At 45.9% G+C, this 72,089-nt stretch overlaps 1 protein-coding gene across 1 annotated transcript; it reads right to left on the reverse strand.

Annotated features, from left to right (window-relative positions):
- Positions 1 to 26,023: 26,023 nt before the first annotated feature.
- Positions 26,024 to 60,540, reverse strand: LOC140718910 (zinc-binding protein A33-like). The gene is made up of 6 exons (XM_073033210.1): positions 60,117 to 60,540; positions 59,942 to 60,037; positions 53,212 to 53,445; positions 52,561 to 52,583; positions 52,355 to 52,473; positions 26,024 to 26,869 (listed from the first exon to the last, which is right to left on the reverse strand). The coding sequence occupies exons 1-6, from the start codon at positions 60,525 to 60,527 to the stop codon at positions 26,337 to 26,339; spliced, it is 1,416 nt and encodes a 471-aa protein (XP_072889311.1). The 5' UTR covers positions 60,528 to 60,540; the 3' UTR covers positions 26,024 to 26,336.
- Between the last annotated feature and the right edge of the window lie 11,549 nt (positions 60,541 to 72,089).

Here is a 72,089-nt window from a genome sequence, read left to right on the forward strand (position 1 = left end):
CTCACCTCCCTTTTACTCTTTCTATAACTGACAAAACTTTTGGTACCCTGCTTTATGTTATTGGCTTGTCTAACATATTTCATCTTTCCCTTCTCATGGCTTATTTGGTTGCTTCTTGTTGAATTTTAAAAGATTCAATTCTGCGCCTTGTGAACTATTCCCAAAAACTTCAGCTTTCTCTGCTCTACTATCATCCCCAACAGTATCCTCCTCCAATCCACCTGGGCAAGCTCCTCTCTGATGCCTCTGTAATTTCCTCTATTCCACTGTGATGGTGATACATGTGAGTTGTGGTTCTCCTTCCCAAATTGCAGTATGAATTCAGTCATATTGTGATCATTGCCTCTTGAGGGTTCCTTGAGTTTAAGCTCCCTAATGAGATCTGGGTTATTACACAACACCCGATCTAAGATAGCCTTTTCCCAAATAGGTTCAAGCAGAAGCTGCTCTAAAAAGCCATCTGATAGGCAATCAACAAATTCCCTCTATTGAGATCAGTCAACAACTTAATCTTCCCAATCTCTTTGCACATTGAATTCCCCCATTACAATTGGGTAATTACAATTTTCCTTATTGCATTCCTTTTCCAGTTCTCTCTGCAATCTTAACCCTACATCTTGGAGGCCTATATACGATTCACACAATGTTTTTTTTCACTCTTTTAGTTTCTTCACACCACCCACAAAGATTCAACATTCTCTGGCCCTATGTCACCTCTTTCTGAAGATATAATTCCATCTCTTACCAACAGAGCCACACCACCACCTCTGCCTTCCAGCCTGTCCTTTCCATACAAAGTATATGCTTTGGTGTTTAGCTCCCAAGTATGGCCTTCTTTCAGCCACAGCAGGACTCAGTGATGCCCACAATGTCATACCGAACAATCTCTAGTTGTGCCACGAGATTGTCCACCATATTCCGAGTGCCACGTGCATTTTAATACCCCACCATCACTCCTGCTTTCTTTGCCCTTTTGAATTTTCCCTCTGTGGTACAATTTAGCTCTTTGCTCTGTCTGCATTTGTACCCAATCATTCGCTTGTCCTTCCTTACACTAATGTTACACCCATCACCCACTTGTAAACCTGCTGGCTCATCCTCAACTCCTTCATCCTGGTTCACATCCCTGTTGGAATGGGAATATTAAATACTTATTGGAATATTAAAATTGCAATAAAAGGCAATTTCAACATCCTTAATATTGACTGGGATAGTCATCGTGCTGATGGATTTGTCAGGGCATAATTTGTAAAATGTGTTCTTGATTGTTTTATCAAGATATATGTAAATATATCATGAAGTGTTTCGAGAGGCTTGTCATGAGGCATATCAAGACCCTGCTGCCCCCCTCACTGGACCCCCTGCAGTTTGCGTACCGTCCCAACTGCTCAACGGATGACATCATTGCCACCACCCTCCACCTGGCCCTAACCCACCTGGAAAAAAAAGACACATACGTTCGGATGCTGTTCATAAACTTCAGTTCAGTATTCAACACAATCATCCCTCAGAAACTGATTGGAAAGCAGAGCCTACTGGGCCTGAACACCTCCCTCTGCAACTGGATCCTAGACTTCCTGACTGGGAGACCTCAGTCAGTCTGGATCAGGAGCAGCATCTCCAACACCATCACACTGAGCACGGGAGCCCCCCAGGGTTGTGTGCTCAGTCCACTGCTGTTCTCTCTGCTGACCCACGACTGTGCTGCAACACACAGCTTGAACCATATCATCAAGTTCGCCGATGACACGACCGTGGTGGGTCTCATCAGCAAGAACGACGAGTCAGCTTATAGAGAGGAGGTGCAGCGGCTAACGGACTGGTGCAGAGCCAACAACCTGTATCTTAATGTAAACAAAACAAAAGAGATGGTTGTTGACTTCAGGAGGGCACGGAGCGACCACTCCCTGCTGAACATCGACGGCTCCGTGGTAGAGATCATATAGAGCACCAAATTTCTTGATGTTCACCTGACGGAGAATCTCACCTGGTCCCTCAACACCAGCTCCATAGCAAAGAAAGCCCAGCAGCATCTCTACTTTTTGCGAAGGCTGAGGAAAGTCCATCTCCTAACCCCCATCCTCACCACATTCTACAGGGGTTGTATTGACAGCATCCTGAGCAGCTGCATCACTGCCTGGTTCGGAAATTGCACCATCTCGGATCGCAAAACCCTGCAGCGGATAGTGTGGTCAGCTGAGAAGATCATCTTCCCGCCATCACGGACATTTACACAACACGCTGCATCCGCAAAGCAAACAGCATTATGAAGGACCCCATGCACCCCTCATACAATCTCTTCTCCCTCCTGCCGTCTGGGAAAAGGCTCCGAAGCATTCGGGCTCTCACGACCAGACTATGTAACAGTTTCTTCCACCAAGCTATCAGACTCCTCAACACCCAAAGCCTGGACTGACACCTTGCCCTACTGTCCTGTTTATTATTTATTGTAATGCCTGCACTGTTTTTGTGCACTTTATGCAGTCCAGTGTAGGTCTGTAGTCTAGTGTAGCTTTCTCTGTGTTGTCGTTTGTTTTCTTTTACGTAGTTCAGTCTAGTTTTTGTACTGTGTCATGTAACACCATGGTCCTGAAAAACATTGTCTCATTTTTACTGTGTACTGTACCAGCAGTTATGGTCGAAATGGCAATAAAAGTGACTTGACTTGACTTGACTTGACTTAAATACCAAGTGTTTGTAGCTTGACTAGAGCATACTTGACACCTCATAGCAAGTGTGGCTGGGAAAGGGTTAACATGTCAGTGGGGAAGTACTTTGCCCCAGTGAGCATCTTTCAATCAGTTTTTAAATATTTATGAAAAAATGGACCAGTGCTGAATCTGCATTTACCTGGAAAGTCGAGAAGTCTCAGATATTCTGCCACAAGAGGGCACAGGTTTAAGGTGCTGGGGAGTAGGTACAGAGGAGATGTCAGGGGTAAGTTTTATTATGCTGAGAGTGGTGAGTGCGTGGAATGGGCTGCCGGTAGCGGTGGTGGAGGTGAATACGATACGGTCGTTTAAGAGACTTTTGAATAGGTGCATGGAGCTTAGAACAAGAGGGCCATGGGTAACCCTAGTAATTTCTAAGCTAGGGACACACACACCCACACACACACACACACACACACACACACACACACACACACACACACACACACACACACACACACACACATCTTCGGTTGTCTATCAGAATCCGATGATGACATCCATTCCTTTAACGGTGAGATCTTTGATGACTATCCTGGACCCACAAGCTCTATTGCAGGTGGGACATGTATATGTGGTAGTGGTGGTAGTGATGGCAACCATGGCTGCATTTCTCCTGGCTCTCTTCTGCTGTCTTCTGGTTGTTCTTTCCATCTCCAGAATATGAACCCCATCCCTACACAGCTGTCGCCAAGTGTTACGGTCAGCAGCAACATCCTCCAGGTCCTCGGGTCTGATCTTGCATTTCCTTAAAGCATTCTTCATCTGATCCTTATAGCGATTCTTCAGCCTTCCAGCTGAGCGTTGACTGTGATGTAGCTGGCCATATGCCAGCTACGTACGGCCTGTTACACACACACACAAGCTCAGACATTTATCTTTATCCAAGCCTTGTCTTCACTTACGCCCAGACTCACCTGATCCTCCCTCAGCCTTGGTCCAGGGTGGCACGGTAGTCTAGTGGCTAGCACAACACTTTACACTACCAGCGACCCAGTTTCAATTCCTGCTGCTGCCTGTAACGAGTTTTTAGGTTCTCCCCTCGACTGTGTTGGTTTCCTCCGAGTGACCACAAGACCATAAAGATATAGCAGCAGAATTAGGCCATTCGGCCCATCAAGTCTGCTTTGGGGTTTCATCACGGCTGATCCATTTTCCTCCAATCTCCTGCCTTCTCCCCGATAAGACCTCAGGATTCCTCCCACAATCCAAAGACATACTAGTTGGCAAGTTGATAGGTCACTGTAAATTTTTCCCTGATTCGACCGGGGATAGCTGAGCAGCGAGGTGTGAAGAGCCAGAAGGGCCTATTCCACATTAATAAATAAATAAAATAAAAATCAATCTCGTCCTCTCCAGGATTTCCCCTGCCCCTCACCCTGTGTGCATCCTTTCTCAGACCTCATGCCTCCAACACTTGCCCACTGCTCCGTTTGCTGCACCCTGTTCAATACGTGGTAGCTTCCTGTGACCCTGCATTGTCCTCTCCTCCCCACCCAAGTGTCTCACTCAATCCCTGCTCAGGTGACACATGTCCCCGATGATCATGTGAGTGAGGCTGAGTGATGGATGGACTGATCGAGGCACTGGAACGAGAAGGGAAAGAGGAAGATGAGGAATACGGTATTCCTAGGGGACTCCACAGTGAGGGGAACAGACAGGAGGTTCTGTCTGCCTGATAGAGATACCCACATGTTGTGTTGCCTCCCCGGTGCCAGGGTACGGGATGTCTCGGATCAGGTGCAGGGTATTCTGAGGGGGGGGGGGGGTGAATGGCCAGAAGTCTTGGTACACGTTGGTACCAATGTCATAGGTAGAAAAAGGGAGGAGGTCCTGAAGAGAGAATTCAGGGAGTAAGGTCGGAAGCTGAAAAGCAGGACCTCTAGGATAGTAATCTCAGGTCTGCTGCCTGTGCCACTTGCTAGCGAGTGCATGATCAGACATATTAATGTGCGGCTGAGAGACTGGTGTAGGGGGCAGGGCTTCAGATTCCTGGATCATTGGGGCTTCTTCTGGGGGAGATATGACCTGTACAAAAAAGACATGTTATACCTGAACCCAAAGGGGTTCAAAATCCTAGTGGGTAAATTTACTAGAGCTTTTAGGGAGGGTTTAAACTAATTTGGCAGGAGGGATGGGAACCGGAGTGATGGGGCTGAGGATGGGGAAAACAGAAATTAATCAAAGATAGCGTGCAACAGAGATTCTAGAAAGAACAGGCAGGAGATGAGGCTTAGTCACAGCCAGTGGCATGAGGTACAGGGCAATAGAGGCATGGTGCAGTTAAAACAGAAAGCAATCAATACTGGACTGAAAGTGTTGTATTTGAATGCACGCAGCATAAGGAATAAAATGGACAATCTTGATATTTAAGCTACAGATTGGCAAATATGCTGTTGTGACCATCTCTGAAACTTGGCTAAAGGATGGCTGCCATTGGGAGCTGAACGTCCAAGGATATCTGGTGTATCAGAAAGATAAGTTAGTAGACAGAGGGGGTGATGTGGCTCTGTGTATAAGAAATAATATTAAATCATTGGAAAGAGATGACATAGGATTGGAAGGCGTAGTGTCTCTATGGGTTGAGTTAAGAAATGACAAGGGTAAAAGGACCCTAATAGCAGTTGTACACAGGCCTCCAAACAGCATCCGGGATGTGGATTACAAATTACAGCAGGAGATAGAAAAGGCATGTCAGAAGGGCAATGTCATGATAATCGTTGGGGATTTTAACAGAAAGTGGATTGGGAAAACCAGGCCAGTACTGGACCTCAGGAGAGAAAATTTGTAGAATGTCTAAGGGATGGCTTTTTAGAACAGCTTGTTGTTGAGCCCACTAGGGGATCGGCTGTGCTGGATTGGGTGTTGTGCAATGATCTGGAGATGATAAGAGAGCTTACGGTTAAGGAACCATTAGGGAACAGTGATCACAATATTTTCCAGTTCACTGTTGAGAAGGAGAAACTAAATTCCAATTCAAATTTGAGAAGGAGAAACTAAATTCCAATGTGTCGGTATTTCAGTGGAATAAAGGATATTACAATGGCATGAAAGAGGAACTGGCCAAGGTTGACTGGAAAGGGACACTAGCAGGAAGGACAGCAGAGAAGCAATGGCTGGAGTTTCTGTGAAAAATGAGGGAAGTGCAAGACAGATATATTCCAAATAAGAAGACATTTTCAAATGGAAGAAGAACACTACTGTGGCTGACGTGAATTCAGAGCCAAAGTAAAAGCAAAAGAGAGGGTACACAAGGAAGCCAGAGCTAGTGGGAAGATAGAGGTTTGGGAAGCTTTTAAAAACTTGCAGAAGAAAACTGAGAAGGTAATTCAGAATAAAAAGATGAATTATGAATGGAAGCTGGTGACTAATATCAAAGAAGATACTAAAAGCTTTTTTAAGTACATAAAGGGTAAAAGAGAGCTGAGGGTAGTTATAGGACCAATACAAAATGATGCTGGAGATATTGTAATGAGAGATGGCAGAGGAACTGAATGCATATTTTACATCAGTCTTCACAGTGGAAGACGTCTGCAGTATACCGGACATTCAAGAGCGTCAGGGAAGTGAAGTTTGTGCAGTGAAAATTACAACTGAGAAGGTGCTCAGGAAGCTTAATAGCCTGTGGGTGGATAAATCTCCTGGACCTGATGAAATGCACCCTTGGATTCTGAAGGAAGTAGCTGGAGAGATTGCGGAGGCATTAACAATTATCTTTCAAGAATTGATAGATTCTGGCATTGTACCGGATGACTAGAAAATTGCAAATGTTACTCCGCTATTTAAGAAGGGTGGGAGGCAGCAGAAAGGAAACTATAGACCTGTTAGCCTGACAACAGTGGTTGGGAAGTTGTTGGAATTGATTGTTAGGAATGAAATTAAAGAATACCTGGAGGCAGATGACAAAATATGCCAAAGCCAGCATGGTCTCCTGAAAGGAAAATCCTGCCTGACTAACCTACTGCAATTCTTTGAGGAAATTACAAGCAGGGTAGACAAAGGAGATGCAGTAGACGGTGTATTTCAATTTTCAGAAGGCCTTTGACAAGGTGCGGCACATGAGGCTGCTTAGCAAGATAAGAGCTGATGGAATTACAGGGAAGTTACTAGTGTGGATGGAGCATTGGCTGGTCGGCAGAAAACAGAGAGTGGGAATAAAGGAACCAGTGGAGTTCCATAGGGGTCAGTGTTGGGACTGCTGCTTTTTAGGATATATGTCAATTATTTTAACAGCAGTATTAATGGATTTGTGGCTAAATTTGCAGGTGATACAAAGATAGGTGGAGGAGTAGGTAGTGTTAAGGAAACAAGAGAGCCTCAAGTCAAGTCAAGTCAACTTTTATTGTCGTTTCGACCATAACTGCTGGTACAGTACATAGTAAAAATGAGACAACGTTTTTCAGGACCATGGTTTACATGACACAGTACAAAAAACTAGATTGAACTATGTAATAAAAAAAAACAGAGAAAAGCTATACTAGACTACAGACCTACACTGGACTGCATAAAGTGCACAAAACAGTGCAGGCATTACAATAAATAATAAACAGGACAATAGGGCAAGGTGTCAGTCCAGGCTTCGGGTATTGAGGAGTCTGATAGCTTGGGGGAAGAAACTGTTACATAGTCTGGTCGTGAGAGCCCGAATGCTTCGGAGCCTTTTCCCAGACGGCAGGAGGGAGAAGTGATTGTATGAGGGCTGCATGGGGTCCTTCATAATGCTGTTTCCTTTGCGGATGCAGCGTGTCGTGTAAATGTCCGTGATGGCGGGAAGAGAGACCCCGATGATCTTCTAAGCTGACCTCACTATCCGCTGCAGGGTCTTGTGATCCGGGATGGTGCAATTTCCGAACCAGGCAGTGATGCAGCTGCTCAGGATGCTGTCAATACAACCCCTGTAGAATGTGGTGAGGATGGGGGGTAGGAGATGGACTTTCCTCAGCCTTCACAGAAAGTAGAGATGTTGCTGGGCTTTCTTCGCTATGGAGCTGGTGTTGAGGGACCAGGTGAGATCCTCAGCCAGGTGAACACCAAGAAATCTGGTGCTCTTTACGATCTCTACCGCGGAGCCGTCGATGTTCAGCGGGGAGTGGTCGCTCCGTGCCCTCCTGAAGTTAACAACCATCTCTTTTGTTTTGTTCACAATAAGAGACAGGTTGTTGGCTCTACACCAGTCCATTAGCCGCTACACCTCCTCTCTGTAAGCTGACTCGTCGTTCTTGCTGATGAGACCCACCACGGTCGTGTCATCGGCAAACTTGATGATGTGGTTCGAGCTGTGTGTTGCAGTACAGTCGTGGGTCAGCAGAGTGAACAGCAGTGGACTGAGCACACAGCCCTGGGGAGCCCCCGTGCTCAGTGTGATGGTTGGAGATGCTGCTCCCGATCCGGACTGACTGAGGTCTCCCAGTCAGGAAGTCTAGGATCCAGTTGCAGAGGGAGGTGTTCAGGCCCAGTAGGCTCAGCTTTCCAATCAGTTTCTGAGGGATGATTATGTTGAATGCTGAACTGAAGTCTATGAACAGCATCCGAACGTATGTGTCTTTTTTGTCCAGGTGGGTTAGGGCCAGGTGGAAGATGGTGGCAATGGCGTCATCTGTTGAGCAGTTGGGTCAGTACGCAAACAGCAGGGGGTCCAGTGAGGGGGGCAGCAGGGTCTTGATATGCCTCATGATGAGCCTCTCGAAACACTTCATGATGATGGATGTAAGTGCAACGGGATGGTAGTCATTTCGACAGGACACTGAAGACTTCTTCAGCATGGGGATGATGGTGGCAGCCTTGAAGCACGTTGGAATGGTGGCGCTGCTCAGGGAGATGTTGAAGATGTCAGTGAGAACATCTGCTAGCTGGTCTGCACATCCTCTGAGCACTCTACCAGGGATGTTGTCTGGTCCAGCAGCCTTCTGTGGGTTGACCCTGCACAGGGTTCTTCTCACATCAGCCACGGAGAGACAAAGCATCTGGTCATTCGCAGGAGTGGTGGACTTGCTCGCCGCCACGTCATTTTCCACCTCAAACTGGGCGCAGAAGTTATTCAGCACATCTGGGAGGGAGGCATCACCTGCATAGTCAGGTGATGTTGTCCTGTAATTGGTGATGTCCTGGATGCCCTTCCACATGCGTCGCGTGTCGCCACTGTCGTGGAAGTAACTGTGGATTAGCTGGGCATGTGCACGCTTTGCCCCTCTGATGGCTCGGGACAGTTTGGCCCTTGCTGTTGTTAGAACTGCCTTGTTGCCTGCTCTGAAGGCGGAGTCACGGGACCTCAGCAGCGCACGCACCTCTGCGGTCATCCATGGCTCCTGGTTGGCACGTATAGTGATGGTCTTGGACAGAGTGACATCATCAATGCACTTGCTGATGTAGCTGGTCACTGATGCTGTGTACTCCTCTAATTTGCTAGAGTCGCCATTGGTTGCAGCCTCCCTGAACATGTGCCAGTCGGTGTGCTCAAAGCAGTCTTGAAGAGCAGAGATGGCTCCTGCTGGCCAGGTTTTCACCTGCTTCTGAACTGGTCTGGAGCGCCTGACGAGTGGTCTGTATGCTGGGATTAGCATAACAGAGATGTGGTCTGAGTATCCGAGGTGGGGGCGGGGCTCTGCCCGGTACGTGTCGGGAATGTTTGTGTAAACCAGGTCCAATGCGTTCTCCCCCCTCGTTGCAAAGTCCACATACTGATGGGATTTGGGGAGCACTGATTTAAGCCTGTAGAGAGACTTAGACAGTTTAGGGAAATGGGCGAAGAAATGGCAAATGACATACAATGTTGGAAAGTGTAGGGTTATGTACTTTGGTGGAAGAAATAAATGGGCAGACTATTATTTAGTTGGGGAGAGAATTCAACATGCAGAGATGCAGAGTGACTTGGGAGTCCTTGTGGAAGATACCCTAATGGTTAACCTCCAGGTTAAGTTGGTTGTGAAGAATTTGGCATTCATTTCCAGAGGTATCGAATATAAGGGTGGGGATGTGATGTTTAGGCTCCATACGGCACTCGTGAGACCACACTTGGAGTATTGTGTGCAGTTTTGGGCTCTTTATTTTAGAAAGGATATACTGACATTGGAGAGGGTTCAGAGAAGATTCACGAGAATGAATCCAGGAATGAAAGTGTTACCACATGAAGAACGTCTGGCAGCTCTTGGGCTGTATTTCCTGGAGTTCGGGAGAATGAGGGGGGATCTCATAGAAACATTCTGAATGTTAAAAGACCTGAACAGATTAGATGTGGCAAAGTTATTTCCCATGGTAGGAAATAACATGCTAGGAGAAGTGGACATGACTTCAGGATTGAAGGACATCCTTTTAGAACTGAGATGCGGAGAAATTACTTTAGTCAGAGGGTGGTAAATCTGTGGAATTTGTTGCCTCGAGCGGCTGTGGAGGCCAAGTCACTGGGTGTATTTAAGGCAGAGATAGATAGGTTCTCGATTAGGCAAGGCATCAAAGGGTATGGGATGAAGGCAGGGGAGAGGAGGTGACTGGAAGAATTGGATCAGCCCATGATTGAATGGCGGAGCAGAGTCGATGGGCCGAATAGACTGCTTCTGCTCCTATATCTTATGGTCTAACACTAAGTGAGGGATGGGCAGAGAGAAATCCACAATGTGGAACAGTGTGTGAAGACCTTTGACACCTCATTCCTTGCTGGGGGGCATTTTGGGTCCCAGTGAAGTTCACAGGACTGGAGAGTGAGTGAGCGAGTGGAAAGCACTGAGTTTGCGGATCACACGGAGGAGAGGTGTGAGGGGAAAGGGTGACCCTCCTCCTCGGTCATCCGTTGTTAATGCTCTTAATTCAGGACTCGGCCAGTCCAACTGACTGTACTTCCTTAGAAGGTTGGCGTCATTCAATGTCTGTAGTGAGATGCTGAAGATGTTCTATAGGTCAGTTGTGGAGAGCGCCCTCTTCTTTGTGGTGGCGTGTTGGGGAGGAAGCATTAAGAAGAGGGACGCCTCACGTCTTAATAAGCTGGTAAGGAAGGCGGGCTCTGTCGTGGGCAAAGTACTGGAGAGTTTAACATCGGTAGCTGAGCGAAGGGCGCTGAGTAGGCTACGGTCAATTATGGAAAACTCTGAACATCCTCTACATAGCACCATCCAGAGACAGAGAAGCAGTTTCAGCGACAGGTTACTATCGATGCAATGCTCCTCAGACAGGATGAAGAGGTCAATACTCCCCAATGCCATTAGGCTTTACAATTCAACCGCCAGGACTTAAGAACTTTTTAAAAGCTATTATTAATGCTTTTTGAGATAGTGATTTAGATAGATAGATAGATAGATAGATAGATACTTTATTCATCCCCATGGGGAAATTCAACCTTCTAAGGAAGTACAGTCGACTCTGTGCCTTCCTGCACAAGGCATCTGTGTTGGCAGTCCAGTCTAGCTTCTCGTCTAACTGTACTCCCAGATACTTGTAGGTCTTAACCTGCTCCACACATTCTCCATTAATGATCACTGGCTCCATATGAGGCCTAGATCTCCTAAAGTCCACCACCATCTCCTTGGTCTTGGTGATATTGAGATGCAGGTAGTTTGAGTTGCACCATATCACAAATCCTGTATCAGTTTCCTATACTCCTCCTCCTGTCCATTCCTGACACACCCCACTATGGCCATGTCATCAGCGAACTTCTGCACATGGCAGGACTCCGAGTTATATTGGAAGTTATATTTAGATGCATATCATATTTTTACTGAGTTAAGTATTGTATGTAATTAGTTTTGCTACAACAAGTGTATGGGACATTGGAAAAAATGTTGAATTTCCCCATGGGGATGAATAAAGTATCTATCTATCTATCTACCTATCTAAATGTTTGGAAGTTCAGTTCATGGCAGTACCGCTTTCAACCAGACGCAGGGGATAGCGAGCGGCCCGAAGGTCAACTTCACGGAGAAGATCCCCACCTGCTGCTGGTAACCGGTACTGCAGGAAGAGCCGAAACACCAAATACTGCAACTCACCTGGAACATAATCAGGTTTAACATCACCGGAACAGGTCGTGAAATTAGCGGCAGCAGGACAATGCAATACATGATAAATATTTTTTTTTAAATCAATGAATCAGAGGAAGTATGGCAGAGGGGAAAAGGCTGTTCCTGAATCGCTGAGTGTGGGTATTCAGGCGTGTAAAACTGAGAAGGTGTGTCCTGGCTGATTGTTTTTAGATAGATAGATAGATAGATAGATAGATACATACTTTATTCATCCCCATGGGGAAATTCAACATTTTTTCCAATGTCCCATACACTTGTTGTAGCAAAAACTAATTACATACAGTACTTAACTCAGTAATAATATGATATGCATCTAAATCACTAACTCAAAAGCATTAATAATAGCTTTAAAAAAAATGTTCTTAAGTCCTGGCAGTTGAATTGTAAAGCCTAATGGCATTGGGGAGTATTGACCTCTTCATCCTGTCTGAGGAGCATTGCATCGATAATACCCTGTCGCTGAAACTGCTTCTCTGTCTCTGGATGGTGCTATGTAGAGGATGTTCAGGGTTTTCCATAATTGACCGTAGCCTACTCAGCGCCCTTCGCTCAGCTACCGATGTTAAACTCTCCAGTACTTTGCCCACGACAGAGCCCGCCTTCCTTACCAGCTTATTAAGACGTGAGGCGTCCTTCTTCTTAATGCTTCCTCCCCAACACGCCACCACAAAGAAGAGGGCGCTCTCCACAACTGACCTATAGAACATCTTCAACATCTCACTGCAGACATTGAATGACGCCAACCTTCTAAGGAAGTACAGTCGACTCTGTGCCTTCCTGCACAAGGCATCTGTGTTGGCAGTCCATATAATTATAATAATTATAATAATATTATTATTATTGATTATTTTAAATAATGGAGGCCACATTTCTGAGGCAGCGCTGCTTGAAGATGTCTTGGATACTACGGAGGCTAGTACCCAGGATGGAGCTGACTAATTTTCCAACTTTCTGTAGGAATCTTTTCCTCAGCTTTCCACTGGAATAGAATAGAATAGAATAGTACAGCACATTACAGGCCCTTCGGCCCACAATGTCGTGCCGATGTGGCTTTGTGTTCTATCTTAGTTCGCTTGCCTTTTTTCGGGCTTTTGGGAGGGTGGGTGTGTCTAGACTTAGGAATGTTTTCCCATTGGGTGGACCGGAGCATGCGTGTTTTTTATATGGTTGTAACTCTTCATCACCGCCATCTGTGATAATCCCATATTGGTATGCGTTCTGCGCATGTATAACGTAATTTAGAATAAAATTATAGTATGGCAGTTAAACGGATTAATGTAATAAGTTGGAATGTACTTGGTTGGAATCATCCTATTAAATGAAAAAAAGACAAAATTATTAATCGATTCCAACCTGATCTAATTTTTGCTCAGGAGATGCATATCAGGGCGGGAGATCAAAATAGGTTTTTTGGATAGTGGAATGCATTACAGCTCCATGATACTTCTCAGAGTAAAACTAAAGGTGTATCTATCTTTATTAAATCTAATATATTTACTCAAGAGGATATTGAATCAGATTCTAACGGTAGGTTTTTAATTGTTAAAGGAGTGATTTGTAACAGAAAGGTCAATTTGTATGGTCCTAATTTAGATGATCCTTTTTTTTTAAATAATTTTTTATTAGTTTTTCAAAACATTTTACAAAATTAAAAACCCCAAATCCCAGTGAGGAGCATTAATACAGAGCAAGGTTAAGCATACAATAACAATATTCTACAAAGGAAGAGAATTTAACAAAAAAGCACCTAAATTAAAGACAAGTGAGCTTAGTGTCCTCCCCAAACCCCACAACACAAGAAAAAAAAACAATTCCAGACCAACCACCACACAATATAGAGAGTATAATTCCGGACAGTCAAACTCCCAGACTGTGAATACACTTAGCAACAGAGGATAATAATGCCTACTACCAGAAAAAAAAAGGGAGCTGAAAGCAAGGGACCGAAAAGAAAAAATACCCTAGTCAAGAGGAAGGTTATGAAAGTACTCGATAAAAGGCCCCCAGACCTTATGGAACTTTAAATCCGAATTGAGAACTGAATAATGAATTTTTTCGAGGTCCAAGCAGGCCATAATGACGTTAAGCCATTGCGCATGAGTGGGCGGGGCAACATCTCTCCATCTATGGAGGATCAAGCGTCTCACCAGGAGAGAGGCAAAGGATAATAGTATTTGGCATTTGGTCGGACCCAGACATAAATCTGTCTCGCCCCAAAAACCGAACAGAGCAATTAAGGGGTTAGGTTCTAGGCGCTGATTCAGAATACCCGATAGTGTAGTGAAGACATCTTTCCAGAATTTCTCCAAGCTAGGACAGAACCAGTACATATGGATGAGAGAGGCCACACCCCTCTTGCATTTATCACAGAGCGGACTAATGCCAGGGTAGAATCGAGATAGTTTAGATTTAGACATATGGGCTCTATGAACAATCTTAAACTGTACGAGACAATGGCGAGCACAAAGAGAGGTTGAGTTAACCGACTTGAGAACTGAGTCCCAGCTCTCCTCGGATAAGGTGATATTTAAATCCTGCTCCCAGGCCATTTTAATTTTATCCACAGGGGCCCGTCGTGAGGCTGCTAGTTTATCTTGGATAATTGAAATTAAACCTTTACCTAGTGGATTAATGGAGAGAAATAGGTCCATAGCATTTTTCGCAGGCATTTCAGGAAAGTTAGGAATTAAAGGAGCAGTGAAGTGTCGGATTTGAAGATATCTGAAAAAGTGAGCATTAGGCAGGTTGAACTTAACAGAGAGCTGTTGAAAAGAAGCGAAGCGGTTATCAATGAAGAGATCTTCAAAATGTCTAATGCCCTTCCTGTACCAAACATGGAATGCTGAATCGAACGTGGTAGGTAAAAAAAGGTGATTGTGTGCAACAGGGCTAGAAATGGAAAACCCTTGGAAACCATAGCATTTCCTGAACTGAGCCCATATACGCAAAGTGTGTCTAACCAGAGGATTAGCTATTGATCTGGGCAGACTGCTAGGGAGTGCAGAGCCAAGAAGTGCAGATATAGATAATTCTTTAGTGGAGCTCAACTCCATTGCCACCCAGTTAGGGCACTCAGGTTGACCGTGGAAGAAAGACCAGAAGGCAGCACAACGTATATTAGCTGCCCAGTAATATAAGCGAAAGTTAGGTAAAGCCATGCCACCCTCTTTTTTAGATTTTTGGAGGTGGATTTTATTAATTCTAGAGCGCTTATTCTGCCACAGATATGACAAAATAATAGAGTCTAAGGAATCAAAAAAGGATTTAGGAATAAAAATTGGGATAGATTGAAATAGGTATAAAAATTTGGGGAGAACATACATTTTGACAACATTGATACGACCTACCAAGGACATAGATAGAGGTGACCATTGTACCAGATTCTGTTTTGTAGCATATGAAAGATTGACAAAGTTTTCACGAAAGAGATCTTTAAACTTCCTTGTGACTGTAATTCCAAGATAAGTAAATTGATTATGGACTACTTTAAAAGGGAGATCACGAAATATTAGTTCTTGTGCTTCTTTATTAATTGGGAAAAGTTCACTCTTATGTAAGTTGAGTTTATAGCCAGAGATCTGGCTAAACTGGTCAAGAAGTGAAAACATTAGAGGTAAGGATGTAGACGGATATGAGAGAAAGAGTAGTAAGTCATCAGCATAGAGAGAGACTTTATGCTCAACACCCCCTCTCCAAATCCCGGTCAGTTCAGGACATTTTCGAAATGCTATCGCCAGAGGTTCTATAGCCAAATCAAAGAGAAAGGGACTTAAGGGGCATCCCTGACGGGTGCCACGTTTGAGATTGAATACTTGGGATTTCTGAAAGTTAGTTAGAACAGAAGCAGTAGGACACAGGTATAGCAATTGGATCCAAGAGATGAAACTTTGGCCGAGGTCAAATTTTTCTAAGACTGCAAAAAGGTAGTTCCACACTATACGATCAAATGCTTTCTCCGCATCAAGGGAGATAACACATTCAGGAGTCCCAGTTGGAACTGAGTATAAAATATTAAATAGACGCCGAATGTTAAAAAAAGGGAGACTGTTTTTAATAAAGCCTGTTTGGTCATCAGAGATAATGGAGGGAATAACGGTTTCTAATCTATGAGCCAACAATTTAGCTAAGATCTTTACATCAACATTGAGCAGAGAGATCGGCCTGTACGAGGAACACTCTGTTGGGTCTTTGCCCTTTTTTAAAAGAAGAATAATAGATGCCTCATTGAAAGAGGGTGGCAATTTGCCGTAGTTAAACCAGTCAGTTAATACTGAAAGTAACTGAGGAGAAAGAAGTGAGGAGAATGATTTATAAAATTCCACAGGGAACCCATCAGGTCCAGGAGATTTCCCTGAGGACAGTGCAGAAATTGCAGAAGATATGATGATCCTTTTTTTAAAAAAAAGTATTTGCTTTATTGCTGGATTTAAATGAATATATGTTGATAATGGGTGGAGATTTTAACTGTTGTTGAAATCCTATGATTGACAAGAGCTCAACTAATCAGCGTGTGGTGAATTACATATACCTGTCTGGACACGCCCCCTGCTGACTGCTCCTGTGGCTCCTCCCATGGACCGTGGCTCCTCCCACAGACCCCGGTATAAAGGCGATTGGAGGCACAGCCCCGGTCTCAGTCTCCAGGATGTTGTGTGGTGGCAACTTGCTGCTTGTTCTTTCTTCCAGCCAATAAAAGCCTATACCTCGTCTCACGTCTCCGAGAGTTATTGACGGTGCATCACAGCGACTTCCAAATCGTTCTGCATATCGAATTATGGAGGCATTTACACCCTGATAACAGAGAATATTCCTTTTTTTCGCATGTCTATAAAAAATATTCGAGGATTGATTATATTATACTTGATCCCCGCCTTTCGCCTAATGTTAAAAACCGTGAATCTGACGCTATTGCTGTATCTGATCATGCGCCTTTGAGTTTGATGATGTCATTCTTGCCCGTCCACCATGGCGCATGTCTCAGACTTTATTGCAAAACTCTGATTTTATCAGTTTTATTGAAAGCCACATAAAAGATTTTTTTCTTTTTAATGATATAGGAGGTATGTCCAAATTAATTATATGGGATACATTCAAAGCATTTTTACGTGGTCAGATTATTTCTTATTCAACTAAATTTTTAAAAACAGACAAAAGCAGAATTAGACAAAGTTTCAAAACAAATTAAAGATTTAGATAAATATTTATGCGACTTCCCCTAATATTGACTTATTTTTAAAAAGGGTGGAATTTCAATCACAATATAACCTATTATTAACTCATCCAATTGAAGGTTATCTACTTAAGCTAAAGAGCCAAATTTATATGTTTGAAGATAAAAATAATAAACTACTAGCATTTGAATTAAAATCGGCTGGAGCCAAAAGGCAAACTTTGAAAATTCGTAGAAAGGATGGTACCTTGACTCGGGAATATGAAGAAATCAATAAGATTTTTCAAGATTTTTATACTGAACTTTATAAATCTCAATCTTCAGTAGATTCTTCTGAAATGAATGCTTTTTTACGAAAGATTGCTTTTCCTAAAATTTCTGCTGAGGATCAAAAAACTCTTGATGCCCAAATTACTGAATCCGAAATTCATAAAGCTATTTTTTCAATGCAATTTGGTAAGGCCCCAGGACTCCATGGTTATCCCGTAGAATTTTATAAAAAATTTGGAAAACTGCTTTCTTCATATATTTTGGAGATGTTTAAAGATTCTTTTGTGAAAAGTGATTTACCCTCTACTTTTTATGAGGCTTCTATTTGTTTAATTCTCAAAAAGGATAAAGATCCCACTGATTGTGCCTCATACAGACCTATTTCATTATTGAATGTTGATGTAAAGATTCTCTCAAAGAAAATTGCCAATCGGGTGAGAGTATTTTGGGTAATATCATTTTTAAAGATCAAACAGGCTTTATAAAGGGTTGTTACTCTTTTTCAAATGTTCTTAGACTATTTTAACATTATATATTCACCCTATTCTAAAACTCCACAATGCGTTGTATCTTTGGATGCTGAAAAAGCATTTGATTGAGTCAAATGGAAATATTTATTTAATGTTTTAGAAAAATTTGGTTTTGGTATTAATTTGGTTTTGGTATTAATTTTAACAATTGGATTAAAATGATATATAAAGTTCCTGTTGCTACTGTTGTCACTGATAACTGTAGGTCTTTTTTTCATCTATCACGGGGGACAAGACAAGGTTACCCATTAAGTCCTTTGTTATTTAATTTAATAAAAGAACTGCTTGCTATTGCTCTTCATGAAGCCAAAAATGAATTACTTCTGAATTAGTAAAAGTGAATTGATAGATAGATAGATAGATAGATAGATAGATAGATAGATAGATAGATAGATAGATAGATAGATAGATAGATAGATAGATACTTTATTCATCCCCATGGGGAAATTCAACATTTTTTCCCAATGTCCCATACACTTGTTGTAGCAAAAACTAATTACATACATACTTAACTCAGTAATAATATGATATGCATCTAAATCACTAACTCAAAAAGCATTAATAATAGCTTTAAAAAAAAAAAGTTCTTAAGTCCTGGCAGTTGAATTGTAAAGCCTAATGGCATTGGGGAGTATTGACCTCTTCATCCTGTCTGAGGAGCATTGCATCGATAATAACCTGTCGCTGAAACTGCTTCTCTGTCTCTGGATGGTGCTATGTAGAGGATGTTCAGGGTTTTCCATAATTGACCGTAGCCTACTCAGCGCCCTTCACTCAGCTACCGATGTTAAACTCTCCAGTACTTTGCCCACGACAGAGCCCGCCTTCCTTACCAGCTTATTAAGACGTGAGGCGTCCTTCTTCTTAATGCTTCCTCCCCAACACGCCACCACAAAGAAGAGGGCGCTCTCAACAACTGACCTATAGAACATCTTCAGCATCTCACTGCAGACATTGAATGACGCCAACCTTCTAAGGAAGTACAGTCGACTCTGTGCCTTCCTGCACAATGCATCTGTGTTGGCAGTCCAGTCTAGCTTCTCATCTAACTGTACTCCCAGATACTTGTAGGTCTTAACTTGCTCCACACATTCTCCATTAATGATCACTGGCTCCATATGAGGCCTAGATCTCCTAAAGTCCACCACCATCTCCTTGGTCTTGGTGATATTGAGACGCAGGTAGTTTGAGTTGCACCATATCACAAAGTCCTGTATCAGTTTCCTATACTCCTCCTCCTGTCCATTCCTGACACACCCCACTATGGCCGTGTCATCAGCGAACTTCTGCACATGGCAGGACTCCGAGTTATATTGGAAGTCTGATGTGTACAGGGTGAACAGGACCGGAGAGAGTACGGTTCCCTGTGGCGCTCCTGTGCTGCTGACCACCGTGTCAGACCTACAGTCTCCCAACCGCACATACTGAGGTCTATCTGTCAAGTAGTCCACTATCCAATCCACCATGTGAGAGTCTACTCCCATCTCCGTTAGTTTGTGCTTTAAGATCTTGGGCTGGATGGTGTTAAAGGCACTAGAGAAGTCAAGGAATGTAATCCTCACAGCACAACTGACCCCATCTAGGTGAGAGAGTGATTTGTGCAGCAAATACGTGATAGCATCCTCCACTCCCACCTTCTCCTTATATGCAAACTGAAGCGGATCCCGGGCGTGCCTGGTTTGTGGCCTCAGATTCTGTATTATCAGCCGCTCCATGGTCTTCATCATGTGCGACGTCAAGGCAACAGGTCTGAAGTCATTCAACTCCTTTGGTTGCTTCCTTTAAATGAATCTGTCTCTATATATGATAATATTTCTTTCAAAGTTATGGATTCTTTTAGATATTTAGGTGTCATAATTAATAAAAAATATAAGGATCTTTATAAAGCCAATTTTCCTCCTTTAGTGGACTCTATGAAGTACTCATTTAGTAGATGGAGCCCACTTACATTTTCACTTGTTGGTCATATTCATGTAGTTAAAATGATGATTTTACCAAAATTTCTATATTTATTTCAGAATATTCCTTTTTTTTGACTAAGAGGTTTTTGATCCGATTGATTATATTATTCTATCTTTTATTTGGGATAATAAAAGACCAAGAATGAGTAAATGTCATTTACAAAAGTTGAAAAAGGATGGAGGTCTCGCTTTGCCTAATCTAAGCATGTATTATTGGGTTGTTAATTTGCGATATATGTCCTTTTGGTTATATTGGGGTGATAGGAATGACCGACCAATTTGGGTAGACCTGGAACTGAGAGCTGTGAGTTTTATTTAACTTCGTTATTAGGAGTTGCTCTACCTATACAATTAGCTAAAGTTGCTGATTTAAATCTTTATCCTGTGGTTAAGTACTCTTTACAAATTTGGCTCCAGTTCCACAATTTTTTTAATCTGAAAAAATTTAAACTTTATAGTATCATTTATCGTAATTACTTCTTTAAACCTTCCCTGAGCAATCCAAGTTTTTTACTTTGGAAAAATAAAGGTATTAATTCTTTTTTGGATTTATTTAAAGAAGGCAGATTGATGTATTTTGAACAATTGGTCAATAAATATTCTCTCTCATATTCACACTTTTTACAATATCTTCAAGTTAGACATCTTTTACAGAAATATTTAAGTAATTTTCTTTACATATTGGAAACGGACTTGTTAGATACTATTATGAATATGAACCCTTCGGTGAAAGGTTCTAGTGAAAGAATTTATAATTTATTGTTACAATGGGATAAGCGTCCTTTACTTAAGATTAAACAGGATTGGGAGAAGGAACTCAATTTGACTTTTATATGGGAGGATTGGACGCAGATTCTGAAGCTGGTTAACTCTTCTTCGATCTGTGCTAGTCATTCACTGATTCAATTTAAAATTGTACATTGTTACCATTTGACGAAGGAGAGACTTTCTAAAATATTTCCCACTGTTGACAAGTATTGTGATAGATGTAAAACTGAGATAGCTACACTGACACATATGTTCTGGTCATGTTCTATATTAGAACAGTTTTGGAAGTCAGTCTTTTCAACGATTTCTAAAGCACTCGACTTACAGTCTAATAAATTGACTGTGCTTTTTGGAATAATTCTTCAAAATATCCATGGTATTTCTGTGTCTGACCAACATGTTATTGAATTTGTTACATTGATAGCTAGGAGGGCCATTTTGTTGAAGTGGAAGGATATATCAGCTCTTACTTTGTCACAATGGTTCTCTCAAGTGATGCAGTGTCTTAGTTTGGAGAAAATTAGAAGTCGAACCTTTGAACCTTTATTTGATTTTGAGATGGGGCTCATTTGCTCACTATTATTATTTCAGTTAACTGATTAGATTTCCTCCACGATCTAAGTGTAAATTTTTTTTGATATATCTTTTTTCTTGTTGGCGGTTTATTTTTATTTTTATTGTTTATTTTTAGAAGCTTTCTGTATGATGCATGGCTCCGGGGTTGTACCCCAAATGGGTTTTTTTCTCACCTTTCTTGCTTAGTAGGGTTATTTTATATACACAAAAATTTTCAATCTTTAAGATAATTTCTTTTTTTTGAGTCATTGTAAGTGTTGTTACTTTGATGTACCTGTATTATTTTTGAATAATAACAGAAAGATTTGAAAAGAAAAGAAAAAAATAAATCAATGAATTAGAGGAAGTATGGCAGATGGGAAAAAGCTGTTGCTGAATCGCTGAGTGTGAGCATTCAGGCTTGTAAAACCGAGAAGAGGGTGTGTCCTGGCTGATGGTTACTTTTGATAATGGAGGCCGCATTTCTGAGGCAGCGCTGCTTGAAGATGTCTTGGATACTACGAAGGCTAGTACCCATGATGTAGCTGACTAATTTTCCAATTTTCTGTAGGAATCTTTTCCTCAGCTTTCCACTGGAATAGAACAGAATAGTACAGCACATTACAGGCCCTTTGGCCCACAATGTTGTGCCGACCCTCAAACCCTGCCTCCATATAACCCCCCACCTTAAATTCCTCCATATACCTGTCTAGTAGTCTCTTAAACTTCACCAGTGTATCTGCCTCCACCACTGACTCAGGCAGTGCATTCCACACACCAACCACTCTCTGTGGAAAAGACTTCCTCTCGTATCTTTAATATCACTGGGATCGCTCTCTTTGCGACTCCCTTATCCATCGGTGAGATCCGGCATAGAATGGGAGACCATATCATCCGGCGCCTTCTCTCCACCCGCCACAAAAGGTGGGACTCCAGTGGCCATCCATTTCAATTCCACTTCCCATTCCCATTCCGATATGTCAGTCCATGGCTTCCCCTACTGCAACGATGAGGACACACTCAGGTCGGAGGAGAAACACGTAACACACTGTCTGGGTAGCTACTACCTGACCGAATGAAAATCCATTTTTCCAATGTCCAGTAATTTATCCCCCTTCCCCCTCTCTTTTATCATTCCCCATTTAGGTTCCACTGCCACCCCTTCTCCTCTCCCCACCTATCACCTCCCTCTGGAACCCTCATCCTCCCCTTTATTCTGGGGTCCATCCCCTCAACATCAGATTCTCTTCACCTCTTTACCTTTTCCACCTGTCACCTCCCAGCTTCTTCCTTCATGCTCCCTTCCCCACCCACTCACCTGGCCTCACCGATCACAAACCCTTTGTACTCCTTATCCTCCCCGTCTAATCCTGGCTTCTGCTGCTTTCCTTCTTGTCCTGATGAAGGTTCTCAGCGCGAAACATCAACTGTTTATTCCCCTCCATTAGTGCTGCCTGACCCGCTGAGTTCCTCCGGCATTTTGCTTGTGTTGCTCGGGATTTCCAGCATCCGCAGAATCTCTTGTGTCAGATAGACCATAAGACAGAGGAGTAGAAATAGGCCATTCAGCCCATCGAGACTGCTCTGCCATGGCCGATTCTGGACCCCACTCCACCCCATACACCTGCCTTCTCGCCATATCCTTTCATGCCCTGACGGATCAGGAAACTATCAACTTCCGCCGTAAATTTACCCACAGATTGGGCCTCCACATATTCTGTGGCAGAAGATTCTAGATTCACTACTCTCTGGCTAAAAAAGAAATCCTCCTTATCTTTGTTCTCAAAGCTCGTTCCTCAATTTTGAGGCTGTGCCCTCTAGTTCTGGTTACTGTACCCCCACCAGAGTAAACATCCTCTCTACATTCACCCCATCTGGACCTTTCAACATTCAGTCGGTTTCAATGAGATCCTCCCGCACTCTTTTAAATTCCAGTGAGAACAGGCCCAAAGCTGCTAAACGCTCCTCACATGTTAACCCCTTCATTCCCAGAATCATCCTTGTGAACCTCCTCTCGACTCTCCAATGACAACACGACCTTTCTGAGTTATGGGGCCCAACATTGTGACAATACTCTAAGTGTGGCTTGACTAGTGTCTTTTAAAGGCTTAGCATTATCTCCTTACTTGTATATTCTATTTCCTTTTAAATAAATGCCATCATTGCATTTGCCTTCTTTACCATAGACTCAGCCACTGAATTATCCTTCTGGGAGTCTTGCACGGGACTCTTAACCCTCTCTGCAGCTCTGATATCTGAACCATCTCTTCATTTAGATAATAGTCCAGGCCAGTTTTCCTTTTACGTAAATGCATTATCGTGCATTTTCCAACACTGTATTCCATCTGCCACTTTCTTGCCCATTCTTCCAATGTGTCTAAGTCCTGCTGCAATCGCATTGTTTCCTCAGCACTACTTACTGCTCCACCTATCTTTCTGTCATCTGCAAACTTTGCCACACTTCCATGATCTAAATCATTGACAAACAATGTGAAAAGTAGCGTCCCTGGGGAACACCGCTAGACACTGGCAGCCAACCAGAAAAAGCCCCTTCATTCCCACTTACTCCCTCCTGACTCAGCCATTCCTCTATGAATGCCAGTATCTTTCCTGTAACAAATGATTATTTTTTAGTTTGTTTGAATCAGAGGGTCGATAAACTAAAAATGAACAGGAAATACTTGAAAACCACAGAGGGTCAGGCAGCGTTTGAATGAATTCCACAAGATGTCATCGATGTGGAATGCAAACTCCGTTTCTCTCCCTGTGGATTGGCTGTAATTTTCCCTGCATTTCCGGGGGATAAAACATATCCAAAATAGAAAAACTGATTCCATGTGAAAACTGGTTGTGATCCCGGCTCGACTTGTCTCGTAAGTTAGAGGAAGAGCTTAAGGGGTAGTAACTGTTCTTGAACCTGGTGGTGTGAGTCCTGAGGCATGTGGACCTTCTCCCTGATGGCAACAGCCACAACAGGGCACTGCCTGGGTGGTGAGGATGCACCAGCCACCATCATCCGATCTCTTTCTCCTCCTCCCTCAACCTCTCCTGCCCACCTCCCTCCCTTTATTCCAGGCTCCATCTCCCTCTCCTCCCAGATGTCATCATTTTTGTCTCTCCCACCTCCACCCCTCCCTCTTCTGGATCAGCTGCCAGTGTTTACTCCACCCTTCCTTCAACTTTCTATGCTGACTGTCTCCCCTCTTCCTTTCAGTCCAGGTGAAGGGCCTCGAGCTGAGACGTGAACTGTCCATCTCCCTCCACAGATAGTCACAGAGAAGTCCAGCACAGAAACAGGCCCTTCAGCCCATCTAGTCCATGCAAAAAGCATTTAAACTGCCGACTCCAATCGACCTGCAGAAGGACCAGAGCCACCTTTCATCTACCATCCAAATTTCTCTCAAATGTTGAAATCGGGTCCCATGGACCACGTGCTGGCAGACCTGGCAACATCCACAAATTTGTTGATCCAGTGACCATGTTATCATCCAGATCATTGATATAGATGACGAATATCAAGGGACCAATCCCTGTGGCACACCACAAGACACTGGTCTCCAGTCAGAGTGGCAACCATCTACTACCACTCTCAGGCTTCTCCCACAAAGCCAATGACTAATCCAGTTTACTACCTCATCTTGAACACCGAGCGAATGAACCTTCTTGACCAACCTCTCATGCTGGACCTTGTCAAAAGCCTTGTTAAAGTCCATGTAGTCAACATCCACTGCCTTGCCTTCATCCACTTTCCTGGTAACAACATTGAAAAACTTTATAAGATCGGTTAGACATGCTCTACCAATGCACAAAGATATGCTGACTATCCTTAATCAGTCATGTCTGTCCAAATTTATATATCTGATCCCTTAGAATACCTTCCAATAACCATCCCACAACTGAGGTCAATAATTTCCTGGTTTTTGTTTGGAGCGTTTTTATACAATGGAACAACATTGGATAACCTCCAATCTTCTGGTACCCAGTCAATATGTGGGATTCCCAGTCAATATGTAGAAAGTTAAAACCACTAACTATAACAATCTTATGTTTGTTGCTACAGTCTGTGATCTCTTTACAAATTTGTTCCTCTAAATCCCCAGGATGGTTGGCTGGTCTGTAATATAATCCCATTAATGTGGTAAGACCTTTCTTATTTCACAGCAGCAGTCGACCACGCCCCTCCCAGTACGCTACAATATCATAATTCCAGGTGTTGATCCATGCCCTGAGCTCATTCCCCTTTCCTACGGCACGTCATTTATTGATATTTACACAGCTCAGATACCAGTTACACCATGCTCAACCTTCTGATTCCTGACTCGGTCTGAGGTCTTACCAACCTCTATCTCAACAACTTCTCCACTAACTGTTCTGGCACTCTGGTTCCCATCCCCCTGCAACTCTAGTTTAAACCCCACCATGCAGCATTAACAAACTTTCCCACAAGCATATGAATCCCCTTCCAGTTCAGGTGCAAACAGTCCCTGCTGTACAGATCCCACCTCCCCTGGAAGAGAGACCAATGATCTAAAAATTTAATGCCACCCCCCCCCCCCAACACAAATGCCTTAGTTACGTGTTATAATCTTCCTCGTTCTGGCCTCACCTAGCATGTGACAGGTAGCAATCCTGAGATCACAGACCTGAAGGTCCTGCCCTTTAAATTGGCACCGAACTCCCAGAGTTCCCTGTTCAGGACCTGTCACTTGTCATACCCATATCATTGGTACCTACGTGGATCACGACATCTGACAACAATACACTGACAACTCGATGTGAGATGTCCTGGACCCTGGCACCAGGGAGGCAACATACCATCCGGGGATCTTGTTCTCGCCCACAGAACCTCCTTTATGTTCCCCTAACTGATGAACCCCCTATCACACAGCACAGCTCTTCTCCCGGTTTCCCTGCAGAGTCACAGAGGCAGACTCAGTGCCAGAGACCCTACGCGGTGACTTTCCTCTGCCAGGCCATCCCCCACAACAGTATCCAAAGTGATAGAACTGTTGTTGAGATGTTACCTGACGTGCTGGGAGTCTCCGGCGTTTTGTGTGTTATCACCACTACATGTCCCGTCTTTCCAAGATTCACTCTGACTCCCTCTTCCAGTCAGCACCACCACCATTTGCCCCAGTTACCCTGTCAGTCCCGGTGGACTTTAGCACCCGGGGGAAGCCGGGGAGCTCAGGACCCGCCGCCCGCGGCTGCTGCTGAATCCGCAGTGTTTCTGTTCCGTTGACGGATGCGGTGAACGAGTTAAAATTAATGGATCGATAATTCTCACATCGTGTTTATTTCACTCTCCGCACATTTATATTTACACTTACTTGCTCCTGACGCCGGTCCCGGACCCGACCCGTTTACAGACCCGGAGCGGAACCGGAACAGATTCTCAGCCACTCGTTTTCATATCCAAACCCGAAGAAAGGATAAAGTTTCTCCGTGAATTTATTCCCAGTGAAGGTGTGGAGATGGGACTTGGTCTCCGCGTTGTAAAATGAAACTGTCCCGGACTCGTAACGGAGATAAACTCCCACCCTCCCGGGGATGGGACCGGCAGGGAGACGGGACACAGGGGAGGTGAAAACCCACATCACGTCATCTTTCCGCGCGATTCTCCAGAATCCGGTCTCCGGACTCCATGTGACCCCTCCCTTCCTCTCCACAGACTCTGCGGCGACTCCCAGAAACCACCACCGATTCCCCGTCACCTCCACCTCCCAGTAATGTCTCCCCGATGTGAATCCCTCCGATCCCAGCACACAAAGCCAGTTTGTGAACCTCTTCCCGGTGTCAGGGAGATCCCTCCGGGTCCCGGTACATCTCACACTCTTCCGATCCTCAGACACCTCGAGCCACGGATTCGCCGTTTCCACATCCAGGGTGACAGAGACTGGGGGGAGAAGCAGAGAATTAGAGAGTCCCCGGGGATCGGGGGGAGACTCGGGCAGCGCGGCCCTGGGGATCGGGGGGAGACTCGGGCAGCGCGGCCCCGGGGATCGGGGGGAGACTCGGGCAGCGCGGCCCCGGGGATCGGGGGGAGACTCGGGCAGCGCGGCCCCAGGGATCGGGGGGGGAGACTCGGGCAGCGCGGCCCCGGGGATCGGGGGGGGGGGGGGAGACTCGGGCAGCGCGGCCCCGGGACCGGGGGGGGGGGGGAGACTCGGGCAGCGCGTCCCCGGGATCGGGGGGGGGGGGGAGACTCGGGCAGCGCGGCCCCGGGGATCGGGGGGAGACTCGGGTAGCGCGGCCCCGGGGATCGGGGGGAGACTCGGGCAGCGCGGCCCCGGGATCGGGGGGGGGGGGGGGAGACTCGGGCAGCGCGGCCCCGGGGATCGGGGGAAGACTCGGGCAGCGCGGCCCCGGGGATCGGGGGGAGACTCGGGCAGCGCGGCCCCGGGACCGTGGGGAGACTCGGGCAGCGCGGCCCCGGGGATCGGGGGGAGACTCGGGCAGCGCGGCCCCGGGACCGTGGGGAGACTCGGGCAGCGCGGCCCCGGGGATCGGGGGGAGACTCGGGCAGCGCGGCCCCGGGGATCGGGGGGAGACTCGGGCAGCGCGGCTCCGGGACCGGGGGGAGACTCGGGCAGCGCGGCCCCGGGGATCGGGGGGAGACTCGGGCAGCGCGGCCCCGGGGATCGGGGGGAGACTCGGGCAGCGCGGCTCCGGGACCGGGGGGAGACTCGGGCAGCGCGTCCCCCGGGACCGGGGGAGACTCGGGAAGCGCGGCCCCGGGATCGAGGGGAGACTCGGGCAGCGCGGCCCCGGGGATCGGGGGGAGACTCGGTCAGCGCGGCCCCGGGGATCGGGGGGAGACTCGGGCAGCGCGGCCCCGGGGATCGGGGGGAGACTCGGGCAGCGCGGCCCCGGGGATCGGGGGGAGACTCGGGCAGCGCGGCCCCAGGGATCGGGGGGAGACTCGGGCAGCGCGGCCCCGGGGATCGGGGGGAGACTCGGGCAGCGCGGCCCCGGGGATCGGGGGGAAACTCGGGCAGCGCGGCCCCGGGGATCGGGGGAGACTCGGGCAGCGCGGCCCCGGGGATCGGGGGGGGAGACTCGGGCAGCGCGGCCCCGGGGATCGGGGGGGAGACTCGGGCAGCGCGGCCCCGGGGATCGGGGGGAGACTCGGGCAGCGCGGCCCCGGGGATCGGGGGGGGAGACTCGGGCAGCGCGGCCCCGGGACCGGGGGAAAGGCCGCTGGGCATCAGGCACAGTCGGGTGGCCGACAGGAACCTTTCCCGGGTTTTACGGCGGATGGACAACTAAAACATTCCCGAGGTTTTTCCTTTGGGATGGAGAGCAGAGTTTTCGCAATCAAAATACACAGAATCTGAAGAAACTCAGTGGTTTAAGCAGCACATGTGGAATGAGATGGACTGTGGATGTTTCACATAAGAACATATTAAATGGGAGCAGGAGTAGGCCATCCGGTCCATCGAGCCTGCCCCGCCATTCAATAAGATCATGGCTGATCTGTCCATATCTGTCTCCATCTACCTGCCTTTTCCCCATAACCCTTAATTCCCCTACTATGTAAAAATCTATCTTAACTGTATCTTAAATATATTTAGTGAAGAAGCCTCAACTGCTTCCCTGGGCAGAGAATTCCACAGATTCACCACTCTCGGGGAAACAGTTTCTCCTCATTTCCGTCCTAAATCTTCTCTCCTGAATCTTGAGGCAATGTCCCCTAGTTCTAGTCTCACCTACCAATGGAAACAACTTTCCTACGTCTATCTTATCTATCACTTTCAAAAATTTGTATGTTTCTATAACATTCCTTCTCATTCTTCTGAATTCCAGAGAGTACTGTCCCAGTCAATTCAATCGCTCCTCATAGGTTAACCCTTTCATCTCTGGAATCAACCTGGTGAACCCCCTCTGCACTGCCTCCAAAGCCAGTATATCCTTCCTCAAGTATGGAGACCAGAACTGCACACAGTACTCCAGGTGCGGCCCTGTATAGTTGCAGCATGACCTCCCTGCTCTTGAATTCAATCCCTCTAGCAATGAAGGCTGGTATGGTAATGGCAAAAATGAATATAAAATTGACACAGGGTTTTTATAAACAAAGAAACATGTATTTAAAAGCAGCTCAATAACAAATGAAACATAAACAAATGACTAACTTAACCGGAAGTTAACTGCTATATGGCAACTCGAACAGTTCTTAAAGTGATGAATGTGAACATAGTTGTTAAAGCAATAAATGCGAACACAGTTCTTAAAAGTGGTGAATGCGAAAGTCCAAATGATTTACACAGTCAGTTAGGAGAGACTTTCCTGAAGTAACAAATTCCTCAACGACGTGACGTTACTACTGATCCCAGCCGAAATATGCCTTGCCTGAAGGATTTACGAGAAAGGAATTAAAAACAGATTAAAGGGACTGACCTTTTCCTTGACAAATAACGCTGCCCCAATCCTTTCTGCTCTTACAGCAGGGACTATCTTGGGTGCAGGTTACTATTTCTGAATGAAGAAATAACGTTCAGAACGTCCATAACATCGATCCTGTATTACTGCTGATGACACCAACTTTACTTAATCCGTCGGCTGCCCAAACTTTGGTTGTTACGTACCCGTGGGTATCCTGTACTTGTCACGTGACCGTGGTGTAATTGAGGCTATGCTGGATATGAGGTAATGGTCTTGTGATGGTGGAGTGACATCATTTTCCTGCCAGTGAGAGGTCATGGACAGGTTTTTTCAACAGGGTATAAAAGGAGGACCTCTCCCTGTGAGGGGGCAGTTCATGGTAGAATTTGCCAGAGACTCCCGTTTTGCTGCGTATTCGCTATTATGACGCAGTTTCATTTAAAAGTGGAGTTTTACTTTCTGCTTTAAGTCTCAAAGGTTATTGCCGGCAATTTTGCTACAATATTGCCAGTCCAGTCAGTGGAGAATGAAGATTCATTGAAGTTCAGGAAGCTGAAAGATTGGAAAAGTTGGTGGTGACGGTGAAACCAGTCCGACCTTATTTAATCTTCGTACAAGGAATTAGTAACCTGCAAGCCGCGATAACTCCTGCTAAAAGGGGCAGAAATAGTTGGATGCAGAGTTTCGCCAAGGAAAGGTCAGTGCCTTTATGCCGTTCCATTTTCTTCATCGTAAATCCTTTGATCAAAGCATACTTCGACAGGGGTCAGTAGTAACGCCACAAAAGAGAACCTGAATTATTTCAAGGAAAGACTCTCCTAAGCGACTGGGTAAAACTTTATACTTTCACATTACTACTTCTAATGTTAAAACTTTTCGCATTACCGCTTTAAGAACTGTTTTTGCATTATCGCTTTAAGAACTGTTTTTGCATTACCACTTTAAGAACTGTTTTTGTATTACCGCTTTAAGAACTGTTTTTGTATTACCGCTTTAAGAACTGTTCAAGCTGCCGCACAGCAGCCGACTTCTGGTTAAGTTAGTCGTTTGTTTACTTTTGGTTTTTTTTATTGATTTTTTTTAATGCATTTTCTACAACACTACAACAAAAAAAAACCCCAAGAATAAAATAGGAAATTAATACAGTGCAAGATAAACATACAATGATAACATAATTCAAGATAATTGAAAAAGCACTCATATTAAAGTCGTGTAAAGTTAGTATCCACCCCCCACCCCCACAGAAAAAAACCCTCCAGACCAATCACAGCAAAATGTAGGAAATATAAATCAAAACAAACAAACCCCCAAAACAGTAAGTACAAATAAAAACGGAAGATAATAATGCCTACTACCAAGAGAAAAAAAAAGCTGAAAGTAAGGGACTGAAAAAAAACTTAATCAAAAGAGAAGTTATGAAAATATTCAAGAAAATAAATAAATTAAACCCAAATTTATCTGATCAGTGTTTCCGATGTAACGAAGAAATTGGTACTTTTTTACATTCTACTTGGTCTTGTTCTAAAATTCAACCTTTTTGGACAAATTTAAGAGTTTTACTGGAACAAATTATTGGAATACAACTTCCACATAATCCAATATTACTTTTACTAGGTGATATTGAAGGGATAAAACCGATATCCAAATTGAATAAATATCAGAAAGAATTTATAAAAATTGCATTGGCAGTAGCCAAAAAAGCTATTGCAGTTACTTGGAAATCGGATACATATTTAAGTATAGATTGTTGGAAGAAATAAATTTATGGCTGTATTCCACTTGAAAAAATTACTTATAATTTAAGAGATAAATATGAAACATTTTTGAAAATTTGGCACCCTTATTTACAAAAGACAGGATTAAATATATAGGTGCTCCGAAGATGAAACAATTGGTTACTTGGGGAAAGAAATAAATATATATACTAAAGTTATTACGAACTCCATGGAGCATGTGGGGATCTTCCAATATCCAGGCATTCCTTTTTTTTTCTTTCTTTCTTTCTTCTTTCTTTCAATAGGGATGTTAGGGGGGAGGGGTTAAGGGGAGGGGGGATCGGTAACACATATTTTCTTTTTCACACACTTTTATTCTGTAACTATTTGAAAACACAATAAAAAAAGTTTTTTTTAAAAAAAGAAAAGGTCCCCAGACCTTATGAAACTTTATGTCCGAATTAAGAATTGAGTAATGAATTTTTTCAAGGTCTAAACAGGACATAATATCATTGAGCCATTGAGCATGCGTGGGTGGGGCAACATCTCTCCATCTAAGAAGAATTAGACGCCTAGCCAGAAGAGAAGCAAAAGATAACGTTCGATGTTTAGTTGAGCTCAAATGTATATCTGTCTCACCCAAGGAACCAAAAAGAGCAATTAAAGGGTTAGGTTCTAAGTGGCAATTCAGAATATGAGATAAAGTTAGGAAAACATCTCTCCAAAGTTTCTCTAGACTAGGGCAGGTCCAATACATATGAATGAGAGAAGCCTCGCCACTTCTGCATTTGTCACAAATAGGACTAATATTAGGGTAAAATTGGGACAGTTTAGATTTGGACATATGAGGCCTATGAACAATCTTAAACTGTAAAAGTCAGTGGTGAGCACAGAGAGAAGTTGAGCTGACTGACTTGAGAATTGAGACCCAAACTACATCAGATAAGGGAATATTTAAGTCATTTTCCCAAGCCATTCTGATTTTAACCAAAGGGGCGTAAGGGTACTAATTTATCACGAATAAAAGATATTAAACCTTTACCCAATGGATTAATAGAAAGAAACAAGTCCATAGCATTTTTCTCAGGCATCTCAGGAAAGTTGGGTAATAAAGGATTAATCAAGTGTCTAATTTGGAGATATCGAAAGAAATGGGTTCAAGAATTAATAAAGCTTACCTTCAAAAATCTAAAAAAGAAGGCAGCATGGCCTTACCTAATTTTCATTTATATTATTGGGCAGCTAACATTCGTTGTCCTACCTTCTGGTCTTTTTTTCATAGCCAGTCTGACCGCCCTAAATGGGTGGCAATGGAGCTGAATTCCACTAAGGATCTCCCTATTTCTGTGCTTCTCGGATCTGCACTCCCTAGTAGTTTGCCCAGACTAATTGTTAACCCTCTTGTTAGACACACTCTGCGAATATGGGCCCAGTTTAGGAAATTTAATGGTTTCCATGGTTTTTCCCTTTCTAGTCCTATTTTACATAATCATCATTTTTTACCTTCTATGTGCGATTCAACATTTTATGATTGGTATAGAAAGGGCATTAGGTATTTTGAAGATCTTTTCATTGACAATCGTTTCGCATCCTTTAAACAACTCTCTGCTAAGTTTAATCTACCTAATGCCCATTTCTTTGGGTTTTTTTTAGCAGTGATTAATAAATGTTTTATTTGTTATAAAAAAACCCGTCTCAATTATATATTCATTGTTGCTGGATCCATAACACGGTAAAATCTTCACTCTCCAATACTTAGACTTTAAAATTAACTCAAAGATAAATCAACACAACTGGTAGCAATTTTCAGAACTGCTGGCACAATGATTCTTACAGTAGAAATTAAAACCCCACTTTAAAACGAAACTGCGTCATGAAATCAAATACGCAGCATAACGGAGTCACTGACAAATTAAAAACTGAACTGACCTGCGTCACAGCAAGGCTTTCCCCTTTTATACCTGTTGAAACAGGTCATCGCATGACCTCAAACTGGTGGGAAATTACATCACCCCACCGTCACAAGACCATTACATCATGCTCACCAGATACTCAATTACATCATGGTCATAATGTAATGTCATTTGGAGAAGGAAGTCGGAGGAGCAGAACGGGGGTGCAGCGGGAGCCATTTTGTTTCTTTTCCTTCTACTCATCAGAGTTGAGAGGCGGGACATTGTGACATCATGCAGTGAAGCGGGAAGGATTTAAAAAGGTACACAGCATTAAACAGCGGGCAGCGGAGTGAGCCGGGAGCAGAGTGAAAGCTTAAAGGGCTTTGGTTCAGCGGGCGAGGCAAGACTCACTCACCAGTGGAGGGTGTGCTTTTAACACAGGAAGAGAGAAGTTAGAAGGAGCGGGCGACTTAATAGAGGGAGACAGAGTAGGAAGGCTTTGTCTCCAGAGGCTTCGGCGAGCAGAGGCTGAGGAGGAGCTTCACTCCAAGTGAGGTGAGGCTGGGTAAGTTCCTTTAAAAGGAGAATGTTTCAAAAGCTGAGGCAGCATATTGAGTAGGTCATGACGGCTGAGATCGGCCCCGTGGTTTGTTCATCCTGCAGCATGTGGGAAATCAGGGATACTTCCAGTGTCCCTGACGACTATGTGTGCAGAAAATGTGCCCAGCTGCTGCTTCTGGCAGACCGCATTGAGCATCTGGAGCTGCGATTGGATTCATACTGGAGCATCCGCGATGCTGAGAAAGTCGTGAATAGCACATTCAGTGAGTTGGCCACACCGCAGGTAAAGGCTACACAGTCAGAAAGGGAAGGGGTGGCCACTAGACAGTGTAGCAGTAGGCAGCTAGTGCAGGAGTCTCCTGAGGTCATCTCCCTCCTAAACAGATATACTGTTTTGGATACTGTTGGGGGAGATGTCTCATCAGGGAAAGGCAGCAGCAGCCGAGTTCATTGCACCATGGGTGGCTCTGCGGCACAGGAGGGAAGGAAAAGGAGTGGAGGAGCTATAGTGATAGGGGATTCGATTGTAAGGGGAATAGATAGGCGTTTCTGCGGCCGCAAACGAGACTCCAGGATGGTATGTTGCCTCCCTGGTGCAAGGGTCAAGGATGTCTCTGAGAGGCTGCAGGACATTCTGGAGTGGGAGGGTGAACAGCCAGTGGTCGTGGTGCACATAGGTACCAACGAAATAGGTAAAAAACAGGATGAGGTCCTACAAGGTGAATTTAGGGATTTAGGGAGTTAGGAGATAAACTAAAAAGTAGGACCACAAAGGTAATAAACTCGGGATTACTACCAGTGCCACTTGCTAGTCAGAGTAGAAATAGAAGGATATTTCAGATGAATACGTGGCTTGAAAAATGGTGCAAGCGGGAGGGATTCAAATTTCTGGGGCATTGGATCCAGTTCTGGGGGGGGGGGGACCGGTACAAACAGGATGGTCTGCACCTGGGCTGGACTGGAACCAATGTCCTAGGGGGAGCGTTTGCTACTGCTGTTCAGGAGGATTTAAACTAATGTGGCAGGGGGATGGGAACAAGTGCAGAGAGACAGAGGGGTGTAAAATGAGGGTAGAAGCAAAATGTGGTAAGGTGAAAAGTAAAAGTGGCAGGCAGGCAAATCCAGGGCAAAAATCAAAAAGGGCCACTTTTCAACATAATCATATAAGGGCTAAGAGTGTTGTAAAAACAAGCCTGAAGGCTTCGTGTGTCAATGCGAGGAGCATTCGTAACAAGGTGGATGAACTGAATGTGCAGATAGTTATTAATGAATATGATATAGTTGGGATCACAGAGACATGGCTCCAGGGTGACCAAGGATGGGAGCTCAACATACAGGGATATTCAATATTCAGGAGGGATAGACAGGAAAGAAAAGGAGGTGGGGTAGCGTTGCTGGTAAGAGAGGAGATTAACACAATAGAATGGAAGGACATTAGCCTGGAGGATATGGAATCGATATGGGTAGAGCTGCATAACACTAAGGGGCAGAAAACACTGGTGGGAGTTGTGTACAGGCCACCTAACAGTAGTAGTGAGGTTGGGGATGGCATTAAACAGGAAATTAGAAATGCGTGCAATAAAGGAACAGCTGTTATCATGGGTGACTTCAATCTACATATATCTATATGAACCAAATTGGTAAGGGTGCTGAGGAAGAGGATTTCTTGGAATGTATGCGGGATGGTTTTCTGAACCAACATGTCGAGGAACCAACTAGAGAGCAGGCCATTCTAGACTGGCTATTGTGCAATGAGGAAGGGTTAGTTAGCAATCTTGTCGTGCGAGTGACCATAATATGGTGGAATTCTTCATTAAGATGGAGAGTGACATAGTTAATTCAGAAACAAAGGTTCTGAACTTAAAGAAGGGTAAGTTTGAAGGTATGAGACGTGAATTAGCTAAGATAGACTGGCAAATGACACTCAAAGGGTTGACGGTGGATATGCAATGGCAAGCATTTAAAGATCGCATGGATGAACTACAACAATTGTCCATCCCAGTTTGGCAAAAGAATAAACCAGGGAAGGTAGTGCACCCGTGGATGACAAGGGAAATTAGGGATAGTATCAATTCCAAAGAAGAAACATACAAATTAGCCAGAAAAAGCGGCACACCTGAGGACTGGGAGATATTCAGAGTCCAGCAGAGGAGGACGAAGGGCTTAATTAGGAAAGGGGAAAAAGATTATGAGAGAAAACTGGCAGGGAACATAAAAACTGACTGTAAAAGCTTTTATAGATATGTGAAAAGAAAAAGATTGGTTAAGACAAATGTAGGTCCCATACAGTCAGAAACAGGTGAATTGATCATGGGGAACAAGGACATGGCAGACCAATTGAATAACTACTTTGGTTCTGTCTTCACTAAGGAGGACATAAAAAAAGAAAGACGGGGGATAGCCAGTGGAAACTGGTGTGAGGAAGAGGTGGAGCAACACTGGATCCAGATGAGGAGGGGGTGAGTGAACACTGGAGGCATTTAAAGAGGAGGTAAGGCAGGCTTTTCGGCCGAATTCACTCGTGCTGAGCTACTTGTTTCAGTGAGCTAGTCCCATTTGCCCATTATCCCTTTAACCCTTTCCTATCCACGTACCAGTTCAATTCTCTTTAAAAGTATTTAACAGCACCCACCTCGACACTTCATCTGGCAGCCGCCTAAGCTCCAGGGAAATTCCCAGCCTATCCAGCCTCTCCGTATAACCCAAGCCCTCCTGTCCTCAATGGCCAACAATTTTAGTGTCCTCCATAAACATACAAAACATGTCACCTACTCCCACTTCCAAATCATTATTAAGAATGATGAAAAACAGTGGACCCAGCACCGAACCCTGCAGAACACCACTGGACACAGGCCACATCCCAGGCAATTCTGTAACTAATTGGCCAGATCGTACTGTATCCCGTGTGATCTAACTCTCTGGAAAATTCTCCCATAAAGTACCTTGTCAAATATCTCGCTAAACTCCACACAGATTTTCTCTACTGCATTTCCATCATCCATTTTCTCAACCATGCAGAAACCCATGTCGGGTATCCCTGAGTAGTCCTTGCCTTTTCAAATGAATGTAGATCCTGTCTCTCAGAATCTCCTCATTAATGTACCCACCACTGATGTTACGCTCACCAGTCTGTACATCCCAGGCTTTCCCCGACAGTCTATCTTAAAGAAATGCTCAACAATAACCACCCTCCGGTCTTCTGGCCCCTCACCCGTACCTATTGTTGATACACACATCGGGACAAGAGTCCGAGGTGAGGACAGTAAGGACCCGAGTGCTGGAGTGTCCAAGAGTAGAATCGATACACAATATGAGACTGAGACCAGAATCCAGAGTCCAGCTGACAACTGAGCACCGAACCTTCTTCATCCACTGACTTTTGTGCTAACGGCAGCTCGCACCTATCAGGAAGGTGCATTACCGCCACCTACTGGACTGGAGTATGATAGGAGCTGTCACGGGGATCAGGTCCTGCCCCCCAAACCTGTTTTAATTCAAAACTTCACCAGGGCCCGACATGACTTACCTATCCCTGCTTCAGTTGCCAGAATATCCTGCGATCTAGGCACCACAGATCTACCCAATAATTGTCTAAACAGCTTCCTACATTATGCTGAATATTTGTGGCACAACATGATCACATGTTCCACTGTCTCTGAAACCTTAAAAAAATGACAACTCATTCCCATACTTACCGACAAGTGCCATAGTGGGTGGAGTGCAAATCTGAGTGAATCTCGCCAATCACGCAACTTCCCTAATATTCCTTCCCAACTGGCACCTCCCCGAACTCATCCACAGCTGTCAATCCCAGGGGATCATGGGTTTGTGCCTCTGGTGGACTGTGTCCTCTCCCGGGTGCAAGCCTGGGTGGGAAGATCTGAAGAACCAGCTGTTGCCCATGCAGTGGGATCCCCCTCTCCACGTCACTGATGTTGTCCAAGGGAAGGGCAAGCACCGATACAGCTTGGCACTAGTGTCGTCACAGAGGTTGCCAGAGTGAAGTTGTAAACAACATCAAACTGCCTTAGGGACCCGGTTCTGGATTTCTTCCTCGGGATTTACTCCCGAAGCCTCTCCCATGGGTGGGTTTGGCCACAAGGCAGCGGAGGTTAAAAATCAGAGTTTTCCTTCTCCTGGCTGTCCAATGCTGATGGGCCCCATCTGCCTGAAGCAAATGGGTTTGAGGAGCCAGTGGTCCACATTTGCCCCTTCCTTTGGCATTGGAGATAGTTCCGCTGGGCCTAGTAGCTAAGCCACACGTGAAGGCCAAGAGTTGGACTTGGTTGTCAGAGGCTGTTAGAGGCACAAGCCATTTGGAGAACTTTATAAGTAACGGGAGATTATCCCCACTACCAACCCCAGCTCTGACAACTTCAGGAACCTCCCTGGACTGATAGAACCAAATTATAATGTCACCTCCCAGTCCCACTGCTATCCCACAAATTCTGTCTTTACTCATCCCAGTCAACCTCATACAAGATTTGGCTTCATACTTTCCTATATTGACTATAATATCTACCTCTGACTTAGTAAGTGCTGGTTTTGCTCTAACATCATTACCCGATACACCCAGATGTGCTGGGATGCAACAAAACTTCACTACTATTCCCACTCTCTCCAGAACATACAAATCGTAGTACACTTCCATCAACAGATCAGGCCTGCATGAATGCTTCTTTTCTAAACTCTGCAGATCCGAGGCAGCGTCTGAGCAGATCACAACTCTTCTTAGTTTAACTTGTTCTACCCATTGCAAACTAATGATAATAGCCATAACTTTTGCCGTATTGACAGATAATCCACCTGTCAGCCTTTTCCCTTCTCAACATTAATCTCACCACCCACAAGACCCTGTCTATCCCCGTAAACGACAAATCTATTTCCACGTCTGGAAATTCCAAATTTGTACTCCTGCCCGGCCATTGTTGGGCTAATCTGAAAATTGACAAGACCATACTCCTGCACCTATTCCCGAATTGTCCACCTAAAATATTTACCATCTCTGTTAGTATATCCCCAGCAATCCATTAAAACCAAATTCATCAAATGAGACGTCCCACACCTTACTACGAAAGTCCGGTATGCAAGGCTCAAAATTTCACTCTGCTGGTCAAGAGGCATCTCTCCTAGTTCAACCCCAAATGCATCTCATGGTGTGGTCTGGAATGCTCCACTACAGATTCTGAGTGCCGAACGAGCTGCCTCCCTATAAATCACATAGGGTTGTAAATTTATATAAATTATATAGATCATATAGGCAATCAGATTCAGATTCAGTTTATTGTCATTTAGAAACCACAAATGCAATGCAGTTAAAAAATGAGACAACGTTCCTCCAGAATGATATCACAAAAGCATATGACAAAACAGACTACACCAGAAAATCCACATAACGTTTGGTAATCCCCAATCCAGAGTCCGGAGAGGCTGCTGCGTATTAATATTGCGCTACCGTCTTAGCGCGTTCCCCGGAAAGGAGCTCCAAATCCACCAGACAAACAAGACCAAAACCTAAAACTACAAGACCTGCACAAAACCACATAGTTACAACATGTATTTGCAACAGTGCAAACAATAGCATAATTGATAAAAAACAGATCATGGGCACAGTAAAAATAGTCCAAAGGACTATAAGTTCAAAAGAAATCACCACACAGTTTCCACAAGACCCCAGGATCCCGACAGACTCGCCATCCCATGCCGGCGGCAGAAGGGAATACCCCCGCTATGGACTTTCATGGCGCCGCCCGACTCAGCCTCGCAGATGCAGTACACACCAAAAGCGACCTGACCGCATCGGAATTCAAGTCCGTCGAACCTCCGAGCCGACGACCATCCCCTCTGGCACAGCTTCTCTGAGCACCATCCTCTGCCCAGCGTATTAAGAAGGCCCCGCCAATGGCCATTGGCAACGCAACCCTGAGGACTGGGGCCTGTTCTTCCCAGCAGAGTCACGGACCTCACAGCAGCAGTAGCAACGAAGAAGATCTTCCTGGAGATTTCCCGATGTTCCTCCGTGGTCCCACATCCATTTTCAATCGATTATGATTGAGCACGGCACCCCACTTCACAAATAACAGATAATCAGTTCTGGAGTGGCCACTGCAAGCTGCAAGCTGCGTCGCGTCGCCATCTTGAATCAACAGGATTGTTGTGGTGGGAGATTTTAATTTCCCAAATATTGATTGGCATCTCCTAGAGCAAGGGGTTAAAATGGCGTGGAGTTTGTGAGCTGTGTTCAGGAAGGTTTCTTGATACAATGTGTAGATAAGTCTACAAGAGGAGAGGCTGTACTTGATCTGGTATTGGGAAATGAGCCTGATCAGGTGTCAGATCTCTCAGTGGAGAGCATTTTGGAGACAGTGATCACAATTCTATCTCCTTTATAACCATATAACAACTACAGCACGGAAAGAGTCCACCTTGGCTATTCTAGTCCGCGCTGAACGCTTACTCACACCTAGTCCCACTGGCCCGCACTCAGCCCATAACCCTCCATTCCTTTCCTGTCCATATACCTATCCAATTTTACTTTAAATGACAATACCGAACCTGCCTCTACCACTTCTACTGGAAGCTCGTTCCACACAGCTACCACTCTCTGAGTAAAGAAATTCCCCCTCATGTTACCCTTAAACTTTTGCCCCCTAACCCTCAACTCATGTCCTCTTGTTTGAATCTCCCCTACTCTCAATGGAAAAAGCCTATCCACGTCAACTCTATCCATCCCCCTCATAATTTTAAATACCTCTATCAAGTCCCCCCCTCAACCTTCTACGCTCAAAGAATAAAGACCTAACTTGTTCAACGTTTCCCTGTAACTTAGGTGCTGAAACCCAGGTAATGTTCTAGTAAATCTTCTCTGTACTCTCTCTATTTTGTTGATATCTTTCCTATAATTCGGTGACCAGAACTGTACACAATACTCCAATTTTGGCCTTACCAATGCCTTGTACAATTTTAACATTACATCCCAACTCCTATACTCAATGCTCTGATTTATCAAGGCCAGCATACCAAAAGCTTTCTTCACCACCCTATCCACATGAGATTCCACCTTCAGGGAACTATGCACCATTATTCCTAGATCACTCTGTTCTACTGCATTCCTCAATGTCCTACCATTTACCATGTATGTCCTATATGGATTATTCCTACCAAAATGTAGCACCTCACACTTATCAGCATTAAACTCCATCTGCCATCATTCAGCCCATCTTCTAACTGGCCTAAATCTCTCTGCAAGCTTTGAAAACCTACTTCATTATCCACAACACCACCTAACTTAGTATTGTTACGAATGTGCAGCAACTCTGAGGGGCCGAAGGGTACAGAGTCGCCCCCTCCTTTTTGAGAATCGCAAGATCGCTATTAATTCGGGTCTGGGACCCAGGAAATGAGAGAGAATCCACAAGGTTTGGAATGTGTCCTGGACTCAGCGAAACAAAACCCCTGATAACGGCTATTGTCTCTTGGAGACGGAATTGTGTATTGAGTACTGTACTATTCATTGAAGCCCTCAGGGGACGACCAGAGTGGGCTGGTTGAGGGATTGCTTCATCCCAACCTGATTGACATCTGAGACCCCGTGAGTAAGGATAAAAGAAGGTCTGGGGAACAACCCCTTTAGACGCACCAGGAGAAACGCTAGAAATCCCGTGACAGCGTTTAATAGCGACAGCCGGTGGGGGGCTCATGTGCGTCCTTCCCTTGCCTGGGATTGGCGGGCTCGCCACGGAAGAACGGCTTAGCTAAAGGAGAGGCCACAAGTGAATGGCCACACCAACGAGACTCTGATGGATCGAAATCATAGAAGGAAAGCCGGCAAGTTTCTCAAAATCTCTCTCTCTCTCCAACCATTGCCACACAGCGGTCCCCAAAGGCTGCAGCCTGCATGAACTGAGTGACTTTTATATTTCCATCGGACAATACATTATCCCCTAGACAACGATAGAGCTTATTTCTTATTGATTATTATTATACCCGCACTTTTAGATTTAGTATTGACGACGTATATTATCTGTATATTTGCATTGATATTATTTTTGTGTATATTTACTAATAAATACTGTTAAAAATAGAACCATCAGACTTCAACGGACCTCTCTATCTTTGCTGGTAAGTGTCCCAGTTACGGGGTTCATAACAGTATCATCTGCATACTTAATAATCGAATTTAGCACCCCATCATCCAGATCATTAATGTATATGACAAACAACATTGGACCCAGTACAGATCCCTGAAGCACACCACTAGTCACCGGCTTCCAACCTGACAAACAGTTATCCACCACTACTCTCTGGCATCTCCCATCCAGCCACTGTTGAATCCATTTTACTACTTCAATATTAATACCTAATGATTCAACCTTCCTAACTAACCTTCTGTGCGGAACCTTGTCAAAGGCCTTACTGAAGTCCATATAGACAACATCCACTGCTTTACCCTCGTCAACTTTCCTCGTAACCTCTTCAAAAAATTCAGTAAGATTTGTCAAACATGACCTTCCACGCACAAATCCATGCTGACTGTTCCTAATCAGACCCTGTCTATCCAGGTAATTATATTTACCATCTCTAAGAATACTTTCCATTTATTTACCAACCACTGACGTCAAACTGACAGACCTATAATTGCTACCATAGCATTGGAGAGGGATAGGAACAGACAAGTTAGAAAAGCATTTATTTGGAGTAAGGGGAAACATGAGGCTAGCAGGCAGGAACTTGGAAGCATAAATTGGGAACAGATGTTCTCAGGGAAATGTACAGCAGAAATGTGGCAAATGTTCAGGGGATATTTGCGTAATATTCTGAGTAGGTACATTCCAATAAGACTAAAAAAGGATGGTAGGATACAGGAACCGTGGTGTACAAGGGCTGTTGTAAATCTAGTCAAGAAGAAGAGCTTACAAAAGGTTCAAAAACCTAGGTAATGATAGAGATCTAGAAGATTATAAGGCTAGCAGGAAGGAGCTTAAGAATGAAATTAGGAGAGCCAGAAGGGGCCATGAGAAGGCCTTGGCAGACAGAATTAAGGAAAGCCCCAAGGCATTCTACTGGTATGTGAAGAGCAAGAGGATAAGATGTGAGAGAATAGGACCTATCAAGTGTGACAGTGGAAATGTGTGAATGGAACCGGAGAAGATAGCAAAGGTACTTGATGAATACTTTACTTCAGTATTCACTACGGAAAAGAATCTTGGTGATTGTAGGGATGACTTACAGCAGACTGAAAAGCTTGAGCATATAGATGTTAAGAAAGAGGATGTACTGGAGCTTTTAGGAAAGCATCAAGTTGGATAATTCACAGGGACCAGACGAGATGTACCCCAGGCTAATGTGGAACATGAGGGAGGAGTTTACTGAGCCTCTGGCAATGATCTTTGCATCATCAATGGGGATGGGAGAGGTTCCCGAGGATTGGAGGGTTGCAGATGTTGTTCCCTTATTCAAGAAAGGGAGTAGAGATAGCCCAAGAAATTATACACCAGTGGAACTGGCACAGAAGAGGAGTTGAGGTCTGGGACAGGGAAATGATGACAGGGAAGGTTTAGGAGGATGCGGGCTAAAAGCAGGTAAATAGGCCAAGGGGTGATCTGTCAGAAATATATGAGGTTATGAGGGATATAAATTGAGCAGATGGTTGAAATCTTTTTCCCACAGGAGGGGGATCAAATACAAGAGGTCACGTGTCTGAGGTGGGAGGAAGGAGTTTAAAGGTGAGTTCATTTGAACAGTGAGTGGTTGATGTTGGAATTTGCTGCCAGAGGAGATGATGGAATCAGATACAATCACTGTGTTTCAGAGACACTCAGACAGACACTTCAATAGACAAGGCACAGAAGGAGACTGACCAGTCATTGGCTAGCCAATGGGATGAGTGAATAGGTTAGCGCAGAGTTGATGGGTAGAAGGGCCTGCTGTAAGGCGATGACTCTGTGACTTTAAATAAACTGAATGACTGAGACCCCACAGCCTCCGGTGCAGAGAATTCCAAAGCTACTCCATCCTCTGATAGTGACCCCTGACCCTCGACTCCTCAGACAGGGAAAACATCATTCCTGCATCCTGTCTGTTGAACCCGGGAAGAATTTTGCGTTTCCCTGAGATCTCCTCTCATTCGTCTGAACAGAGAACATAGAACAGTACGACACAGGAACAGGCCCTTCATTCAATGTGACCGTGACTGATCGATACCGGCATCAATTCCTCTTCTGTACCAGATCCCCAAAACCTCAATCTCTCAATCTTTCAAAAGTCTCTCTGGCTCCACCTTGAATATATCGAATTATCAGGCTCACACAATCTGCTGGAGGAACTCAGTGGGTCAAGCAGTATCTGTGGGAGAAAAGGGACTGTTGATGTTTCAGATCGAACCCCTACATCAGGACTGAGAGTGGAGAGGGGAGATGGCCGGTACACAGAGGAGAAGGGGAGTGATGAGACAGGGGTCTGAGGTGACTGTGGACTGAGGAGGGATGACAGGCAGGTTGTTCCAGGTAGGGGAGGGGTGGGGTGTGGGCTGGAGTTAGGAGACAGACACAGAGGATAAAATGAGAGGGAGATGAAGCAAGCAGAGAGTGTGAAGGAATCTTGTCAGTGAAGGAGGTGATAATGGGAACCATTAGGAAAGAGATGAATGGCAGAATGAACCAGAACCGGATGGGCCATGGTGAGAAGTGTGTGGATGAACTGTTAATGCAGATGGAAGCAGAAGATCTGCCGGGTCTTTACCATTCCCTCCGACCTTCAACTCTCTGAGGCAGAGCGCTCTGTCCTCAGTAAGGGCCTCAGCTTTGTCCCCCTTCGCCCACACCTCAGTGAGTTCCGCGTACGCCATGACGTGGAACTCTTTTTCCGCCGGCTCCATCTCCGAGCTTACTTCTTTGACAAGGACTCTGCTACCCCCACCGATGACCCCTTCTCCCGTCTTCAACCCTCCTCCTCTTCATGGACACCCCGCTCTGGTCTTCTGCCTGCTCTGGATCTCTTTATTGCTAATTGCCGACGGGACATCAACCGTCTCGACTTCACCACACCCTGTTCCAATTCCAACCTCGCTCCTTCCGAACGCTCAGCTCTCCGCTCCCTCCGCACTAATCCCAACCTCACTATCAAACCTGCTGATAAGGGGGGAGCCGTTGTTGTCTGGCGTACTGACCTCTAACTGGCCGAGGCACAGCGACAATTCTTTGATACCTCCTCTTATTTACCCCTTGATCACGATCCCACTAAGGAGCACTAGGCCATTGTCTCCTATACCATCACCAACCTTATCAGCTCTGGGGATCTCCCATCCACTGCCACCAACCTCATAGTTCCCACACCCTGCACTTCCCGTTTCTACCTCCTACCCAAGATCCACAAACCTGCCTGTCCAGGTAGACCTATTGTCTCAGCTTGCTCCTGCCCCACTGAACTCATTTCTGCATACCTTGACACTGTCTTATCCCCCCTTGTTCAATCTCTTTCCACCTATGTTCATGACACTTCTCATGCTTTGAATTTTTTCAATGAGTTTAAGTTCCCTGGCCCCCACTGTCTTATTTTCACCATGGTCGTCCATTCCCTATATACCTCCATCCCCCACCGGGATGGTCTCGAAGCTCTTCGCTTCTTTTTGGATTCCAGACCTAACCAAATCCCCTCTACCACCACTCTCCTCTGTCTAGCGGAATTAGTTCTTACTCTCAATAATTTCTCCTTTGGCTCCTCCCACTTCCTCCAAACCAAGGGTGTAGCCATGGGCACCCGTATGGATCCCAGCTATGCCTGCCTTTTTGTTGGCTTTGTGGAACAGTCCATGTTCCAAGTCTATACCGGTATCCATCCCCTTCTTTTCCTTCGCTACATCGACGACTGCATTGGCGCTGCCTCCTGCACGCATGCTGAGCTCGTCGACTTCATTAACTTTGCCTCCAACTTTCACCCTGCCCTCAAATTTACCTGGTCCATTTCCGACACCTCCCTCCCCTTTCTTGATCTTTCTGTCTCCATCTCTGGAGACGGCCTATCTACTGATATCTACTATAAGCCTACAGACTCTCACAGCTACCTGGACTATTCCTCTTCCCACCCTGTCTCTTGCAAAAATGCTATCCCCTTCTCACAATTCCTCCGTCTCCACCGCATCTGCTCTCAGGATGAGGCTTTTCATTCCAGGACGAAGGAGATGTCTTCCTTTTTTAAACAAAGGGGCTTCCCTTCGTTCACCATCAACTCTGCTCTCAAACGCATCTCTCCCATTTCCCGCACATCTGCCCTCACCCCATCCACCCGCCACCCCACTTGGGATAGGGTTCCTCTTATCCTTACCTACCACCCCACCAGCCTCCAGGCCCAACGTATAATTCTCCGTAACTTCCGCCACCTCCAACGGGATCCCACTACGCAGTATACCACACCAGCCGACTCACAGGTGAAGTGTCGCCTCACCTGGAAGGACTGTCTGGGGCCCTGAATGGTGGTGAGGGAGGAAGTGTAAGGGCAGGTGTAGCACTTGTTCCGCTTACAAGGATAAGTGCCAGGAGGGAGATCGGTGGGAAGGGATGGGGGGGACGAGTGGACAAGGGAGTCACGTAGGGAGCGATCCCTGCAAAAAGCAGAGGGGGGGGGGGGGAGGGAAAAATGTGTTTGGTAGTCCCGTTGGAGGTGGCGGAAGTTACAGAGAATTATACGTTGGACCTGGAGGCTGGTGGGGTGGTAGGTGAGGACAAGGGGAACCCTATCCCAAGTGGGGTGGCAGGTGGATGGGGTGAGGGCAGATGTGCGGGAAATGGGAGAGATGCGTTTGAGAGCAGAGTTGATGGTGGATGAAGGGAAGCCCCTTTGTTTAAAAAAGGAAGACATCTCCTTCATCCTGGAATGAAAAGCCTCATCCTGAAAACAGATGCGGTGGAGATGGAGAAATTGTGAGAATGGGATAGCCTTTTTGCAAGAGACAGGGTGGGAAGAGGAATAGTCCAGATAGCTGTGAGAGTCTGTAGGCTTATAGTAGATATCAGTAGATAGGCCGTCTCCAGAGATGGAGACAGAAAGATCAAGAAAGGGGAGGGAGGTGTCGGAAATGGACCAGGTAAATTTGAGGGCAGGGTGAAAGTTGGAGGCAAAGTTAATGAAGTCGACGAGCTCAGCATGCGTGCAGGAGGCAGCACCAATGCAGTCATCGATGTAGCGAAGGAAAAGAGGGGGATGGATACCGGTATAGACCTGGAACATGGACTGTTCCACAAAGCCAACAAAAAGGCAGGCATAACTGGGACCCATACGGGTGCCCATGGCTACACCCTTGGTTTGGAGGAAGTGGGAGGAGCCAAAGGAGAAATTATTGAGAGTAAGAACTAATTCCGCTAGACAGAGGAGAGTGGTGGTAGAGGGGATTTGGTTAGGTCTGGAATCCAAAAAGAAGCGAAGAGCTTCGAGACCATCTCGGTGGGGGATGGAGGTATATAGGGAATGGACGACCATAGTGAAAATAAGACAGTGGGGGCCAGGGAACTTAAACTCATTGAAAAAATTCAAAGCATGAGAAGTGTCATGAACATAGGTGGAAAGAGATTGAACAAGGGGGGGATAAGACAGTGTCAAGGTATGCAGAAATGAGTTCAGTGGGGCAGGAGCAAGCTGAGACAATAGGTCTACCTGGACAGGCAGGTAGGTTTCTGGATCTTGTGTAGGAGGTAGAAACGGGAAGTGCGGGGTGTGGGAACTATGAGGTTGGTGGCAGTGGATGGGAGATCCCCAGAGCTGATAAGGTTGGTGATGGTATAGGAGACAATGGCCTGGTGCTCGTTAATGGGGTCATGATCAAGGGGTAAATAAGAGGAGGTATCAGAGAGTTGTCGCTGTGCCTCAGCCAGGTAGAGGTCAGTACGCCAGACAACAACGGCTCCCCCCTTATCAGCAGGTTTTATAGTGAGGTTGGGATTGGTGCGGAGGGAGCGGAGAGCTGAGCGTTCGGAAGGAGTGAGGTTGGAATTGGAACAGGGTGTGGTGAAGTCGAGACGGTTGATGTCCCGTCGGCAATTAGCAATAAAGAGATCCAGAGCAGGCAGAAGACCAGAGCAGGGTGTCCATGAAGAGGAGGAGGGTTGAAGACGGGAGAAGGGGTCACCGGTGGGGGTAGGAGAGTCCTTGTCAAAGAAGTAAGTTCAGAGACGGAGCCGGCGGAAGAAGAGTTCAGTGTCATGGCGTATTCAGAACTCAGAGGTCTGGGCGAAGGGGGACAAAGGTGAGGCCCTTAATGAAGACAGAGCGCTCTGCCTGAGAGAGTTGAAGGTCGGAGGGAATGGTAAAGACCCGGCACGGATGAGAGGAATGTACAAACCCCATTTCCAGAAAAGTTGGGATATTTTCAAAAATGCAATAAAAACAAAAATCTGTGATGTGTTAATTCGCGTGAACCTTTATTTAACTGACAGAAGCACAAAGAAAAGATTTTCAATAGTTTTACTGACCAACTTAATTGTATTTTGTAAATATACACAAATTTAGAATTTGATGGCTGCAACACACTCAACAAAAGTTGGGACAGAGGCATGTTTGCCATTGTGTTACATCACCTTCCCTTTTAATAACACCTTTTAATCGTTTTGGAACTGAGGATACTAATTGTAGTAGATTTGCAATTGGAAATTTTGTACATTCTTGCTTGATATAAGACTTCAGCTGCTCAACAGTCCATGGTCTCCGTTGTCTGATTCTCCTCTTCATGATGCGCCATACATTTTCAATAGGAGATAGATCTGGACTGGCAGCAGGCCAGTCAAGCACACGCACTCTGTGTCTACAAAGCCACGCTGCTCTAGCCCATGAGGAATGTGGTCTGGCATTGTCCTGCTGAAATAAGCATGGACGTCCCGGGAAGAGACGTCACCTTGACAACAACACCTTGTCTCTCTAAAATCCTAATATACGCCTCAGAGTCAATGGTACCTTCACATACATGCAACTCACCCATGCCGTGGGCACTGATGCACCCCCATACCATCACAGATGCTGGCTTTTGCACCTTTCACTGATAACAATCAGGATGGTCGTTTTCATCTTTGGCACGGAGAACTTGACGCCCGTTTTTTCCGAAAACTAGCTGAAATGTGGACTCATCTGACCACAGCACACGGTTCCACAGTCTTTCGGTCCATCTGAGATGAGCTCGGGCCCAGAGAACTCGCCGGTGTTTCTGCATAGAGTTGATGTATGGCTTCCTCCTTGCGTAATACAGTTTCAAGTTGCATTTCTGGATGCAGCGACGGACTGTGTTAAGTGACAATGGTTTTCTGAAGTACTCCCGAGCCCAGGTGGCTATAATTGTCACAGTAGCATGACGGTTTCTTAGGCAGTGCCGCCTGAGGGCTCGAAGATCACGCGCATTCAACAGTGGTTTCCGACCTTACCCTTTACGCACTGAGATGTCTCTGAATTCTCTGAATCTTTTCACAATATTATGTACTGTAGATGTTGAAAAACCTAAATTCTCTGCAATCTTGCATTGGGAAATGTTCCTTTTGAACTGACTAACAACTCTCTCACGAATTTTGGCACAAAGGGGTGAGCCACGACCCATCCTTGCTTGCAAAGACTGAGCCTTTGATGGACGCTACTTTTATACCCAGTCATGATCCCTCACCTGCTACCAATTAGCCTGCTTAATGTGGAGTCTTCCAAACCGGTGTTACTTGAATATTCTGTGCACTTTTCAATCTTATTTTAACTCTGTCCCAACTTTTGTTGAGTGTGTTGCAGCCATCAAATTCTAAATTTGTGTATATTTACAAAATACAATTAAGTTGGTCAGTAAAACGATTGAAAATCTTTTCTTTGTACTTCTGTCAGTTAAATAAAGGTTTATGTGAATTAACGTATCGCAGATTTTTATTTTTATTGCATTTTTGAAAATATCCCAACTTTTCTGGAAATGGGGTTTGTAGATTGGATTCACAATTGGCTTGGCCACAGAAGACAGAGGGCTGTGGTGGAGGAGTCTTATTCTGCCTGGAGGTCTGTGACCAGAGATATTTCACAGAGTTCAGTGCTGGTAACTCTGTTGTTGAGTGATATACGTGGCCTGCACACTTGAATTGGCACAAATTCGGTGGAGTTGTGGATAGTGAAGATGTCTGTTGAAGGATACAATAGGACATAAATCAGTTAGAGATCAGGATGGAGAAATGGCTGAAGGTGTTTAACCTGGAGTAGTGAGCGAGGAAACCTTTTGGAAGGTTAAATGTAAAGGAAAGCTATAGAGCAGATGGAAGGACCCTGGGAATATTGATGACAGAGGGATATTAAAGTCCAAGAGCACAGCTCCGTCAAGTAGCAACACAAGTGCAGAGTATGGTCAGGCAGGAGTAGGACAAGCTTATCTTCACCAGTCAGGGCATTGAACGTGGAAATTGGCAAGTCCTGTTGCAGCTACAGAAACTTTGGTCAGGCCTCTCAAGAGACTAGAGAGGCAGGAATCTGATGCAGGGTCTCCACCTGAAACTTTGACCATCTCTTTGCCTCTGCAGACTCTTCCTGACCTGCTGAGTTCCTCCAACTGCTTGTTTTTGGCTTTGGAGTAACAATAATAATAAATACATTATTATTTATTACTATTGATAATGTCTACAACTGGTATCATCCCAAAGTCACCACATAATAACATTAACAAATTAGGCCGACACAGGAATATTTATGTAAATCTTCGGAAGGCCACAATATTAAACACCACTAGAATAGTCTGAAAGTCCCTAGCAATTGAGAAATTAGTGTGCTTGACTGTGTCCGTACCTCAGGCTTTACCAGCTTGAGGTGAGAGAAAAATAGAAGTACAATAATAACAAGAATTAATTTACAGAGCACTTTTCGTACAAATGATGTAACAAAGTGTTTCACAATGGGATAAAGTGGAGACATGAAACATGTCAGTTAAACACCAGGTTAAATAAATAGGAGTACTGAGAAAATGGATACAGCAGAAATGTTTAAGAGGCAATTCAACAGACAGATAACCAGGCAGGGAATGGAGGGATGTAGAACGTGGGCAGGCAGAGAGATGAACAGACAGGGAATGGAGGGATGTAGAACGTGGGCAGACAGAGAGATGAACAGACAGGGAATGGAGGGATATAGAACGTGGGCAGACAGAGAGATGAACAGACAGGGAATGGAGGGATGTAGAACGTGGGCAGGCAGAGAGATGAACAGACAGGGAATGGAGGGATGTAGAACTTGGGCACGCAGAGAGATGAACAGACAGGGAATGGAGGGATGTAGAACGTGGGCAGACAGAGAGATGAACAGACTGGGAATGGAGGGATGTAGAATGTGGGCAGACAGAGAGATGAACAGACAGGGAATGGAGGGATGTAGAACGTGGGCAGACAGAGAGATGAACAGACAGGGAATGGAGGGATGTAGAATGTGGATGGACAGAGAGATGAACAGGCAGGGAATGGAGGGATGTAGAATGTGGGTGGACAGAGAGATGAACAGACAGGGAATGGAGGGATGTAGAACATGGGCAGGCAGGTGGAATTAGTGTAATTTGGTCTCATGGTCAGCACAGACCAGGTTACTGAGGGAACTGAGAAAATACATCGTGGAGGCTCCGGTCACAAAGAGTAAACAAGGGAGGATTGAACTCTGAGAAACACCTGCTCACAGCTCTCTGACCCGAGGAGTTTCAGAGACAGAGGAGTGTACGGAAGAGGGAAACTCAAGGGCAGAAAGTGAACATGTGATCACCCCACAATTGAGGTAAAGGACAGTTTTAAGGGGTTCCATGTGTATATTAAATGAAAGAGTAACTCGGGAAAGAATTGGCTTCTTTATGGAACAATCTGGAGCCACTGTGGAGGGAAGTGGTTTTAAATGAATATTTCTCATCTATACTTCCCAGGGAGAAGTTCACAGAATCCAAGGAATTCAGGAAAATAAGTTTGGGAAATGATGGTTTGGAACATATCTCATTGCAAAATAGGAGGTGCTGGTGAAATCTTGACCGAGGTCAATGCTGGTTAGTGTGTCTGGGCTCAGTCTGATAACGATTCAATGTGGTGGTTTGATAACAACAGTGAGACTCGTGAGTCCAGCAGGGGGCAGACTTGAGTCTGCAGTCACAGACAGGTCAGACAGGGTCAGTGGCTAATGAGGGTCTGGTGTGCATCTTTCTGACAATACTGGACACCACTCCGATCCAAGCTTTAATTTATTTAATTTAGAGATACAGTACGGAACAGGCCTTTCCAGCCCAACGAGCCACACTGAGCAGCAACCCACCTATTTGACACTAATCACAGGACAACTTTCAATGCCCAACTAACTTACTAACTGCTACATCGTCAGACTGTGGGAGGAAACCGGAGCACCCGGAGGAAACACATGTGTTCACGGGGACAACATACAAACCCGTATAGACAGCGCTGGAATTGAACTCGAACTCTGACACCCAGAGCTGGAATAACTTTGCACTAACTGCGACGTTACAGTGTCTGCCCTTTATTCCCTATAATACCATTAAATAAACATTAATTCCCCAGATTATGTGGTAGGATTCACACTCGTGTCCTGTCGTGTTTGTACAGTCTGGATGGGACCAGGATGCAGTGTTTAATCTAACAGTCCCATGTACTGGTTGTATTGTGACCCTCTGTCAGTGTGTTCAGGGGTCTGACATCTCCAGCTGACCATGTGACAGTGATGTTTCCTAGCAGGTGGAATTGAAACTGGAATAAAACTACAGATCCCCTTCAGTCCATTGTTACAGACAATCTTTGCTTCTAATTCTAATGAATTGTGTCTCATAAACAAGGACAAATGAATCAGTGTAAGTTTTACCTCGATTAATGTCATCAAGTGTTTCTCTCAACACTCTGTTCAATAAATAGAAATGATCGAATTTTTCAACCGGAAGATCAGCATCTGTCACTGACAATTGCTGGAAGTCATCACTAGTTCTGCAAATATAAAATTCTTGGTTATAAACTTCAGTGTTGAATTATTTTACAAATCCATACAGAGATTCAGTAAAGAGCATATCTTACCTCCTGTTCCGAGAAGTTTCCTCCTGAAATAAATAAAACACAAATCTGAACAGACTGAGAGTTACAGTCCTCATCCTGAATTTCATCCAAATCATTACAAGATGTTGTAAATTCACATCCCTACAGTCACACGCATGTACGGACAACACAGAACAACTTGGTAAATGACAAGGAATATTTCTGAAAATGTAAAGAAACAATGTAGGTTTCCCTTAATTCTCTAATCTAATGGAAAGCACATTTACCTATTGATGATAAATCTGATGTGTGGGTCACATTCTGGAATTGATCCTTTGTTCTCACTGATTGACAGAGAGACCGTCTCACCCACGGTACCAGACACACACAGCATGTGACTGGGACTGGATATTAATGTGAGTTTCAGGGATATTTGATACGGGAATTGAGGAAACAATCACCAGTTCAGTGTCATGTTCAGAGTAACTCATTCACAAGAATATTGCAGATGGTCCTGTGACATGCCAATATTGTGGAATTCCAGTTTTGGGACAACAACAGTCCTGAACTTCTGAAACATCATTCGGTCTTAAATCAGTTTACAACCATTTGTAAATGTCACAGTTACTTCAAATATATTGATCCCAATTTTGTCTATCTTTACAAAAAGCAAAAAGAAATATAATCTCTCACCTTGAGAAATATCACACTCTCTTTTTGATCCATCTGTTCCTGTAACCTTGAGATCTCCTCCTGAATAGAATTTAAATTCTTTTGAATCTCTTGAAGATTTTTCTCCATTGGATTTAGAATCCTCTCCTCTTCTTCCCTGAGATCTCTGAGTATACGCTGCTCTTTCTCAGTGAGAATCTGGTGCAGTTCAGCAAACTGCGATGTGACGTGGGACTGAAGGGTGTGTGACTGTTTCTGTCAAGTGAAAGGTGAAGATTAATTTACTATTTTCCTTTGATGTATTTCCTTCTGACATGGAAGATGTGTGTTCAAATCATCAAATATATATTGGTTCTCAGAAGAATCCCATCAATCCCATTTCCTCATGTTGTCCTGAACCCATTTCTCCCTCAAGTGCCCATTAACTCTGACCTGAGTCACATACCCCATCTCAAGCTCAAAGTTCAATGCAAAATTATTATCAAAGTACAGACGTGTCACCATGTACAACCCTGAGATTCCTTTTCTTGCAGGTAGTCACGTTAAATACAAGAAACACAATTGACTCAATGAAGGACGGTACCCAACGGGGCGGACAATATCAATGTGCAAAGAAAAAGCAACAAATGTCCAAATACAAGAAGAAAGAAAAAAATCCATAATAATAAATAAACAAACAAACAATAATAAATAAATACAGAGAACATGAGATGAAGAGTCTTTGATCTTGAGTCCAGTTCAGTGGGAACAGTTCAGTAATGGGGTGAGTGAAGTTATCCCCACTAGTTCAGGAGCCTGATGGTTCAGTGGTAATAACTGTTCCTGAACTTGGTCGTGCTGGTTCTGAAGTTCCTGTACCTTGTTCCTGATGGCAGCTGTGAGAAGAGAGCGTGGCCCAGGCGGTTTGGATCCATGATGAAGGATGCTGTTTTCCTGCAACAAAGCTTCAAGTTGATATGCTCAATGGTGGGGAGAGATTTACCCATCCCGGGATAGACAGAGTCATGTCCACTAGTTTTTTAGTAGGTTTTACCACAAAAGGACACTGGTATTTACATACCAGGCCAGGATGCAACCTTCAATATAGTTTCTACCACATATCTATAGAAATTTGTCACAGTTCTAGACGTCATGCAGAGTATTCACAAACTTCTAAGAAAGTTGAGGTGCTGCCATGCTTTCTCTGTAATGGCATTTACATGCTGGACCCAGAACAGATCCTCTGTAAAATGATAACACGTAGGAATTTAATGTTGCTGACCCTCTCCTCCTCTGAGATGCCAATGACGACTGGCTTGTGGACCTCCAGTTTCTTCCTGCTGAATTCAATAATCTTCTCCTTGGTCTTGCTGACATTGAGTGAGAGGTTGTTGTTATGACACCACTCAGCAATATTTTCCATGTCCCTCCAATATCCTGATTTGTCAGCACCCTTCATTTGGCCAATGACTGTGGTGTTATCAGCAAACTTAACTATGGCATTGGAGTTGCACTTCGCCTCCCAGTCATAATGTGAGTAGAGCAGGGGGCTAACACATAACGTTGTGGTGTTCCTGAGCTGAGGGAAATGGTGGAGATGTTTTTACCAATTTGAATTGACTGGGGTCTGAAAATTGAGGATCCAGTTTCACAAGGAGGTATTGAGACCCAGGACATGAATTTTATTGATTAGTTTTGAGGGGCCAAGCTGTAGGCAGTGAAGAGCATCCTGATGTACAGTGCTGATAAAAGGTATTCATCCCCCTTGAAAGTTCCCATGGTTTATTGTTTTACAACATTGAATCACAGTGGATTTACCTTGGCTTTTTTTGACACTATGCAACAGAAAAAGACTCCTTCGTGTGAAAGTGAAAACAGATCCGTACAAAGTGATCTAAATTAATTATCAGTATAGAACACAAAATCATTGATTGCATAAGTATTCAGCCCCATCAAGTCAGTATTTAGTAGATGTACCTTTGGCAGCAACTGCAGCCTTGAGTCTGTGTGGATAGGTCTCTATCAGCCTTGCACATCTGGACACTGCAATTGTTCCCCATTCTTCTTTACAAAAGTATTCAAGCTCTGTCAGATTGCATGAAGATCCTGAGTGAACAGCCCTGTTCAAGTTCAGTCATAAATTCTCAATTGGATTGAGGTCTGGACTCTGACTTGGCCAATCCTGGACACTAACATTGTTGTTTTTAAGGCATTCCTGTGTAGCTTTGGCTTTATGCTTGGGGCCATTCGCTCACTGCAAAGCAAACCTTCTCCCAAGTGGCAGTTCTCTTTGCAGACTGCATCAGGATTTTCGCCTAGATTAACTTGCATTGTGCCGCATTTATTTTACCCTCTACCTTCACAAGCCTTCCAGGGCCTGCTGCCGTGAAGCATCCTCACAGCATAATGCAGCCATCACCATGTTTCACAGTAGCGATGGTGTGTTTTTGATTATGCGCATTATTCGGTTTACACTAAACATTGCGTATAGTCTGATGGCCAAAAAGCTCAATTTTCATTTCATCAGACCATAGAACTTTCTTCCAGCTGACTGCAGAGTCTCCCACATGCCTTCTGGCAAACTCAAGGGGAGATTTCATGTGAGTTTTTTTCCCCACAGTGGCTTTTACTTTGCCCCTCTCCCATAAAGCTGTGACTGGTGAAGCACCCGGGCAACAGTTGTTGTATGTGCAATCTCTCCCATCTCAGTCACTGAAGCTTGTAACTTGCCAGACCAGAATGTTACTGATCTGATTCATCCAGCTTCCTGGGTAGGGAAAATTCTGAATTATTTTACGTGGACAACTCCTATAGAACCGTTTTTATAAGTCTGCGATAGCCGTGATTTATTCATTCAGATTGTCTGTTGAGTCTTTGAGCACGGCCCAATCTACCGACTTCAGCAATCATCCCGCAGCTACCTCAGTGTTGTCCTTATCTCCGGAGTCTTGCTCTTTACCCTCTGCCTGGATGCAGGTCGGAGGAGGCCAAGTGATCAGATTTTTCAAAATGCAGTCCTTAGGTGCTAAGTTAAAGGGTGGGACCTCCAGGGCTGTGATCTCAGGATTGCTACCCATGCCACGTGCTAGTTAAGTATTGTATGTAATTAGTTTTGCTACAATAAGTGTATGGGACATTGGAAAAAATGTTGAATTTCCCCATGGGGATGAATAAAGTATCTATCTATCTATCTATCTAGTGAGGCCAGAAATAGGAAGATTATACAGTATAACACATGGCTAAGAAGTTGGTGTAGGAGGGAGGGCAGAAGATTTTTAGACTTTGGGCTTTCTTCCAGGGAAGGTAGGACCTGTACAGAAGGGGTCGTTTGCACCTGAACTGGAGAGAGACTAATATATTAGCGGGAAGGTTTTTTAATGCTGCATGATGGGGTTTAAACTAGAGTTGCAGGGGGAGTGTTTTGAGTTGTGTATATTTTGATGCAAGAAGTATCGCAGGAAAGGCAGGTGAGCTCAGGGCATGGATCAACACCAGGAATTATGACCTTGTCACCATCAGTGAGACGGTTGCAGGAGGAACAGGACTGGCAGTTCGGTATTCCGGAGTTCCGTTGTTTTAGACATGAGAGAGCAGGAGCGATTAAAGGAGGGGTGCTGTTACTAGTCAGCGAATACGTCACGGCAGTGCTCCATCAGGATAGACTGGGGAACGTGACCAGTGAGGTTTTAGGGGTTGAACTGAGATATTAGAAAGGTATGACCATGTCAATAGGGATAATATTAAAGACTACCCAAAAGTCTGAGGAAGGGATTAAGAGGAACAAATTTGTAAAGAGATTTGTTGCAAGAAACACAAGGTTAATGATTTTAACTTTCCACATATTGACTAGAAATGCCATACTGTAAAAGGACTAGATGGGACAGAGTTTGTCAAATGTGTTCAGGTAAGTTTCTTTCATTAGTATGCAGAAGTCCTGACAAGAGAGCGTGCGATTCTAGATCTGCTGTTAGGGAATCAGACAGGGAAGGTGAAACAAGTTTGTGTAGGGGAACACTTTGGATCATTTGACCACAAGGCCAATAGTTCCAAAGTAAATATGCAAAGAGATACGTCTGGTCCACGGGTTCAGATTCAGAATTGGAGAAAGGCCAGTTTTGATGGTATCAGAATGATCAGCAAGTGTGGATTGGAGCACTCTGTTTTCCAGCAAAGCTGTACTTGGAAAGTGGGAGGCCTTCAAAAGGAAAATTTTGAGAGTACCAAGTTTGTATGCACCTGTCAGAATGAAACACAAAGATGACAAGTGTACGGAACTTGGGTTTATGAAGGATATTGAGGCCCTGGAGAAGAGAAAAAAGAAGGTGCATAGCAGCTATAAGCAAGTAGGAACAACTGAGGTGCTGATGGATGCAAGAAAAGCAAGAGAACATTTTATAATATAAATCAGGAAGGTAAAAAGCAGGGATGAAATTGCTCTAGCAGACAAGGTGAAGGAGAACCCCAAGGGATTCTACAGGTACGTTAAGAGCATAAGGATTGCCTGGGACAAAATTGATCCTCTGGAAGACCAGAATGGTAATCCACATGTGGAGTCAAAATGGATGGGAGAGATCTTAGATGCATTCCTCATGTCTGTATTTCCTCGGGAGATGGGTACAGAGCCTATACAAGTGAGGCAAAGCAGCATCAACTTCATGGACCCTGTACAGATTACTGAGGAGTAGTTGTTTGCTACCCTGAGGCAAATCAAGGTGGATAAATCCCCAGGGCCTGACAGGAGGCAAGTGCAGGAATTACCAGGGCCCTAGCAGAGAGCCTATTAAAACATACTTAGCAATTGCAGAGGTGCCTAATGATTAGGGGATAGGTAATGTTGTCCCACTATTTATAAATGGCTCTGACAGAAACCAGGAAATTATAGGCTGTTAAGTCTGACATCAGTTGTGGAAAAGCCACTGGAACTTTTCTAAGACACCAGATACAGGTGTTTGGATTGACATGGACTAATAAAGGACAGTCAGCATGGCTTCGTGCATGGTAGGTCATGGCCAACCAAACTTATGGAGTTTTTCTAGGAGCTAACCAGGGAAATGGTTGAAGGTGAGGCAGTGTATGCTGTCAACATGGATTTTACAAAGGCATTTTTTGACAAGGTCACGCATGGGAGGTTAATCAAGAAGATTCAGTCACTCGGCATTCTCGATGAGTAATAAATTGGATTAAACATTGGCTTTGTGAGAGAAGCCAGAGTGTGGTAGTAGAGTGTTGCTTCTCTGACTGGAGGCCTGTGACCAGTGGTGTGCCACAGGGATTGGTGCTGGGTCTTTGGTTGTTTGTCTTTTATATCAATGATTTGGATGATAATGTGGTTAACTGAATCAGCAAATTTGCAGATGACCCCAAGTCTGGGAGTGTAGTGGACAGTGCGGACAACTATCATGGCTTGCAGAGGGACCTGCGTCAGCTGGGAAATGGGTTGAAAAAATGGCAGATGGAATCTAATTCAGACAAATACAAGGTTTTGCACTTCAGTTGGACCAGCCAGGGTAGGTCCTACATGGTGAATGTAGGTCACTGAGGAGTGTGGTAGAACAAAGGGATCTGGGAATACAACCCCATGATTAATTGTAATGGTGTCCCAGGTAGATAAGGTCCAACGAAAGCTTTTGTCACATTCACCTTCATAAATCAATGATCCGAGTACTGGAGATGGGATGTTATGTTGAAGTTGTACAAGACATTGCTGAGGCCTAATTTGGAGTATTGTGTGTAGTTTCGGTCACCTATCTACAGGAAAGATGTCAACAAGGCTGAAAGAGTACAGAGAAAGTTTACAAGGATGCTGCAGGGTCTGGAGACCCTGAGTTCTCAGGAAATATTGAACAGGTTAGGACTGTATTCTTCAGAATGGAGAAGATTCGGAGGGGATTTGATAGAAGTAATTAAATTATGAGAGGTATAGGTAGGGTAAATGCAAGGAGGCTTTTTTCACTGAGGTTGGGTGGGAATACAACCAGAGGTCATGGTTTAAGGGTGAAAGGTGAGAAGTTTAAGGGGATAATGAAGGGAACTTAATCAGTCAGAGGGTTGTGAGAGTGTGGAATGAGCTGCCAGCGCAAGTGTTCCATGCGAGCTTGATTCAATGTTTAAGAGAGTTTGGACAGATACATAGATAGTAGGGATATGTAGGGTTATGGTCCAGGTACAGGTCAATGAGAGTAGCCAGTTTAAATAGACTCATCATGGAGTAGATGGGCAAAATGGCCTGTTCCTGTGCTGTACTTCTCAATGACTCTCAGCCTCTATGACTCTGTGTTTCTGCCTGGCTTGAAATGTTCCCCTCCTCCCTCTCTTTTGGCCATGACTATGAACCTTCATCCACTTAAACATGCCAGAACTGCATGTTTGACACGGAGTGCATCAGAAGATAGAAAAATTACAAATTAATTAAAACATTTGAAAAGTATGTTACTTAAAAGGAAATTGCAGACTACATTTTGCAGTGAGAGTACACTTAGAAAAAATATATTTATAAGTACTGTCAGGAGTCCGCAGAAAGTTGCTGCCGTTTACCGGTGCCATGTTTGAAGTAGTAAATAGGGTTAATTACAGGAACCAATTAACCATTCAAAGAACATGTCTGTGAGATGTATCTGAAACTGTGATCACAGGGAGAACATGCAAACTCCACACAGACAGCACCAGATGTCAGATTGAGCCCAGGTCACTGGATCTGCGATACACAGCTATCCTGCACTAAAGGGAACAAATCTACACAACAATATCAGAAATTCAGCTCAGGAATCCTCACCCGAACTCCGGAAATCTTCTCCTTCTGTTGCTGCTCCATTTCCTCGAAGTCCGCTTTGTTTTTTGTGAGAGAGTCGAAGGAAGATTTAACCCGATCCTGGGAATTAAAGAGTGAATAGATTGGACACAATACATGGCACAACAGAAACTGACGAGCGAAAGTGGTTTGTTTTTACCTTGTAGACTTGAACGGCTTCTTTAACCGGCATGAAGTTGTGAGACTTGTGTTCCCGTGCAGTCGCACAGATCACGCAGATCAGTGTCTTGTCCGTCTCACAAAACAGCTTCAGCTCTTCCTCATGTTCCTCGCAGTAACGTTTACTCTCCTTCTCTTTCGGATTCAGGTTTAGTTTTCGAGCTTTCTCAGACAGATTTGCCAAGGCCCGATTGACCTTTAGGGTGCGGTCTGCAATCTCCTCTCTACATTCCGGGCAGGAGTTTCTCTCCTCCCTTTCCCAACACTGTGTGATGCAGGAACGGCAGAAGTTGTGTCCACACTCCAGAGTGACAGGTTCGGTGAAGAAATCCAGGCAGATGGGACAAATTACCTCCTCGGTTAAACTCTCGACCTGCCGTTGCGTAGCCATGTTCAGTCCCGGTACTTCCTGACTCAGAATGCTTTCACTTTCGGGGAGCAGCTGAATCCCTGCAGTACCGGGCCTGTCCACTAGAGGCGCCGAGTCTCAGTGATGAACGGTCCTGCTGAGGGGTTTCGGCCCGAAATCTCCACTGTACTCTTTCCCATAGATGCTCCCCGGGCTGCTGAGATCCTCCAGCATTCTGTGTGTGTTAAATGAACATCATATCGCTGCAAGTATTCAAGGTGAAAGAATCGCGGCCATTTTTACATCAGGGTGGGATCAGAAACACAATAAACAGTTCAGAATATAAAAGAAACAGAGAGAAGATGCTGGTTCGTTGCAAGACAGGACTGAAAGGGACAATTCCTGAAAAGCGAGATAGACCGTCAGTGTTTCGGATGAAGGATCTCGACACGAAACGTTGGCTGTTGATTTCCCTCCTGAGATCCCGCCCGACCCGCTGATTCCCTCCTGTTACTTTTTTGCTGGAGGACCAAGGAGAGTCAGACTAGGGTGTAAAACAGTGGTTCAGTATAAACTTACAGCAACTATTAAATAAACCATGAAACTGGGGGTGTTGAGAGAATATTGTGTTGCGAGGAGACAGATGCCGGGGGCGATGACCGAGATGTGGCTGAAGGAGAAAGCACAGGACTGGACATTATACATCACAGGGTGGAAAACATTCAGTTTATCCTTGAGGGCCTGATTTTTACTGCTCTTCATGTAAAGTTTCCTGACTTCAGCCGTGAACTCAAGCCCAGGCGTGGAAATCGTTTCCCTCGGCCTGTCCTGTGAACCCCTTCATCTCCGGAGAGCCGGCTTCCCCAATTACCGCCCACCCTCACACTGTTCAACAGGGGGCTTCTACAGCATCGGCTCCTTCCATGTTGGGTGGGGGCTGAGTGTTGTGGGGCCCGGTCTCCCGCTTATTTTTGTTATTTACAGAAGATAATTTATTCGTAATAAAATCATTTACAAGGACAAACCACTCCATGCCTTTCCATTCTGTACAGACATGGTCAATGCTTCCCAGACTGTTCTGGAACTTTTGCCATTCATGTGACACTTTGCGGTTTTATATTAAATACTACAATCATTGAGGGGCTTCCCCCCACCTGACCCCTCCCTCTCCAGTAGGAGAAGAACCCTACAACGTGGTCCTTCCCCACCGAGCCCTCGCGATGGCCGCACCGAGCTTCACTGCGACCCTCGGCACGTACTCCCGCAGCCTGGAATGTGCCTGTTGTCAGAATCCTTCCTCGGAAATCTCGATGTGCTGGGATACCAACAAGTTTCCGGATGACCAAAGAGCGTCTTCCGCCGAGCTGATGATCTGTCAGCAGCGCTTGATGTTTGTCTCCGTGTGTGTCCCCAGGAACAGCCGCAGATCAGAGAGTCCTCGTCACGCAGCGACACGGGGCCATTCATGTTCCGCCAGACCCTTTTTACAAATCCACAGTCCGCAGAGAGTGGGGTTACTGTCTCTTCCCCGCTACAGACGTCCCGCAGGCAGCGGGTTGTGATGATAATGTCTGGGCAGGTAGAAATGATCTGACCCCCTCAACGTAATGGTGCCTGTTGGCGCCTCCTCCTGCAGTGTCTGTGGAAGTTCCGTGCTGACCACTGCCTAATGGCCTTGTGGTCAAAGGTGTTGGTGTGGACTAATTTTTCAATGGAGAACAGGTACGTGGCACCGTCCAGCTGACTGGGCGATGTGCGGCAATGCGCCAGACCATCTTTCGGAAAACCGGTGACAAACGGAACCACAATAAGTAGAGGTACTTGGTGAGCACGTATTTAGGTTCCACACACAGCCTGGTGCAGCTATGCTCAAAGGTGATTACCAGAGTGAGGACGACATTGGGACGTTTTCGCTCCCGTTGTCCAGGAACTTGTGCACTGTGATCCATCTATCCGCTCCATCTTGGATCCCCGGATGAACCTGAAGACAGTTCGGGTGATTCCCAAGCTGGAGGAGCGGGACGTGGGTCACACCTGCACCAGGTACAGCAGCCCTGAGAGCACCTCACACCTGATGATCAGGTTGTTTTCAGTTATCGACATAGAACGCCAACCCCACAGTCTCAATTTATGTTTTACCATCTCAGTCGGCTCCAGCCAATTCTTGTTACAAGCTTCGATCCATCCAAACCAGGTCTCCAGCATCTTCACGTAATCGGACCTGATGGTGATGAGGACACTGGATCAGTTGAGCCAGTTACTGAAGAGCAGGGCCTCGTTCTTCGTGCAGTTAACCCAGGCCCCGATACCAACTCAAACTAGGCGAGGATGCTGATCGATCTGCGAACTGACCTCAGACCTGAGCAGAAGATGGTTCATGCACAGGGAGGGGTTCATTTGGGTCACTCCACTACCCGGCAGTGTCAGTTCTCTTGTGCTCTTTTCCTTCCTGGTGGATTCTGCAAAGTGTTGTCTGAAGCACACAGACAAGACAGGGGAGAGTGAGCTACCTTGCCTGACTCCAGACTTGATGGGAAAGCTAGCTGCCTCCCACCCATTGAATTGACTGCACTACTGATATCTGTGTGGAGCAGTTGGATCCATTGATGACTCCCTCCCCAAATACCATTTTGGAGAGTCCGCCCATCAAATATGTGTGTGATATCCTGTCAAAGGCTTTCTCCTGATCCATGCTGACCAGGTAGGCGTACACCCCCCCACCCCCCCCCCCCAGTTCTGGACGAAGATAATAGTGTCCCTCAGCAGCACGAATCTGTCAAAGATCTTCCTGCCAGGTACAGCACAGGTTTTGTCTGGGTAGATCACCTGTCCCAGAACAAACTTGTCTCCGTTGGCGATGTCATGGAGCAGGTTCTTATAGTCTACATTCAAGAGCGAAATGGATCTCCAACTCTTGATGTCATCCCTTTCCCCTTCTGCTTGTAGATGACGATATGATGCCTTTCCTTATGGATTCCAACATTCTGCCAGCCAGCAGCATAGCATTGTACACATCAGCAGGTCTGGGCCCATCCAGTCCAACAGAGCCGAGCACAACTCAGCCGATAATCCATCACTGCTGGAAGTTTTATTCGAGTCATAGGAACAGATGGAGCCAATCGGATGGAGCTCTTCCAGTGTCAGTGGCTGGTCCAGACTCTCCCGCTTGCTGTTGTCTAACCCCTGCGTGATAGATGATAGGACGTTCGGGAGGCTGCACACTCTGTGGCCTTTCGGTCATACAGACCGTTATAGAAGGACCAACAGATCCTCAGTAGGTCTGTCTGTGAGGATGCTACCTAGTATTTCCTCTTCCATAAGGCTGTGAATCACAGAACTCCCCCCTCCCCTCCCCTCCCCCCGGGAGACATTTGTTTGAAGAAATGTAAACAGGACTCATCCTGTTCCATGGAGCGGACCCGAGATCGGAAGATGGTCGTGGAGAATTGCCGCCTTTACACCTCTCGTACTCGTCCCTCAATCCACCGCGTTCACTGCAGTCGTTGCTGCAACTCTGTAAGGGGTGTAGGAGGGTCTCAGTACAATTGCAGACAGAGACAGTGTTGGTCAAATGTCTTCAAATGTTACTTCAACAGTCAGAGGCGCTCAGCACATCCGTCTTCCCACATTCACTTGTTCAGAGTCCAAACAGACAGGCAGTTTAAGAGTTCCCAGAGAATATAACAAAAAGATTTGAGATAAGCTGTCTCACAAGGACCAAGCCTTCAGGGGAAAATCAGACGTCGTTCCACAGAACACTGGGGTGTTTCCACAGGCGAGATCCCAGGCCAGACTTTACACAATACAGCCGCAGGTCAGTAAATCCTCAGAGAACGAATAACTCCAGCAGTTGATTCTGCAGACTGAGCAACTGGCAGACGCAGCCCCCAGCCTTAAACACCTCTCAATCAGTCTCGGGCGTGTCTTGTAAATCCTATTGAGATTCCTCCTAGTGATGAGGAGTGAGGATCCCCTCCCAGACAGATCACATCTTTACTCTTGGAGGTGGCGGCGCCGCCTGCTGGGCGCATGAGGTGTTACACCCTGTCTGCAATTTCCTCAGTTGTTTCTGACCCTGCCTTGTTGTCTAAGCCCCTTTGGGGACAATGAACTTCTTGATGTTCTGCTTGGTCACTTCCTACCCGTGAATAGGAATGAAAGGGTCATTGATGAAGCAGCTGGGGATGTTTGGGCCTTGGACTCCGCCCTGAGAAGTTCCCGCAGAGATGTTCTGTGGCTGAGATGATTGGCTTCCAAACACCACAATCACTTTCTTTGTGCCGGGGATTATTCCAGCCCCCGGAGGGGTTTCCCCTGATTCCCATTGATTACCTCATTATTCCTTTTACTGCACCATTTGTTTTATAATTCATTGTGATTTTATGTCTTTGCATTGTACTCCTGTTGCAAAACAACACACTTCACATAATATATTACAGAGATAATAAACCTGATTATCGGTTCCTTAAGCTTGTCTTAGCCGGGGGGTGGGAGCGGTGAGTTTAAGCTCCCACAAACTATTAAATGCCCTCAATGGTCTATATCTTCAATAACCTCTGACAAACAAGTCTAGATCCGGGCATTCACATGTGGCTTATGTACTAAGCCTGGCGGAACTGTTTCTACTGACTGGAGAAGGGGCAAAGGCGAGTTAATGGTGCCTTAAAACCCGTCATTCAGGGAGATTGGCTCATCAGCCATTGTTCACAGCTCACCAAAAAGGGAATCTGATCTCAAAACCTCTGTTCTCTTGCGACCGAACCACTCATGGGGAAGCCTTCTGGAGAAAACTCCAGGCAAGATATCCAGAGCTGGACTCCTTTTGTTGAGTTAAATACCGACTGGAAACTCCTGCGACGCCACTGGTGCTAAACTGTATCGGTGATCCATCAGCCGCGTGGAGAACGGGAGCTTACTGCATGGGCAACAGCTTGCTGTCTATATTGTACTGTCCTGGCTTGCGTAGACAGCTAGGACGCAATGTCCACGGACAATCCTGATCAACGGAGGGCCCACTCGGATTTTGCTTTTGGAGATTAGCCAGGGGCCCAGATGCCATATTAGAAGAAATACATTATGGAGTTCATTCTTTGTGTCCAAACTTTGGCTCAAGGCTGAAACAGGGCCATGGGCTGAGGGATCTTCACCTTGAGACTCGTGAGCAGTTTTTATATGGCACTGCAGGGAAAGATTCTTCCAGAAGATCCTTCTGAATCATTCTTCCAGAACACTCACTTATTACACTGGATAAAGCCCTTGTCCATCTCCAACTCCCGTCTCCCACAGTCTTCCCCTACAGAGGAGCTAGTCCCCAGGACCACTGGGAAAATTTTGAACAGCAATACCTCCGGCCGACCACCAAGGTCACCCACAAGTTCATCGTACAACGCAGGCGACCCTTGCACACATCTGCATTTGAACATCAAGTTCTAAGTCAACATCGTTTACTGAAGTATGCAGAAAATTGGGCCAAGCACCCACAGTGATGTCCTTCATCGACCTGCCCCTCCTGTACAGCAAAGCCCGCTGGTGCCGAATGTGTTTGACAGACGCTGACACACTTCTACCACACATACAGTAACACAAGGTTATTGAGGCTGGTTTAGACTGGAAGGCGTAAGTCTTTCCTTGTTATCGGTGTAGAGGCTCCACCTGACTTCTGAAGTTGTTGGAGAGTCTCGACTGTCTACTTTTCACAACGTGGGGGTCTTCTTTCACTTTACTGATCGTCAGCACCCCCCCCCCCCACTCCTTGCCCCCAATCACGTGTCTGGCATCTCCTCCATTCAGCTGGACTGAGCTTCATCTTCCGGGTTCACCCGTCATCCACCTGGTAACGCGCACACTTCCCGAACGATATTCCCAATCACCAGACCGTTGCCAAAACAAATCACTAAACCCCTCCCCCATTTTGCCCATCACCATTTCACCTTCCCAGACATGCCCCCATAATCCGCGGCAAGCTCCTAATGACCCGTCTGATCTGACCTCTTCCAAATTTGTGCATGCCGCCTTCCCTTACGGGAATGTTCCCAACTGCTGTGTTCCAGGCTGCAGGAGGACGTGCTTCTGGGAGACTGGAGAAGGTGCATTGCCCTGTGCGGCCAGCAGGCGGGAGAATCACTCCGGTTATTCGTCCTCACACTGCCTTCACAGTTTATAAAAGAAAGCATGTGAAATCACCATCCTTTGTAATTTTTTCTGTACTCTTTCAATATTATTTGCATCTTTCCTGTTGACAACTGCACAGAATGCTCCTAATTAGGCCTCACCAGCGTCTTCTGCATCTTCAATATATCAACCCATCTCCTGCACTCAGTACTTTGATTTACAAAGCCCAGCGTGGCAAAAGCTTTCTTAACAACCCTACCAATCTGTTCCACCACTTTCACTGAATTATGGATCTGTATTCCCTGATACCTTTGTTCCACTACACTCGGTGACCTACTTGTGAGGTTTTTCTTTAATCGGTTCTGTTGTGTTTTATTTTGTGGCTGCCTGCAAGAAGTCAAATCTCAAGGTTGTATACTGTATACACACTGATAATGTATGTACTGTAGCGACGTGCCACATACAGAGCTAGGAATAACGACACACAGACTGTAAATTACACTTGAGACTAGTTTATTCAAACTTCGCGGCGCTGGCTTTTAATCCGTAGTTCCCGCCCTCTCCGGGCGGAAATGACATCAGAGGTGCATTACCAAAATCTCTCCCCATGCGCGGGCTATTTGTGAGCCAGTTCGCCTGTGCAGAAAGTGGGTCGTCACATACCACCCCCCCCCCCCCCAGAACCAGCGATACACCTCACAATGTCCACAGTCTGGATCAGCCTCTGTTTGGGAGGTCTGCCTCTGCGCCGCGGTGCCTGAACCTCGACCGGCTGTGCCAAGTCCACATGGGCCGGTTTGAGTCAGTCCACCGTGAAAACCTCCTCTTTCCCCCCAATGTCTAGAAGGTACGTGGACCCGTAGTTGTTGATCACTTTGAACAGCCCCTCGTGCCCGGTGTCCGCCCCTTCGTACAAACACAAACTTCCAGTCCTGCAGGTCTTTGGGTACATGGGTCGGGGCCCGTCCGTGCTGTGAAGTCGGTACGAGGGCCAGGTTGCCGAGCCTTTCGCGTGGTCTGTACAGGACTGCTGCGGGTTCTTCTTCTTGCCCCCTTGGGGCTGGTATGAACTCTCCTGGGATGACCAGGGGTGCGCCATACACCAACTCGGCCGACAAGTTGTGTGGATCCTCTTTGGGCGCTGTGCAAATTCCAAGCAGGACACAGGGAAGCTCGTGCACCCAGTTAGGCCCTCTCAGGCGGGCCATGAGAGCCGACTTCAAGTGACGGTGGAAGCGTTCCACCAGTTCATTCGACTGTGGGTGGTAGGCAGTTGTGTGGTGTAGCTGCGTTCCCAACAGGCTGGCCACAGCCGACCACAGGCTGGAGGTGAACTGGGCGCCTCCGTCAGAGGTAATGTGGGCCGGTACCACGAAGTGTGCTACCCAGGTTGCAATCAGTGCTCGGGCGCAGGAATCGGCAGATGTGTCGGTGAGCGGGACCGCCTCTGGCCACCTGGTGAACTGGTCTACCATAGTTAGGAGGTACCGCGCTCCTCGGGACACTGGTAGGGGGCCCACGATATCCACATGAACGTGGTTGAACCTCCGGTGGGTGGGTTTGAACTGCTGCGGCGGGGCTTTTAGTGTGCCGCTGCACCTTGGCTGTTTGGCACTGCGCGCACGTTCTGGCCCATTCACTGACCTGTTTGTGAAGTCCGTGCCACGTGAACTTGCTGGAGACCGGCAGACAGTTGGCCTGATAGATGGGTGCGCCAAACCGTTTGGAGTTGAAAACTCGCCGCCTCCAGGCTGCCGGGACGATGGGGCGAGGTTGACCGGTAGCCATGTCGCACAGGAGGGTCCTATCACCTGGGCCTACGAGGAAGTCTTGCAGCTGCAAACCCGAGACTGTGGTCCTGTAGCTGGGCATCTCGTCGTCTGCCTGCTGCGCCTCCGCCAGTGCTGCATAGTCCACCCCCAGGGACAGGGCCTGGACAGCTGGTCTGGAGAGTGTGTCCGCCACGACGTTGTCCTTTCCCGAGACATGCTGGATGTCCGTCGTGTACTCGGAGATGTAGGACAGATGTCGCTGCTGGCGAGCCGACCAGGGATCGGACACCTTTGTGAACGCGAAGGTCAACAGTTTGTGGTCCGTGAACGCGGTGAACGGCCTGCCTTCTAAGAAGTACCTGAAATGCCGGATTGCCAGATACAGTGCCAACAGCTCCCGGTCAAAAGCACTGTACTTGAGTTCGGGTGGTCGTAGGTGCTTGCTGAAGAATGCCAGGGGTTGCCAGCGCCCCTCGATGAGCTGCTCCAGCACCCCACCGACTGCTGTGTCGGATGCGTCCACCGTGAGGGCGGTTGATTGTCAGGCCGTATTCACTCAGTCGGGCGTAGAGTTGACGAGGTGGGACAGATGCTCCTGACGACTGCTGCTGGCTATGAGGATGTCATCCAAATAAATGAAAGCGAAGTCCAGGTCACGTCCATTAACCGCTGAAACATCTGTGCAGCATTCTTCAGGCCGAACGGCATTCGGAGGAACTCCAACAGGCCGAACGGGGTGATGAGTGCTGTTTTGGGGATGTCTTCAGGGTGCACCGGGATTTGATGGTGTCCCCGGACGAGGTCTACTTTGGAAAAGATGCTTGCCCCATGCAGGTTTGCTGCAAAGTCCTGTATGTGCGGCACGGGGTAGCGGTCTGGAGTTGTAGCCTCGTTCAGTCTGCGGTAGTCGCCGCTGTTTTGGGCACCATGTGCAGGGGGGAGGCCCATGGTCTGTCGGACCTCCGTACGATCCCCAATTCCTCCATCCTCTTGAACTCCTCCTTCGCTAGGTGGAGCTTGTCCGGGGGGAGCCTTTGTGCACAGGCGTGGAGGGGTGGTCCCTGGGTCGGGATATGGTGCTGTACCCTGTGTCTGTGCATGGCTGCTGTGAACTGCGGTGCCAGAATCGATGGAAAGTCCGCCAGGATTCTGGTGAATTCGTTGTCCGACAGCGTGATGGAGTCCAGGTGTGGGGCCGGCAACTTGGCTTCACCCAGGGAGAACGTCTGGAAAGTCTCGGCATGTACCAGTCTTTTCCCTTGCAAGTCGACCAGCAGGCTGTGAGCTCACAAGAAGTCCGCCCCCAGGAGCAGTTGGGCCACAGCAGCCAGTGTGCAGTCCCACGTGAACCGGCTGGCGCCGAACTGCAGCTGCACTGTGCGGGTATCGTGCTGCCGTTTGCGGCCCTTAGGGTGGGTCATGACTTCCTGTTGCAGGTGTCATACCCCGTTGGGGGTAAGACACTGATTTCTGCTCCGGTGTTGACCAAGAAGCGGCGTCCCGACTGTTTGCCCCAGATGTACAAGAGGCTGAACTGGTGGCCAGCCGCCATAGCCATTAGTGGGCCTGGTCTGGTCTGCTGTTGGGCGCGTGGCTTGGTAATCTGACCGACGGACGCCCTGCTCTCCCTCTTGGCTTTCCACAGCACGTCTGCCCAGGCCGCCACCTTCCAGGGGTCACTGAAATCTGCATCGGCCAGCAGCAGGCGTATGTCCTCGGGCAGCTGCTCTAGGAACGCCTGCTCAAACATGAGGCAGGGCTTGTGTCCTTCAGCCAGGGACAACATCTCGTTCATCAATGCTGACGGCGACCTGTCTCCCAAACCATCCAGGTGCAGTAAGCGGGCACCCCGCTCACGCCATGAGAGGCCAAAGGACCCTATGAGCAGTGCTTTGAATGCTGCATATTTGCCTTCCAGGGGTGACTGTATGAAATCCGCAACCTGGGCGGCCGTCTCCTGGTCAAGGGCACTCACCACGTAATAGTAACGCGCGGAATCAGAAGATATCTGCCAAATCTGGAACTGGGCTTCTGCTTGGTCAAACCAGACGCGTGGTCGCAGCGACCAGAAAGTTGGTAGTTTTCGTGAACAGATGAAGAGTCGGTCATCTTTGGTCCAAATCCCGTTTGGACCGTCGTGGTCACCAATGTAGCGATGTGCTACATACAGAGCTAGCAATAATGACACACAGTCTGTAAATTGCACTCGAGACTAGTTCATTCAAACTTCGCAGCGCTGGCTTTTAATCCGTAGTTCCCGCCCTCTCCGGGCAGAAATGACGTCAGAGGTGCATTACCAAAGTCTCTCCCCGCGTGCGGGCTATTTGTGAGCCAGTTCGCCTGCGCAGAAAGTGGGTCACCACAGTACTTTGAACTTGAACTTTGAAATTTGAGTGTCCTGACCAGCTGCATCACCGTCTGGTTCGGGAATCTGTCCACAAGTCCCTACAAAGGACTGCGAGGGCCGCTGAGAGTATCATCGGGGTCTCTATTCCATTCATCAGAGATAGTTATCAGAATCAGGTTTAATATCACCGGCATGTGTCATGAAATCTGTTAATTTTACAGCAGCAGTACAATGAAATACATGATACATAAATATAGAGAAAAACACCGAATTTCAGTAAATATAAATATTAAATAAAAGCTAAAATAAGTAATGCAAAAAAATAGAAATGGAAAATATAGTGAGGTAGTGTTTAAGGGTTCAATGTCCATATAGGATATGAATATCTACAAAATATTGCAGATATTGGATGGGAAAGGGGAAGAAGCTGTACCTGAATCGTTGAGTGTGCACCTTCAGGCTTCCTTGCCGGTGATAACAATGAGAAGAGGGAATGTCCTCGGTGGTGGGGTCCTACCTGATAGAGTGCTGCAAACATCAGGCCTTTAGCATTGTTAATGATCCTCCCATCCATCCAACAATATCATTAACCAGCAGGCTGGAGTTACTGTACCATTAGGACAAGCACTGTAAGGATGCGAAACAGCTTCTTGCCCAAGGCTGTAAGACAACTGATCACACTGCCAGGTCTCACCACGTATCAATGGTGTGAGAGAGGGAGTGGGGGGGAAGAGGGGATGGAGGGCAGAGGGAGGGGCAGGGGCAGAGAGGGGGGGGGGGAGAGAGAGAGAGCGAGGGAGAGGGAGAAGAAGAGGGATATATCTATATATTACTGCCTACATTTTGCATCTGCGGATTCTCTCGTTTGTGAACATCTGGTCAAACCCACTTTTTGCAACAAATGTTATCAGTTAATAACTCTGCAAAGTAAAATAATAATTCACATCAGCAGAACCAATTGAAAGCAATTCAGTTTATAGTATCACTTGGAAGCAGATTGAAAACACCAAACATGGATGTTTCTCCTTCCTTGCCTCAGAAGACACGTCATTGAACCACACAAAGTGTGAGATAGTTCCTCTAGGACAGGGGTTCCCAACCTGGGGTTCACAGATGCCTCAGTTAATGGTAGGGGTCCGTGGCATAAAAAAATTTGGGAACCCCTACTCTAGCACTGTGTGAACATACACAAAGTGTTAGACGAATTCAGCAGGTCAGGGGGTATCGATGGAAGGGAATAAAGAGTCAACATTTCTTGCTGAGACCCTTCATCAGGACCGGCATTGGCCTCAAATTTCAAATCTTCATTCATTTCCATGGATGCCGCCTGACCTGCTGAGTTCCTCCAGCATTTTGTGTCTGTTGCTCTGAATT

The sequence above is a fragment of the Hemitrygon akajei genome, chromosome 2 (assembly GCF_048418815.1).
Source record: "Hemitrygon akajei chromosome 2, sHemAka1.3, whole genome shotgun sequence".
In the NCBI taxonomy this organism is placed as follows: Eukaryota; Metazoa; Chordata; class Chondrichthyes; order Myliobatiformes; family Dasyatidae; genus Hemitrygon; species Hemitrygon akajei.

Coding starts and splice junctions, on each gene's coding strand:
- LOC140718910 (XM_073033210.1), bottom strand. CDS start 60,527: ATGGCTACGCAACGGCAGGTCGAGAGTTTAACCGAGGAGGTAATTTGT. Junction 53,446..59,941: donor AGAAGATTTCCGGAGTTCGG/GTGAGGATTCCT, acceptor TTCACTTGACAG/AAACAGTCACACACCCTTCA. Junction 26,870..52,354: donor ACTTGATGACATTAATCGAG/GTAAAACTTACA, acceptor TTCTCCCCCCAG/TCTCTGTCACCCTGGATGTG.